Source organism: Juglans regia, chromosome 7 (genome assembly GCF_001411555.2).
Source record: "Juglans regia cultivar Chandler chromosome 7, Walnut 2.0, whole genome shotgun sequence".
In the NCBI taxonomy this organism is placed as follows: Eukaryota; Viridiplantae; Streptophyta; class Magnoliopsida; order Fagales; family Juglandaceae; genus Juglans; species Juglans regia.
In genome coordinates, this window is record NC_049907.1 from 26,610,127 (window position 1) to 26,675,128 (window position 65,002).

The following is a 65,002-nucleotide window of genomic DNA, read 5'->3' on the forward strand; positions in this document are numbered from 1 at the left end:
GCGTCTCAAATCGGGTGTACCTAAAGGAGCAGTTTCATACACTGCATATGAGTGAAGGTACGACTATTTCAGATCATTTAAGTGTTCTCAATGGTATTGTCTCTGAGCTAGAATCTATTGGAGTTAAAATTGATGATGAGGATCAAGCCTTGAGACTCATCTGGTCTCTTCCATCTTCCTATGAACATATGAAGCCTATTTTGATACATGGGAAGGAGAAAATAATTTTTTCAGAGGTTACCAGTAAACTCTTTTCTGAAGAGAGAAGACTAGGTGGTGGAAGAAATGGTCCACCTGTGAACTTAGCAGTGGTAGTAGCTGGTAATGGGAAGAAGAAGAACTCCATGAAGATGAAAGTAGTCTGCTGGGGGTGTGGACAATCTGGGCACGTCAAGAAAAATTGTCCAAGAGGTGGAGCAGGTTCGGCAAGTGGCTCCAAGTCAGTAAATGGAGATACTGATAATGAAACTAACGTTGTGTCCCTCTCCATGGAAGACGATGTCTGTTAAAGGGACATGTACATCCTCATGGCATGCCATTAATTCCCAAAGTTGTCATGATAGAGGATGTGTTAATGTTAGCGGGTCCACAAATTTGCACACAAGCATTGGTTTGGCATTAATGTAGGGTGTGTGGTGGATATTTATGTCGATGGCTGATGAACTTCCAGGAAAGCCAAACGTGGAAGTTGCACCATAATTTTTCAGCAAGGTTATTTTTCGACATGAGCCGAAATTGAAATGCTTGGAATTGGTTTATTCTGAGTGGGTATGCTTTTATGGTGGAGCATGATAGCAGAAGCTATGAAGATCTTCATTGCGATGGAGCGTGGCTGTGGGATCAGCCAAAGTCGCAAGGTGGAGATTGTTGGGTTTGTGCTCCTTTGGAATCCCACACCGATGGGATTTGTAAAGGGAGCCAAGGCCCATGCCTATAAATAAGAGGGCCTAGCCTCTTAGTTAAACACACCAAGTCATAAGCTTATTTAGCAACTTGTGACTCTAGTAAAAATCCTCTATTAGCCTTTTCTTGTAAAAGGGAAAGAGGTGAGAGTTAAAGTTTTGCTAGTGGGGAAGCTTTGTGGGTGTCATTTGGGGTGAGGAGAAAAATTGTGTGATTGTAATAATTTTTCACATAGTGTATTTTCTTCTCTGGGTCTGGTGGTTTTTTCTCCTATTTTGGGAGTTTCCACGTAAATTCTTGTGTTGTTATTATTTCTCTGTTTTACTTCATATTTCACCAAAGGGTGGATCCTAGGGGGGTGAATTTAGGAGGTCTAAATTCCCAACAAAGTGCTCTCTATGTCCGTAATACACTCCAAATAACCTTCAAGACATCAACTTACTACTAATCAATCAACTCCATTCACCAAATCAGCAGCGCAATCAAAGTTCAAACCCCACAAAGTTGTTAGAATTGTCTAGTTACCCAGCAACACAGGTTAACCAATATGGTTTGAACATGTGTAGTGGTAGTGAAAGAGCACCTTACCAAACTCAGAGTGGTAACCGGCTGTGTTGGGTGGCTAAGACTTGGTGCGGCGACGATGCCAATGGCTGGGTCACGGTGCTGACACTGCTAGACGAAGAACGGGGCAAAGAAAAAATGAAGAGGGAGAAAGAGAGTCAAGTGAGAGCAGTAGGGTACAGAGAGGCGGAATCAAAGAGAAATAAAACTGAATGAGAGAAAGATAAAACAAAGGGAGAAGCATGAGAGAGACAGAGAGGGTAAATGGAGTGAGAGTGATGGGAACCAAGGTGGGCCTAGTCTTAAAGATATGTTGCAAGTTCCAGTTGAGTCAAATACAAGTTCAAGGGCTTAAACGATGAAGATTATGCTTTGATTAATTTCATAAGCTATGGAAAGGGCAACAACATGACTTATAGGCTTTGGGCACTTGAAGGCTTTCAACTTATTTAATTAATTTCAAGGACCTATTTTATTTGCTTAGAATAATTGGGTTTATGCCTATGTAAGGGCATGTTGGGAAAATTATTATTTTATTGAACAAGGATTAGGGTTACTGTAGCCGAGTTACTATAGCATCGTACTGTAGCCGCGGCACTGGTCACTCAGGGGTATTTTTGGAAGATGGGGTTTTATTTTATCTAGGGTTTTATTTAGGTTTTGCTTTAAATACCTCATGTAGCCTCATTCTAATCAGATTATGAAGTTTAAGAAATTTGATGAATTTATTCATTGTGAGTTGAGTTTTACTCCTCTTGTTCTTAATTGAACTTTTGAACTTATCAAAGGTAAATCACAACCTTTGTGGCGTTCTTCCTTTGTAATCTGGGTTCTTGAGACGGGTTCTTCAACGGGTCTAGATTTTAATATAATCTAGGTTCTTGAAACGAGTTCTCATCGGGTCTAGGTTCTCCATCCATTGACTTGATTTTGGCTTTCTTGGGGAGTTTTCAAATTGACTGTGGGTTCAAGGGATTTCATTCCCGCGGGTTCATATCATTTGGTATTCAGAGCAAGGTTTCCAATCAGGTCTGATTCTATCTTTTAATTTTAGTATCCTTAAATTTAATTCTAGGGCTTCATTGTTCTAGGGTTGCCAAAAAAAAAAAAAAATTGAAATAAAAAGTAGGCTGCCGAAATTCTTAAGGTTTTGGGTTTGGCTGAAATTTGCATCACCTAGGGTTTCAAAATTCTAGGGTTTCCTGCATCTCTAAGTTTGTCAATTGCTTGGAGTGTCGTTCCATTGATTCTCTTCTACTTCATTGTCCATGCTTGTGTGTTTTGAATTCAATTGGTTGGTTTTCACAATTGAATATTGCTGTTTGTGGATGAATTAGAGAGAAGAAAAGAAAGGAAAAGAAAAGAAAAGAAAAGAAAAGAAAGGAAAGGATGAGTGAAAAGAAAAGAAAGAAAGGAAAAGAATATAACTCATCCATTGTGTTGCAAGCCATGCAACAACAGTTTGAGCAGTTGAACTTGGTGTTGGGTGAAGTGAGGGATAGTATGGATAATCAAGAAGCAGTTATTAGAAATTTGCAAGGTGAGAGAGATAGGAGGCGACGTGAGCCTAGAATTGAGAATGGGTATAAGAATGGAGAGTTTGGTGAGGATGAGGAAGGCTTAACATCTGAAGTTGGATGGGGTAGATATAGAGGAGTTAGGCATGGAAGAGGCCTTAGGGCAAACTCTGGGGGTCGAGATGGAGTAGATAAGAACCTTGGGAGCATCAATATGAAAATACCATCATTCCAAGGTAGAACTGACCCTGAAATTTATTTAGAGTGGGAGAAAAGAATAGAGTTGGTGTTTGATTGTCATAATTACTCTGAGGAGAAGAAGGTGAAGTTGGTTGTAATTGAGTTCACCGATTATGCGATTGTTTGGTGGGATCAATTAGTGACCAATAGGAGGAGGAATCTTAAGAGGCCTATAGAAACATGGAGAGAGTTGAAAGCTATCATGAGGTGGAGATTTGTACCTAGCCACTACTATAGAGACCTCTACCAAAAATTATAAAATCTTATACAGGGGTCTAGGAGTGTAGAGGACTACCATAAGGAGATGGAGGTGGCTACGATTCGGGCTAATGTAGTGGAGGATCGGGAGGCCACGATGACAAGATTTTTGAGGGGGTTGAATAGGGAGATAGCCAATGTAGTTGAGTTGCAACATTATGAGGAGATAGAGGACATGGTGCACATGGCTATGAAGGTGGAGAGACGGCTAAAAGGAAAGGATACATCAAGGTATACTTCGGTTTCTAGTACTCCTTGGAAATCAAAGTGGGACAAAAATGATCAAGTTGTAGTAAAGGGGAAGACCGAACCACCAAAGGGAAAAGATTTGGGTGAGACTGAAACCTCAAGAAAAAGAGAGAATGAATTGAAAAACAATTGTGAGGCCGAGAGTTCAAAAAAAGAGGAGACTGAAAGAAAAACAAAGAGTGAAAAGAATAAAGAGAGTGAGAGGAAAAAAGAGAATGAGGCCGAAACATCAAAAGAAAGAGAGAGAGAAAAAGAAAATAGAGAGGTGGTTGAGAGTCAAGAAAAAAAAGTGTTGAGCCACAAGAGGAAAAAGAAAGAGAGATTGTAGAGAGAAATAAAAAGACAAAAGTGAGTTTTTATGCTAAGGCAAGCTTTTATGCTAACGAATTTAACGACTCTTTGCCTAGTGTTGTTGTTTCTTTCTTGCAGGGATATGAGGTCGTGATTCCTAGCAGTGTGTTTAGTGGATTGTCACCTATTAGGGAGATAGAGCACTACATTGATTTTGTGTCAGGTGCGACAATCCCTACCCGACCTTTCTTTGAAGAACATGAGTCCTTGACACATTTAAAGGGACAAGGTAAGTTGTTGACTAGAATGCGTGCTAAACGAGAGAATTGCATTGAGACTTTTCCTCATGTATTCAAGTACACACAAGGTATGGAAATTTTTGTGGTTGATGCTTTAGCAAGAAGGTATGTCCTTGTCTTCATCTTAGATGCAAAATTGTTAAGACTTGAATATGATAAGGAATTGCATGCTAATGATGATGCATTTGCTAGTGTTTATGAAACATGTGAGAAAGCATCATTTGGTAAGTTTTATAAACTAGATTGGTACTTGTTTACAAAGAATAGATTTTGTGTGCCTACTAGTTTTATGCGTAAGTTGCTTGTGTGTGATGGACATGGTGATTTATTGGGTAACCTTGGTGTAAGGAAGACTTTTGTTGTGTTGCATGAATGTTTGGGGAAATATCATTTGCCATTCAAAGACGTGTTGCATGAACATTTGTGGAAGTATCATTTGTCAATCATTGATGTATTTCATGAACATTTGTGGGAGTATCATTTGCCATACATTGACTTGCTGCATGAACGTTTGCGGGACTATCATTTGCCTTTCATTGAGTTTGCATATAATTGGAGTAGTCATTCTGGTGTCATGAAAACTTTAGACATTTTACATGAACGATTATGTTGGTCAAAGATGAAGAGATATGTCAATCGCATTTGTGGCAGGTGCATTACATGCAGAAATGCCAAATTTAAGCTTTTGCCACTGGGGTTGTATACACTCTTATCTATTCCTAGTGAATCATGTGTAGACATATCTATGGACGTTATTTTGGGGCTGCCTAGGAAAGAAAGTAATAGAGATTCTATTTTTATGGTTGTGGATGGATTTATAGAGTTTGCATATAATAGGACCATGCATACTACCACTTTATATTCTCCTTTTGAAATTGTTTATAGACTTAATCCATTTACTCCTTTAGATTTAATGTCTTTATCTGTTGCCAACAGGAGTAGCTTCAATGGATTTTCTCAAATTCTTGAAAAAATTAATGACAATGCATATGAAATTAATGATAATGTTACTAACATTTTTCCCTTTGATCCAGGTGGAGATTCGAGATCGAATCATTTTGAGGAGAGGGGGAATGATGGGAACCAAGGTGGGCCTAGTCTTAAAGATATGTTGCAAGTTCCAGTTGAGCCAAATACAAGTTCAAGGACTTAAACGATGAAAATTATGCTTTGATTAATTTCATAAGCTATGGAGAGGGCAACAACATGACTTATAGGCTTTGGGCACTTGAAGGCTTTCAACTTATTTAATTAATTTCAAGGACCTATTTTATTTGCTTAGAATAATTGGGTTTATGCCTATGTAAGTGCATGTTAGGAAAGTTATTATTTTATTGAACTAGGATTAAGGTTACTGTAGCCGAGTTACTATAGCACCGTACTGTAGCCGCGGCACTGTTCACTCAGGGGTATTTTTGGAAGATGGGGTTTTATTTTATCTATGGTTTTAATTAGGTTTTGCTTTAAATACTCTATGTAGCTTCATTCTAATCAGATTATGAAGTTTAAGAAATTTGATAAATTTATTCATTGTGAGTTGAGTTTTACTCCTCTTGTTCTTAATTGAACTTTTGAACTTATCAAAGGTAAATCACAACCTTTGTGGCGTTCCTCCTTTGTAATTTGGGTTCTTGAGACGGGTTCTTCAACGGGTCTAGATTTTAATATAATCTAGGTTCTTGAAACGAGTTCTCTTCGGGTCTAGGTTCTCCATCCATTGACTTGATTTTGACTTTCTTGGGGAGTTTTCAAATTGACTGTGGGTTCAAGGGATTTCATTCCCGCGGGTTCATATCAGAGAGAGAGAGAGAAAGGGTAAACGGGTTGAGATAGTGAGAGAATCGATATGGAGGGAAAACCAAGAGACTTACCGACGGCGTGGCTAGGTGGCACAGTTGTCAGCAAAGGCGTTGTGTGCCACTGCAACGTGCTCCAAAGTAAAACTGAAGAGATGTACAGGGAGAGTTGCGGAGGTGAGTTGAGAATAACGAGAAGAGTGAGATGAAAAGGGATAGGAGCATTCATGCAGCGATGTGGGCAGCGTCCCAGTCTACGGCATGTGGCGGGGTGGGAGGAGACAACGGCTTGGGTTGTAGAGAGAAGAGGAGAGATGCAAAACTAGGGTTGTACACCAATGGGTTTGGCGTCGGTTTCTGCGCAAAACCGATACACCACCGATGTCTGCTATGGGTCTATGGAACCGGCTGAAACCATGGGTTTAGGGAGAGAAAACCGATCATATTGCTCTCGACGTGCGTCGGTGCGGTCTTCGGTCCACCGTTGGCATCTTTTGTGAAGGAGGAGTAACTGAGGTTACGAGGAAAAAGCCTCACGCCATCGCTACTATGGAAGAAGAAGAGAGTTGCAGAGAGGAAGAAGACGATGCGGGAAAAAAAAAAGAAGAAGGGTGGGGGTTATTAAGTCATTTTGAAACGGCGTCGTTTGGCTTAAGTACATATATTCTTCTTGACTGCCGATCGGTTCTTTGCCGGTTATATTTTTTTTTACTTTCAGCCTCTAATACATATATTCAAAAAAATATATAAATAGACCGGATCAGCCGAATCAACGGTTTCCCAGGGGTTCAAACCGGCGCCGAATCGCCGATATCAGTTTTTCCTCAATTCCTCTCAACCGCCGACCGGTTCTTTTCCAGTTCCGTGCTCAGGCGGTCAATCTGATCGGTTCACGGCTGGTTTCGGCGGTTCCTGTACACCCCTATGCAAAACAGAGGAAGGAGTACAGGCTGAAAAAACTGACTAGTTGGTTCGGTTCCAACCAAAAACTAAAACCGAACAAACTAGTCATTTGTGAAGACGAACTGACCAAAGGGACAGAGGAGAACCAACCAGTCTGGTGTAGGTGAGTATGGTCATAGTTTGAGCCTTAAAGAGTCTAATTTTCCATTTTTAATAGATAAGTGCTACAACCACAAATAGTGTAACACCTCGTACCCAAAGGGTTAGGGAGTTAGTTCCTGTCACCCTAAAATCGCATTCCAACAATATAGATACAACTCCAAATAACACAAGAAGCAGCTCTAAAACGTATAAAACTCAACATCTAAGAATTTCTCCAAAATAGATAACAAATTTTCCAAAATATTCTCAAAATCTCAGTAAGAGTCATCAATGTTCCAAAATACTACTCAAAGAGTAATAACAAATTTTTTGAATAAGTCTTTCTACTAATCACTTGTACCCTTTGGCACTTATTCCTCTACACTCAACTAATCTCGCTCATGTTTTCTATTCCTAGTCCTTTGCTAAAATCTCAAAATTAGCTGAAAAATAATGAAGATAATTGAGCGAGTTATGAACAACTCAGTAAGCAGCAAACATATACTAGTGTGTAAAAATGATCTAGTTACAGAATGTAGAAATAGATAATTCACAAAATAGCAATGATAATTTCATAAACATTCATTTATCCATAATAAAATTTTTACAAAAAGACCTTAGGGTCAAGCATAACTGAACAACATCAAAAACAAATTCAGAGGCCATGTTTACTCTCGTAGTAAGGTTGTGCTTGTCTACAGATAACCAAGCTGAACGTAAATCACTATTTTGTCACCAAAGTAATGCACTCAAAACAGAAGTCATGTTTACTCCTATGGTAGGGTTGTGCAATATGCGGATAGCCAAGCAGAACATATATCACTCTATCACTCCAAAATTGTTTGCACTCAAACAAATGTCACTACTATAATCTGTAGTAGGGCGGAGGCCACTACTATCACTCGTGGTTGGGCTGGAGGCCACTACTCTAACACATGGCTGGGTCGTAATCAAAGCATAACATAATCTTATACCTTACAACAGAGTTATGAGCAGAAACAAATATCATATAATCAGATCAAATATTTCAGACTCATATTCACATATTATGCAGTAGAGAAACAGAGTACAAAGATTTTTTATGTCTACACTAATCATGATAAAATATCTGATTTCAAAATTCAAAACAGAGACTAATGCAGAAAAGTAGCCGAGGTCATTTATATAACAAAATATGCAGATTGTGCACCCAACTCTATATAAAAATAGATATAAGAAAAAAATCAAATATTAGTGAAATTTGAGGTTAAAAAATATTAACAAAAATTGTAAAAGCAAATGAAGATCAAAATATCAATAGGTGTCAACAGATGTTTTAATCATTTTTTACTCAAGGTGAAAAAATTTGAAAAACCGATTGAACCGACCGAACAAGTGGGTTTGATCTGGTTTGATCTCGGTTTTCATGTTTTGAAAACCGATTTGGACTAAATCGAACCAAAAAATATATATATATATATATTAGTTTTTATATAATATATAAAATATTTTTATAGTATATTATATATATATATGATATGCTATGCAATATAACATGAAATTTTAACCTTATTATTCATGCATATTAGTCTTATAACTTAACATTAATAAAACATTTGATATAACATAAAACTAATCTTATAATTTTTAATATAACATTTGGGATAACATAAAACCAATTTTGTAAATTTTAATATAACATTTGATATAACATAAAATTAAGCTTATAATTTTTAATATAACATATAAATTTTAAGCTTATAGCATAAAATTAATATAACATGAAATTTTAATCTTAAACATGAATATTAATATTAAGTTATTAATACAAACTTACTTTTGATATATATATATATATATATCAAGGATAAATACATTTTTAGTATAATAAATTATAACGTATATATATTCTTTTTGATAAATACATTTTTATACATTTGATTCTTATATACTCATATAAAACATCTAGAACTTAAATAAACTATAGTTAAATTCAATACTATAATAGTATTTGTTAATTAATATAAAATAATGTACTTATACTTTAATATAAATAGATTAATAGTTTAGTATATGTAAACATCATAGTATTACTACCATACATAACCAAGTCTAGAAATAAATTAGATACTAATATAATAATATATAATTAGACACTATAGTATAAGTCTAGTATATAAATAAATTAGACACTAGTAAGGTGTGAAAAAAACCAAAAAATTGGTTAAACCAAACCAAACCGAACCAAAACCGGAAAAATTGAAAGTTCTGGCGGTAATGAATTGGTTCATATCGATTCTTCAATTTTCAAAATCGGTTTATATTGGTTCAGTTCTAAAATATGTTCATAGTCAAACCGAATCGAGCCAGTTACACCCTTAATTTTGACAACAAATAAATATCTTAACAGTTCTCAAAGCCAATGAACTCTAAAAATAATCAAAGACACAACCTATTGTATGAAATGCTAACTCAGATGCAACAGCGAAAACAGGCATTGCCAACAAGCCTTCTCTCCATCAACAAAGTATGTTGAGTTCCATCGAGTTGGTACATCAAGAGACAACATTTTCTTACAATCAATTTTCTCTTTTGTGCAAATATCTTAAACTTATTTATTCTTGTAGGGGGGAGCACACATATCTAACCGCATTACGAACCTTTGTGATGACATTATTACTCTCCCTCAAACCCTCATTCATAGTATGGTTCAAAATAAAAACACAACATCTTGTATGCATATATTTTCCCCAACACATTTCCCATAAAAAATTGTTTTAAATATTCAATTGCAAGATCATTTGAGATTACATTATCAATTGAATATTCTCTCAATACACTAATCAAGGAAGCACGATTCCACGTACCTCCCAATAGTCTGCCTTCGATGATTAGGAATTAAACAAAAATTAAGGATTTGTTTGTTCAATTTCCAATCCTTACCAATAAATGTGCAGTTAGATACGTATAACTAAGATTTTATACCAATGTTCATGTATCGATAGTCAATAAAATCCCCATGCTACCATCTTTAAACAAATTTTTAAATTTTCCCTTTTCTACTCAAATAACTTCATACAATTTCTTACAACCGTGAAGAGATATAACACTTTAAACCTAGGTTTTAGAGATCAACACATCGTTCTAGACCCTTGCCCTTCCTCTAAATGGCAACCCATTTATAATTATCATTTCTGCAATCGCTAACCTCACAGCCTCTTCAATATACTTGTGGGTTACAAGGGTTCTCTTCATAGTCTCAATACTATCTTCAACCCCCTCCTCAAGCGATGCCTCACTCACCAATGTTTTTTTTTTTCTACCAATCTAATGGCCCACGTTTATGAGGATTTTTGGGACTTCAAAGTAAATAGTTTTGCATGGTTGAAGTCCCGTGCCTTAGGCTCATCCATGGGACAACATTTACCATCTTAAAATGATCCCAAACAAACGATGGGTCATTTAGGAAGTGGGCAAGTACTATGTGTAATGCCCCGGCCCCGAAGGTCCGGAGAGTTAACTCATATCACCTAAAAAAAATCATCTCCAAATAAAACTTTTTAAAATAAACCAGAATCTCCATAACATATTAACCTATTTGTTCAATACAAATATCCATGTTCCTACATAAGGGCACATCAGTGGTGTCTCATTGATATAGATAAACTTTTCCACAAGGACAAAAAAATATCCAATCCTCAACATACCAAAGCCACATAAATATCAACGCTATCAAAAGACTCTCCAAAAGTCATGGTACCCTAGGGCACATAGTCTTCTATGATCCACAAAATTTGCAAGTATTTCCTATCCCTGATTTCCAGCTGTTGCATCAAAATTATCTAAAACATATTATGGAGATAGGGGTGAGTTATCAACAACTCAGTAAGCAGAGAACATATACTAGTATGCAAACATGAGCATTTACAGATTTCATGATGCAGAACAAAACACTTTATTTTCAGAATACAAAGTCAGAACATATTGTAAAAATATCAGAGCGAAAGTTCAAAATATTCTTATTCAAATTCTTTTGGCATAGCATAACTGACCACCATCGTACCAGCGCATCATATCGCATCAGAGGCCATGTTTAACCCCCGTGGTAGGGTTGTGCAAACCCCGGTAGCTAACCGAGCAGAAACAGAATGTGAATCTTCCCCTTATTTATTCTCGGAGCCCCGAGTGTGCACACAGGAAAGACCACCAGAAAACCACTTTGTTTCCAAAGTGGGTGCACCAGAAACAGAACAGTTGGTACCAACCCAAACAGAAACCACTATTAGCACCCGTGGTAGGTCAAATAGGTCACCATCCACAAACCACATCCCAATTCAGAATGTCATGCCAAAAGTTTTCAGAAATCACATCATATCAGAATACGGAACACCTTCAGAACAGAACAGAGTTTTCAGAAAGCATATCATATCAGAGTACAGACCATCTTCAGAACAGAACAGAGTTTTCAGAAATCACAAAACATTATTTTATGCACAAACTTTCATATTCGCTCTCTTTTTCAGAGTTTAGAAGCAAAATGCAAAATAGCTCATGTCTACACCAGTCATGCCAGAAAATACTTTATTCTTAAACAGAATCTCATGAGTAATGCAGAAACAAATAACTGAGGTAGTTCAAATATATTTTCATAACAAAACATGTTCATTTTCAAAAATCAACCTCAGTCCATTTTATTTTTATGCAAATCTAGCATAGGAACCCCGCTTACCTGGAACTCTTTAGTCTTTCAAAAATTCCTTAACAAAGCCGAACAAATATTAATCTTCACCTATAACATAATCACGTAATTTTCATAAATATCCAATCGAAAGCGTATCTCAATATTTAAGCCTAAGATGCTAAAATAACTTATTTTAATTTCTCGAAAATCTAAATTCACGAATTTCTAAAGATGTTAACACTTCTCAGATTCTAACTAAAATCTCTGACTGAGGTATTAACTCTAACTTATTTACTAATGAAGAATCAAACTATCGGATTTAATACTACATAACATAATTATGCCAAAAATTTCTTTTTAAGTTATACATAAAATTTATTTAACAAGCTATATCATAATAAAATTATAACATTATCAATTGCTTTGGAAAGAGGCTTTACTCAAAATAAATTAAACTTACTAAGATCATTTTGGTACCTATGGAAAATTTAGACTTTACAAAATACATATCAAAGTTTTAAAACACAATAATGTAACTTGAAATTCAAAGGTAACACGAAATTTTCTATTTATTAGACCGACTATGCAATAGTTTTTGTAGTACTTTGTTTGAAACATGATCAAAGGGGTATAACGGTAATAAAATCTTGCCTATTAGAATATAGACTTCCTCACACACCTATGTATTTATATATATTACTCTCTTTTAAGTCAGCAACACGAAAAGAAAATAGACAAGAGGAAGTGGGGGTGCAGACTTACGATTAAACCGAGCTGGACGTGGAGGGGCAAGGCACGACGGCTGGGCTGCAGGAACTATGGTGGTGCTGCTGGGTGCCGAGGAGAGCATGCAGTGGCGAGGCCACCTACGCTGGGCGGCGAAAACGTACGAGAGAGGTAGAGAGAGCTCGGAGAGTGCGAGATGAGAGGGAGATAGCAACCGAGAGGGAACGAAAATGGCGGAGGTTCTGGGTTCACCGATCTGCGCAGGGTGACGGGGATGTCACGACCGGCGGTTTCCGTTGATTTTATGGTGTTTTTCGGTGCAAACAGGTGCTGGTTATGCAGTGGCTTACGGTGGAGTTCAGTAAATGCTCTGTTTTTGGTGCAGGAAGCAGAGGCTTCTCAGTGAGGTGGGGTGGTTCTCGGTTTCGTGCGGCGGAGAAGCAGCTAAGCAGAGGTGTTACGGCGCAACGCTGGGCGTGGGTGAGTCGTGGCAGGTGGCACCGAGGAGTTGGGGTGGCTGTAGGCGTGGCTCTGTTTCGGTTGTCTAAAACAGAGGATTTTTTTTTTGTGGCTTGCAACAGATGCTATGCAGGCGTTGGGTGGCGGCTTCGTGCGGCTGAGGTTCCGCGTGGACTGGGTTCGGGGGAGTAATGACTCGTTGGCTTGGCTGAGGGAGTGGCGGAGCTGCTGAACGCCACCAAGGCTTGTAGTTTTATGGCCAGCGACGACGGGAAAAGGAAGAGCTGGAGCTTCCGTGTGTGGAGTTGCAGTGGCTGGATGTGGCTACTTGAAGGTGGTGAGGCGACTTATTGTTGTAGTCCGAGGCTTCGGTTTGGTGTTTTTGCAGAGAAGCAATGGTCTTCCGTGAAGAGGGAACCGAGCGGCACTAGTCTAGGGTTGAGAAAACTTAAACTTATATATAATCTATAAGTAGAAATTAGAACAAACCTAATTAAAAAGGGAGGGATGAACATGCATGAAATAACAGTGGCTTGACACCGTGCGATGAAAATCTGGACCCGATCTCACGGCTGGGCTCTTAACGAGATTATTGCATTTTTTTTTTTTTTTTTTTGATGAACATCCACTTGATCTATTAAAGACTTTGAAACCTAATTATCAAACTCATAGAAAAATTATACACCGCCAAAAAATATCTTAAGCTCAAACTCTCTTCTAAAAATTTTACTCGTAATCCCAAATGATTTTAACTAAAACTCAAAATTTTTTTGTAAAGTCGCTTGGTTGGCCCGGGTGTTACACTATGGGTATAGTCACTCGAGATCCTTATGTTTGGGTGTCTCTCAAATTGTCTTCGAAGTTTGTGGTCGGTTTATTTGAGTCAACATCAATTGTAGTTGACAAGGATTCCATCTAACATGTGAAAGAAAAAACAATTGCAAATTGTAAAAACAAAACAAAACACACGTCCTAAATACAATTCTTTCATGCATCAAATTACACCAAACCGAACATGTAGATCACTTATAGTGGAAAATAGGCTCTCGGAACTGTTCACCCCTAATCCAAATGATTCAAAGTTTTGCTCCAAAAATTCAAAATTCCTATACACAGATAGATAAGAAAGTTAGATATCAAATAATCGAGAAATTACAGATTAAATGGAAATCAAAATTTCGAAGTTATTGCTTATGAGGATATATGACAATAGCTAATGGGGACAACAGGACTTGTGAGGAGCAAATGCAGATTGTGTGACCGCCAACCTGCAACTTTTGGACTGTCGGATCAAGTGGAGAGAGAGAGAGAGAGAGAGAGAGAGGATAGGTCAAATAGGTAAGATGAAAGGGGGTAGGGTTTATTAAACCAAACAACGTCATTTCAGTTAAAAAAAATTTTTTTACAAATAAATGAAACGACACTATTTAAGTTAAACCGCATCATTTTTATATTAAGTATAAAATATAAAAATATATAATCCGTCGGTTCGTCGATTTACAGAGGGATCAAACTGGGAATTGAACTAACCAATGTCGATTTCTATCTCATTGGACTGCTGACCAACCAGTTCTCCACCAGTTTTGACCAATTTTGGCATCCAACAATCGGTTCTGATCAGTTTCAGCCGATTTTATTGGTTTTTGTCCACCCTTAGGGAGGAGAGTTTGAGAAGGGCATGCGAGGTCGGGAAAAGAAAATAGGGGTATTAGGGCATATGTTCACAACCACGCCATTTTGATATCTTTTTTCTTGTAATATGCAAGCTCATGGGTTTGGGCTTGATGGGCCGGGTATGACATGCCCCCTGAAGGGGCACATGTGCCTAACGGACCACTAACATCAAAGGAATTGAAGACGTGCTGCTGCATACTTTGAGGATTTACGCCTGCAATGGGGAGGAAATTTCTAGAGTGGTACCCAAGAGTTACAGTAATCCCAGAGAAGCCAAATATGGCTGATTTTGTATTCTATAGCATTCTAAAGTAGTAATTCTAAATAAGTGTTTAATTCAACACCAGTCTTAAATCACTTGGAAGTTCTGAGATACGTGGCACAAAAGGCTTCCTTCTTGTTCTTAAAACAATTTTATTCCATTACTTCGTGTTCAGCATGCTCTGATACCCGTAACCATTCAGACAGCATTGATCCAAACAATTCATTGATCATATACAAAATAAAATTGAACTTCTTCCTGAGCATATCATCAGTAATCAACGTGAACGAAGGAAGAAACAGTTCAGAATATTACAAAGAGATGGGGAAGAACTATCGTTGGGATAATAAATACAAAGAAGCAGATATACATGCCATCTAATGTTTTAGATGAATTGTTGTTACAATGTACAGCCCTACACTGTTCTTACTGTCTTCTTCACATCATAAGGAGCCATTGTACTTATTGAATGAAATAACATGGAATTCCACCTCTTTACACTGTATGCTTAGAAAGATCCGTGCAATTTCAGCTCATTTCCTTGAGGAAGATAGAGGTCTATCTAATGTTTCAAGCTTCTCCAGAAAGACCCCTAGGAGATGATGGTGGCTCCTCTGTGGCATAATTCCAAAGTTGCTTCAGCTCACCTCTCACAAGACCCAGTATGCCAATAAGACCTGACAACATAGATGGAGATGAAGGATGGACAAGGTTGAGCATATAAATTGGTAGTGACCAAAAAAAAAAACTGATACTGTAGAAGAATTTCTTTCTATAGCAAACAGAAAGATAACTCTTCCTAAGGCTAAATAAAGAAATTTATTACCTAGAGTACATGGAACAAGATAGAGAAGTGCAGGCTGACCATGCCCGTCCATTAGACATAAGCCCAGATATGTAAGGAAAAGGCCTGAAGCAGGAAAATCATTCTGTCAGTACTACTAAAAGAAAACAGAGAAACGTAGAAGTGTATGCATGGACCGTATCGCAGCTGCTCAGAGGACCGAATCAAGATTTCATAATGGTATACAATAACTTTTGAAGTCAGAAATCATATATATATTTGTTGAACAATGAACTTCAGCTATCAACTTAGAAGAGAGTTAACCATACAAAAAAATAATTTCATCAGTTCTCAGAAAAGATGCACCACCACCAACCAAATGAAGGTCAACACTAGACAAATTACCAGCACCAGCTGTGCATGAAGGAAAGAGCATAAAGAATGACATGGGTCAATTTCACTAGCCAATTACAACTGCAGAAGTTGTTGGACCCAATCCAAAAGGTCTTCATTAGCAAGGAAAGTTAACAGGATGTCACCCATTTATTGATTTCATGATCCCTTGCACTACTGCAGTCCCTCTGAGGGACATAGAAAGTTCTAGCCCAAGATCCCTAGGCCTGTTAGATATTTGCTGCCATTTAGCACTAACAAAACACCTACTTTTTTAAATAAATGAAAGCCGAAATCCATTTGTTTTCAAAGCATATACACGATCTAGCATATACAGGCATTTGTTTTCAAAACATGTGCACAATCAAGCATATACAGGGTCTCTCTTCCCCCCACTACTCAACTCCGAAGACCAGATCAGTGGAACCCAGCCCAGCAGAAGCTCAAGCACCCACAAAACCCACCACCAGGTCATCCCCATCATATCAGATGCCACCTTGAGCCACCCAGCCCTTCTCCGTCACACTTGGATGGCACTTTTGCAGCTAAAACTGCATGTCTTCCTTCCACTGCACAAGCTGATGCTGCCCAGAAAATAATTTCGATCCAGAGGTGTTTCGTGGCATTGTCTTCAGCTTTGATCTTCCTCTCTCTCACTGAAGTTAATTTGGTGTCAAGTTTTTTTTTTTTTTTATAAGTAATTTGATGTCAAGTTTTTAGAAGTTTGTTTTGATAAGCTTGGTTATAATAGTAAATCACGGGGAAAAAACCATGGGATGATAATTTGTGGTGTATGTGACAAATTCAATTTTTAATATTTGGAAAGGAAGTTGGTTAAGTTACCGTACTCGACTTTAGTGTCAAATGCCATGAGAAATCTGCGTTAATTATAGTTAGCCTGTTAAGTGAAATTGAGTTTTTAGTTGATAGTATGGGATCGATAAGAAATTGATGTGTTAATACGTGTGCATTGAAATAGGTTATTATTGATGTGTTAATAACTTCATTGTTGTTTGGAGCTAAGAGGAAAGTAACGTGATCACACCCTTACATGTGTTAGTTTATTATTATACTACACATGGCCATTCATTGAAAGCCCCTTTTTATGTACCTCTGCTACTATGAAAGTAATTTATGGATGTCTTGACATAATGAGTTGTAAATGCTATGATGTTATGTCTACTATGCAGCAATGCCACTTACGTATGCCAGCCGAGCATAAGATACTTATTATGACATGCCATGTTTTTATATGCTTCACATGCACCATGTTAAGATAAGATAAAGATAACTCATGAGAATCAAGAATGAAGCTTTAATGAATGGCCAAAAAAGAAGGCATGCTACAAATGCAAAGTTATGGGTTGATGTGTATGCCACAAATAATCATGAGTAAGGTGCGGTCTAACAGAGATATGTTATGAGATGTTATGTGATCACCCTTGTGATTATAGGCAGTGGGATTGAAGATGAAAGTTATGAACAAGTTAAGAGGTTTCCCTTTATAATCACAGGCAGTGGGACTGGAGGTGAACAAGTTAAGCAGTTCTCCTTGTAGTCATATGCAGTGTGAATGGTGCAAAAAGAAAAGTATGATTGGCATTAAGCAAGTGAAAGATAACTCTACTAAATCATGCATAGAACATGTTGATTCATCTATGAACATGATGCTTGTTTAGTTAATGTTAGAATTTCTATGCTTATGCAATTTTTCCAAGAAAAACCTATGTTTATTATATGATGCGTTATTTACCAAGTGACTCGCTTTTGTATGATTTTATGTTCTTTATATGTTCAAGTGAAGAGGCTGACGTTAATGAGCAGGCCGGCAAGACAAAGACCATGTGTTAAGGGATTTCCAACTAGTTAATAAGTGTTTTAACAGTTATGATTGGTTTTAAATTTCCATGCTATGAGACCATTTTTATTTCATTTTCAAGACATTTCATGATATGTTTTAAATTTTTATGATTCAATCAAATGAGGTAAAGTTTTTCTTGTTATGTGGATCTCTTAGCCTAGCATAAGTTTAACGTTTTGGTAGCATTCCAATACCCACGGAAAGGGAGTGTTAAATGTCAGCATCCAAAGTTTGGCAAGGGGGTGGAAGACTAGGAACTATATCCATGTGACTTTTTATAGTTAGGTTAGGATAAATTTTTAACAGTAATCTCAAGATGTGTTAGAAAACACATAGCGGGCAAGTGTTATTTTTGCGAAATTAGTGGTGAAAGAACAGATTATCTTTTTCTTTATTGCATGCCTGACAAAGTTCCTTTACTCAACTTATTTTTGTTTGGGATAGCAAGCAAAGTTATGGAGATTTGGGCCTGTTGAAGAAGGTTCATTTCGGAGGCAGTGGAGTAAAATGATTTGCAATGCCCAACCATCATGCCATATGCAGGTCATTCGGGCAATGCTGAGGTGTTGATGGTACACTTTCCCAGTCACTGTCAAAACATTTGCTTTTGAGGCAATTTTAGGAGTGGAATGTGGATGGTGCAAGATTGCAGTATCCAAAAGTTGTGTTCTCTAGTCTTGAGGGAGTTCTCGACTGTCCTGTACTTTAGGAATAAGATCAGCTGATCATCTTACATTCATTTATTAGATCTACTAATCATCATTTATATATGTGTATATATATATATATATATATATATATCGATGGCAGATTAGTTCCATAGTTAACAGACGGATTTTTGTTATCCAAGTTAATGTATATTAGATTTTTTTTACTTAACTGCCATTTATTTGGCCTAGTATTGCTTTGAATTTCCCTAGAAGTACAAAAGGATCTTAGGTCTCATGACTCATGACTCAGCCATTCACAATTCACTTAACTGTGTCAACTCCACCTCTAACAAACTCCACTCCTCCTGCCACTCATTAGCAAATGTAACATACAGGTCCTAAATTAGGGCTTAGAATTATTATTTTTAGTATTTCTATTATTTTCAAGATCTGTTTTGAGATACTGATTTTATTTGATTAGGTTTCTTCCACTCTCTACACCCCGTATATCCCTCTGTTTAATTTGCCAAGTTTGAATAGTTTCCTAATTGGAAACCAATTCACATGTCAAAAAGCCTCCCATAAATCCCCTCTTTTTCCTCACAATATTCCCTTCAGCAAACCCAAAGTACCCTTGCAGCCAGAACCGTCCTGCAGTAAAATCAAACCTTCTCTTCCACACAGCAAACCACCATAGCCTTCCCTCCAACAAACCAAGCACCCACTCGCTGGAAACAGCCACAGAAACCGCCGACCAAGCCACCTAAGGCAGACACACAACCTTTCCTCTCTCGCCCACCGTCGACCACAGAGGACATCGGAGCACCACCCAGGCTACCCAAAACTCGCCTACCAGGCACACCCCGCCACCTCGCGCCATTCCGCTTGTGCTGCCAATCACCTTCTGCCACCAAATCCACCGTAGCGCGATCAATCTCCTCTCTCGGTCACGAGCTACGACGTGAGATTGTGGGAGCAGTGCTAAGAGGTAGGTAGGATTATCATACCTTTATGTGTGCTGTAAATATTCAGTTTTTGCATGAAAAATGTGATGTTTACCTACACTACGCTATGAGCCAATTCAAGGTTAGCCCCTTTTCATGAACCTCTATGAATTATGATGATATGCTTATGAATGAGACTGTATGCTATGCTGATATGGATTGTTGTTAGAATGGATGATATGTTATGAAAATCACACGTACGCCATGTTTAATGTTTGTCATGCACAAGAGTATGCCATGCACAAGAATATGTCATGCCATGTAAATTCATGAAGTCAAGCATGTTCTCATGCATTATGAAAGTTAGTAAGAAAACTATGAATGACAAGCAAACTTTAAGATTGGCCTTATGTTATGGGTGGATGTGCAAGCCACGAACTTAAGCGTGGTCCACCACATAAAGATATGATGTTTTGTGATAACATGGACCCAAGCATGTTTCACTACATGTTATGATACATTAGATGATGCCACGAACTCAAGCGTGGTTTACCATATGCTATGTGATAACACGGACCCAAGCGTGTTTTACAACATGTTATAATACATTAAACGGTGCCACGGACCCAAGCGTGGTTTACCCTATGTTATAATATGTTATATACAGTCAACGACAATTGGACCAATGCACACATGTTATGATGGCCACTAAGTAAGTGAAAGACAAGATGAATAAGTTATGTATGAATGATAGGAAATGCATGGAGTCAGTCATTCATGCATCCACGTTACATGTAGGGGTGGCAATATATGACACGACCCGTTAACCCAATACGAACACGACACAAAAAAAGTGGGTTAGGGTTTAACCTTAACGTGTTCGGGTCAAAGCAGGTTGACCCGTTAAGACACGATTGCTTAACGGGTCACTAACGGGTACGGGTCACTAACGGGTCAACCCGTTATAACCCGTTATGACCCGTTAAGAAAATTGAATTTACCTTTATATCCTTAGACCAAACAAATTAAAAAAATCCTAAACTACCTAATCCACTTCCTTCTTCAAGTTCTAAATTTGTTTAGATTTGTGTTTTTAATTTTTTATTATATTTGTGACTGTAACATTAATATATTTACAATGTATGTTTTGTTTATTATATTTGGGATGTAATTTTAATAATGAATATTATAACAAATTGTGTGGATTATATTTGTTTGGATTGTAATTTTAGACTTGTAGTTAGTTTTTTTTATTTTTTATAGATATTATTTATATTTATATAAAATCAATTAGGTCAAACGGGTCGTGTCGTGTCATATCGTGTTTGTTTAACCCATTAACGTAAACGGGTTGAAACGGAACGGATCGTGTCGTGTCATGTAAATTTATTTCTTATTCATTAACGGGTTATAACGGGTCGTGTCGTGTCAACCCGTTATCTTACCGTGTCGTGTTCGGGTTTGAAATTTTGACACGAAATCCTTAACGGGTCGTGTTCGTGTTGACCCATTAAGTGTAATGTACATACCTTAATACGACACGAACACGACCCGTTAACACGATTTGACACCCCTAGTTACATGTATTGCCATGATTATGTTTGATTTCTCTTGCGTTACCAATGAATGATTTATATGTTATGTGTATGTGTGATGACGTATGTAAGTTTTCAAAATTAAGCCTAATGTTAAACTAAGTTACATTTACAATATGATGTGCTCTTACTGAGTCTTCAACTCATTTGGTTGTTTCTCTATTTTTATGTTTTAATGTCCCAGATGATGATTTTGTGAATACAGAGCATAAGTGCTAGGAGTAGAATAGATTTCCAGAGGCTTAGTGCATGATTTAGACATTTAATTAGTGTTGGTATCACATAGAACTAGTTTATGTCATTTCTTTTATTTTTCAGCTTTTATGTTATGAAAGACTGTCATACTAGATAAGTTTTATGATCCAATAGATGATGTATTTTATGAGATTGAATCTCTTTGCCGAGCGTTATGTTACAAATGTACGTAATATTCCTAACCTATGAGAAGGGTTGTTACAAATTGGTATCAAAGCCAGGTCAAGAGATTCTGTAGACTTTTAGAGGAAAGAATTCTAGGATAGGAAATACCTAGGATGACTCATAGCCAGCTCGAAGTTCAAGAGGTTATTTACTGTTATATTTGATGCTTATTACCATCTTCTTGATTGATTGTAAGATTGATGAAGTATTTGTATTATATTATTTTCTTATCTGCACGAACTATTTTGTGTAGGGGTGTAAATTTTAACCAGAAAACCGAAAAACCAAACCGGACCGGCCCGAACCGATGGAACCAGTCTGGTTTTGGACCGGTCCAGAACTGGTTTCTAAAATGCAAAAACCGGCCGGAACCGGTCCAGTTCCAGTTCTATGATTTTTAAGACCAGACCGGTTCACTATAATATATATTTAAATTAATTTTTTTAATATTATATATAATATTTTTTATATTATACAATATATATACTAATATAAATTATAATTATATATATTATAATTATATATATGATATTATATAATTATCACTATGACCATATATTATTATCTAGTATTAATATCACTATTAGTATAGTATATAGTATTAGTAATAATTTAGTATCAATGTATTATTATATAATATATAATATATATTCCATAATGTATAATATATAGTATTAGTACATTGACATACTCTAAGTTAGTAACAAATTAGTAATTAACATCATAAATAATTTTCTTTTTATTGCAGATTTTTTGCATAGCATTTTGTTTTGTAGCAGATTTTTTTTACATAGCATTTTTTTTTTATAAAGCAGATATTTATAGCAGAATCTTTTTTACATAGCAGATTTTTTTTATAAAGCAAATTTTTGTATATAGTAACAGATTTTTAATAAAACAGATTTTTTTAAAGCAATTTTTTTTCTTTATAAACATTTTTTATGACAAATTTGTAAATTATTTAAACCAAAAAACCGGATCAAACCAGACCAAAAACCGGTAAACCGGAGATACCGATTTAGGAGGGTAACCGGTGTGTAATCAGTTTTGAAAAATGCAAAACCGGTGCATACCGGTTTGATCCTAAATTTTGTCCAAAACCAGACTGGACCAGACCGGCTACACCTCTAATTTTGTGTGAGGTTAGTTTAGAATGGCACCAACAACAAGAAGAAACATGCACCCTGAAGAGTCTGTAGAATCACAACCGAGTGAGCCTGAGATTTTGGCAGCTGCCGCTACAAGATTTTTCCAGCATTTCATCAACAGTCAAGGCTTGGGAGCCAGGATTCCTAGAGTCGGTTGCACTTTAAATCAGTTTACTCAGTAGTATCCGCCAACCTTTGATGGCAAGTCGGAAGTACTCGATGCTGAAAGTTGGATTAAAAGGATGAAGAAGATCTTCAGGGCTTTTTTCTGTACCGACGAGCAAAAGGTTGAGTATGCCACCTATGTACTGGTGGATAAAGCAGATGAGTAGTGGTCTACTGCACGGGAATTGATACAGCTCAAACTCGGCGAAGGAGTACCCGTCACTTGGGATCGCTTCAAGCTAGCATTCTTAGACTGTTTCTTCTCCTTGGCACTCCAGGAAGCAAGAGCCGGATGATTTGCAGAGCTAGTTCAAGGAACTATGACTGTAGAGCGCTATGCTACAACATTTGTGGCACTGTCACGTTTCACAAGTAACCTAATTCTGGATGAAGAGAGGAAAGTAGAGAAGTTCGCGTGGGGACTACATCTGAGGATTCGAAGTCGACTTATATCACTCAAGATCCGTAATTTCACCAACTTGGTTACTCGAGCCACTCTAGTGGAAGAAAACATGAGGGTGAACACAGAGCTATTCAATCAAAATAAACACCACCAGACACTGCAAGAGCCTTACCTCAACAAAAAGCCTACTCCGAACGATCGTCAAAGGCCATCTCACAGTAGTCAGTCGTACCCAGTTTGCAAGACATGTGGAAGGATGCAACCGGGAAACTATTTGCAAGGCCAAAATTCATGCTTCAAATGTGGAGAGCCCAACCATATGGCTCAAGATTGCCCGAAAAAGAACGCATTAGTTTCAGCAAAAGGAAGTGGGCAGAGGGCTACAACACCAGCTAGAGTGTTTGCCCTTATTACTGGTGATGTGGTAGCAGGTGATCATCTTTGTGAGGATGGAGCTGCAGGGCAAGATTTGAACCAGGGAGACGAGGCAAAGGCCTAGGCAGTTTATGACATGCTCGTTTTATGAGTTATTTTATTTTTATAAGCTATTTGTTAAGCACGTGAGACTCGGTTGAATTTAATAAGTGCTTTCGCAAGCTCTCGTTTGAATTTTTAAGTATTTTAATAAAGATTGGTTTTATTTATGGAATCTTTCATATCTAGCATTTTCCTTGAGAATAAATTTTGTCAAGGTTAGTAGCACATCAGGTTCCCTAGAATTGCTAAAGTATTCCTAAAGGTGGCATCAGTGAAGAGAATTAGGAGGTTGGAAAGAAGGGTGAGTAGAGTCCGAGATATTTAGAACATTTTGACGTGTTGGTAGGGATTTGAGTACATTAAATCTCGAGGACGAGATTTCTTCTAGGGGGGCAACATTACCATTATTATTATTATCTGTTTTGAGATAGTGATTTTATTTGATTAGGTTTCTTCCACTCTCTACACCCCATATATCCCTCTGTTTGATTTCCCAAGTTTGAATAGTTTCCTAATTGGAAACCAATTCACAAGTCAAAAACCCTCCCATAAATCCTCTCTTTTTCCTCACAATATTCCCTTCAAAAAACCCACAGTACCCTTGTGGCCAGAACCTTCCCACAGTAAAATCAAACCTTCTCTTCCACACAGCAAACCACCATAGCCTTCCTTCAAACAGACCAAGCACCCACTCGCTGGAAACAGCCACAGAAACTGCCGACCCAGCCATCTAAGGCAAACGCACAACCTTTCCTCTCTCGCCCACCGTTGACCACAAAGGATGTCAGAGCACCACCCAAGCTACCCAGAACCCGCCGACCAGGCACACACCGCCACCTTGCGCCATTCCGCTTGTGCTTCCAATCACCTACCACCAAATCCACCGTCACGCGATCAATCTTCTCTCTCGGCCACAAGCTACGACGTGAGATTGAGGAAGCAGCGCTAAGAGGTAAGTAGTATGATCATACCTTTATGTGTGTTGTAAATATTCAGTTTTTGAATGAAAAATGTGATGTTTACCTACACTACGCTACGAGCCAATTCAAGGTTAGCCCCTTTTCATGAACCTCTATGAATTATGATGATACGCTTGCGAATGAAACTATGTTGCTATGCTGATATGGATTGTTGTTAGAATGGATGATATGTTATGAAAATCACACATATGCCATATTTAATGTTATTCCATGCACAAGAGTATGCCATGACATGTAAATTCATGAAGTCAAACATGTTCTCATGCATTATGAAAGTTAGTAAGAAAACATATGAATGACAAGCACACTTTAAGATTGGCCTTATGTTATGGATGAATGTGCAAGTCACAGACTCAAGTGTGGTCCACCATATGAATGATATGATGTTTTGTGATAATATGAACCCAAGCGTGTTTCATTACATGTTATGATACATTAGACGACGCCACGGACTCAAGCGTGGTTTACCATATGTTATGTGATAACATGGACCCAAACGTGTTTCACTACATGTTATGATACGTAAGATGGTGTCATGGACCCAAGCATGGTTTACCCTATGTTAAGATATGTTATATACGGTCAACGACAATTGGGCCAATGCACACATGTTAGGATAGCCACTAAGTAAAAGACAAGATGAATAAGTTATGTACGAATGATAGGAAATGCATGGAGTCAGTCATTCATGCATCCACGTTACATGTATTGCCATGATTATGTTTGATTTCGCTTGCGTTACCAATGAATGATTTATATGTTATGTGTATGTGTGATGACGTAAGTTTTCAAAATTAAGCCTAATGTTAAACTAAGTTACATTTACAATATGATGTGCTCTTACTGAGTCTTCGACTCATTTGGTTGTTTCTCTATTTTTATGTTTTAATGTCCCAGATGATGATTTCGTGAATACAGAGCATAAGTGCTAGGAGTAGAATAGATTTCTAGAGGCTTAGTGCATGATTTAGACATTTAAGCAGTGTTGATATCACATAGAACTAGCTTATGTCATTTATTTTATTTTTCAGGTTTTATGTTATGAAAGACTGTCATGCTAGATAAGTTTTATGATCCAATAGATGAGGTATTTTATGAGACTGAATCTCTTTACGGGGCATTATGTTACAAATGTACATAATATTCTTAACCTACAGTAAGGGGTGTTACAGCAAACCTGTGGATGACTCTTTACTAGAGGTTTTTACATCTTAAGCCAAAGAGACAACTTGGTGATATGTCCAATGATTATGGGTAATAGAATATTTTCTACACTAGAGCACGGGAGAATGGCATAATTGCAGTACGTATGGAGTTCATGAGTTATACCCCAAACTTTGTAAAGAGTTTATTTTGCTATTTAAGGTTATTATTTTATGTGGAGTTTTAAGGTAAAAATTGAGATGAAGTTATTATGAGGCTTTTAATATGGACCCATTGTTGAGGTTTACATTTTTTGAGTCTAGAATTGAGCCCCGGGCCCACGAATTAAGCCCAATTGAGGTTATTGGACAATATTGGATAAGCCACAGGCCCAGAAAATTATTTCAGGATGACTGGATTTTATTGGGCCCAATAAGTTGATTGAAATGCATTTAAATTATTGGGCAAGCAGATCCATTTTATCAGGTAATGGGCTTGAGAAATTATTTATAAACTCAAATGTTTATTTGAGAAGTTGGGCTTATTTTGGACTCAAGACCTGGCTCATTGGAATTCATTAAATACTTGGCCCATAAAAATATAGGCAAAGCCCAAGAAATTGGTTAGGTCTATTTAATGCCCAACCTACTTTTTAAGCCCAAGGGAATTACTAGAAGCCCACAAAGGACCCAAGAAAAAGTCTAGGACCCATTGGGAAATAGAGGATGATTTAAGTGTTTTGGGTTTTTAACTAGGCAGCGCGTAGGTTGTGTGCCTATTTTTCTAGGTAATCAATTACGCGCCAGAAATATTGGATTAACGCAACGAGGTAAGTAACATGATCATACCTCTACGCAATTTGTACAGTAAATGAATATTGTTCTCTAAAAGTATTATGTATGTAAGACCCTTTGATGGATGCCCCTTTTTACATACCCAAGTCATGAAGGAAGTGATTTTTACTGCCATGATAAATCATAAATGCCATGATTTTATGTACATGTTTCATGTCATTCTGCGTTACACATGCACTACGATAATTTATGATTTTATGTGATTCCCATGCATTACAATATTTTATGACAAGTCATATTTTATATAGTTCCCAAGTATCACAATATTATATGAACAGCTATGATTTTTTGTGAATTCCATGCACTATGACAAGATATGATAAGACAAAATACGACAAGAAAGCATGCGAGTCTGATCATGAATGAGGTATGATTCATGAATGTTATGATATGTACTATGGTACCATGAGGTAAGGGCATATTGCATTGCCAGGATAGACACGCTGGTAGTGTGCCCAGTGTTGTCATCCACGTGTGGATTCCTAGCCTGTGGCCATAAACGGAATTAGAATCTTCACTAACCCTAACTCATGGGAGTCAATAGTAGGTACCGGGCAATAAAGAAAGTGGAAGGCAAGTTAAGGCATTTTTGCACAGATCGTGTTCACGTTTATTTATGTATTTATAAGTATGCACTTTTTTCAAGAAAACCCTATGTTTATATTATATTTACTATATGATGTATTGCTTATTGAGTATTTGACTCATTTTTTGTGCTTTTATGTTTTAACCACCCCAGGTGAGGATTATTACGATGATAGAGCTCCAAGATTTGACTTGACCCAGGGAGACAAGGCATAGGGAGAGGAGGCAAAGGCCTAGACAGTTCATGATATGTTTAGTTTCATGTTTTCAGTTTAATAAACAAATTTTGTTAAGCACATAAAACTTGAATGATTTTAATAAGTGCTTCCACAAACTCTTTTTTATGTTTTCAATATTTTAATAAAGAAGGATTTTTGTTTATTTTATGAAATCTTTTATACCGAGCTTCTATGTAAGTGTTCAAAGGTTAGTAGCACTCTAGGTCCCCTAGATTTCCAAAAATGGCTTTGTTCATAACCCTAGGGGGAAGGGGTGTTACAAATATTGGGGTGAATACAAATGGTCATATAAACAGTAAGATCATGCTCAAATTTTATTGAGTTTATCATGTGATTATAGATCTGATTCAAGTTCTACTTTGTTAGATGGATGCCACAGTACTCTGTTTAGATGTGGAAGATAAATCACTAGGATGCAAATGCAAACAAATTAAAATGCAGATGTATGTTGCAAGAGCACTCACCAAATCCATACCCAATCATCAGCCAAAGAAAATATCCATTTGACATTCCCTTCTTATTTGCTTTGTCATATCTAAGACAAAAAAAAAAAAAGCCAGAAAAAAAGGATTAAAATGAAAATTATCCATGAAAACAATTTTCAGAGTAAAGCGTAAAAAAGCTAACAAGAATTCTTTAACAACATAAATGCATTATCCCTGTATCTAACAAAAGCTCACAAAGCATAAAAAACCTAATTAAGTTTCAGACGCTCAATCCTAAAAGCACAAGTATCCGTCAGTGCAGCCTTAGTGGTCAATGTGTGGGTTTGGAATGAGCTGTAAACTCAAACATCCTGAATTCAATTCTGTACTAGGAGTTCTTCTGATTAGATACATGGTCCCGGCAGATAGGGTTATGTATTCTGGATTTACTTTCCAAGCCCTAAAGGGTCTTGCCTTGGTGAGGTTCCAAATCATTAAAAGAAATTTAAAAGTATTGGCCATTCAGCAATGCATTCAGAATGAGCTTTCGATTGAAACTGACCACCCTAGAGTCAAGTAAGCTCTAGTGAAAAGGAATCCCTGAAGTTTATAACATTCTTCAACGCAGTAGTTTCACATCACAGTCAAAAGTACACCAAACTATTACCTGAAAGCAAAAGATATAAGCAATCCAGGAAATATAATGTCCCCAAAGCCAATCATATCATAACCACCCCAGGGGTCAAAAATACGAGGGACTCTCAAAAGCATGGGAATGGATTCTCCGCCACTGTTGTCACCTCGAGCAACCTACAGACAACAATGAAAACTCATTCAAACAACACATATATAAAGAAGTCATGCATTCATAATACAACCATCTAATATATTATGTAATCACCAAAAGTTTTGAATATCACAGAGATATGGCAATGCGGAAAGATTCATCATACAAAAATTTATAGCAAAGTGAGAAGAGTGAAAAACATGCACGCATACAAAGGTATGTGCGTGTATGAATATACACACATGCTTGCTCAAAATGCCACCATTCATCACATGGTTACAATGAAGTTTAATAACAAAGTCCATTGCCTAGTCTAAACATTCTTATCTAAGTTTCTTGTAAGTATAAAATCAAATGCAAAGAGTTGCACCTGCTGAGAAACATTCTTATCTAAGTTTCGTTCAGAAAAAGAAGAAAACGCCAACATTCAACCCATTGTTACAAAAAAATTGCCACATGATGATGGGAGGTGTGGAGTCAGAATTTGAATGGAAATTAAGGTACTGGTGATGGTGCTCATGAAGTAGGAAAGGAGAGAAGTGGAGGACTGTAGATGAGAGGGTCAAGTAGTAGCATATCTCCACGGTCCTACCCATGTAAAAGGCCTAGAATTATATATGTTGCAAGACCCACCTTGGTCAGTTCCCAGTCTGGATTGCCAAAAACAGTAATAAACTATTGTAGAGAATATCCATACGTGATCAATATAGAGCAGTATCTAGACTAAAACTTGCAATTTCTGACAGAACAAAGAAAAAAAATAAAGTTCCAGGCATTAGTAATTTTTAAATATTGATTTTGCCTCTCCCTATTGAAAAAAAAAAGCATTTAGCCATGGTATTTTATTTCCAACTGCTAGTTATCTACAAATGTAATCCCTGTACTTTACAGTATATCATGTTAATGTACACATTTAAAATAAATTTCTTATTGTACATACTTAAAGTGACCCAAATGAATGTTTCATAAGTAACCAAACAAGTGATTAAACTAAACGTACCCCATACCATGTACATAAAGTATCAGACCTAGTTCCCACTAGAAAATAAAATTTGATATGTTACAATTAACAATGATATAACCGTTTCCCCTCCCATTAACAATTAGAATAAATGAACATAAGATTTTTATTTCAATTCATAAATATACATACATGCTTATAGTAGATAGGAATTTTATAATATTCATAAACACAACTAATTTGATAGACCTTTGTCAGAAAAATCAGCAGTAAGTACTACAAGAAAAGAATTAGGAGGCTATGCACAGCTAGTCCATGGTATAATATAGGTATGCCCATTTTTCCCAGCTTGTCTAAATTTGCACATATATTTATATATATGTAGTCCGGTTTAATCACAATCAAATTACTCAACAGTACAAGAGTATCATGTTATGTTCATTAGCAATTTTATATCCAGACAATTCAAAGAGTTCCAGTACTTCTTTCTAAATATTGTAAAATTATTCTCATTAATACCAACTGACATGAAAAGCCAGTACATAAAAATAAATATACAGATTGAATCCGGATCTCACCCCCTTCATCCTTTGTGGTAAGTTCATCCCAATCATCCTGGAGAAACAAAGGAATGCATACCTCTAAAAGAACTTCAAAAACAAAACTTCAAATTTATCCACAAATATGCCAAAAAACACGAGCTGCAACTAAAACCCATCCAAACAACTAAATCCCAAATAGACTTGCTGCAATCTTTCTCTCTCTCACTCTCCCCTTGAGAGCAAGAGCTGCTTAGAGGGAAACTAGCAAGCAGTTCCTTCCTCGGTCTGCCTGTATATCATAATGACCAAGGGACACGTCGGCCACATCTACAGTATACTCTAAAAGGACAGATTAATGTTACAAACGGAACTCATTGTATTAGCTTATGAGGCCAAGTTTGCCTTGTAAAGATTCCATTGAAGACTAGGCAACATGCTCCGTAACAACTCACCAATCCAACATGGACTTAGTAATTAGGTATGTCACATGATTTACAAAAAAATCCACATATCCTTCTAGATATTTTAGGACTTATAAAAAAAATCAAACTCAAAAGTATATTATGGTATAACACATAACTAAATGTAATATCAAGTATTTTTAGGTCCAATTACAGAAAACAAGCATGGGAAACTTGAGCCACAATCACCAACATAATAAAAAAACTTAAGGCGCCACAAGACATCCAGTCATCACAAGCCGCTCTAAAAAATTTTCTTCCTTCCATTGTTCCCGTAAATCAATAAGGAATATAATAGAATGAGTTGCATAGCTTGAAATAAGAGAAACGAACTTGCAATTTAACAATAAAAGAAAAAGCAAACTTATCAAAAAAAAAAAAAGAAAAAAGAAAAAGCAATTACAAAGAGATTAAAACTTACCACAATCATAACACTCTCGTTGAAGATTGCTTCAGATATGAACACCCAAAAGATGTCATAGATAAACGCACAACAAAGAAGTACAGTAGCAACCTGCAGTATCAAAATGCTATCATGATATCATAATGAATTCGGGATGGAAAACACGAACACAAACTACTTACATACCTTGACATTGGGTAATCGGGCAATCTGTAAGACTGTTATAATCAAGCAGATACCCTGAGAAGAATGAATCAGTGTCATAGTGGAAAGAGAGAAGCAAGAAGGATTTGAACAACTTTGTGTCTCAATTCAGATTGCTTCATGTGCAGCCAGTATACAACATATTTCAGCAAAAACCAATAGATTTAGAAAAGTACAAAACATTATTGTTTGTAAAACGTGACCAACATAGGAGGCAGACCCGTTTTCCTACAAAGGTGCATACTACATGTTGTATAATATTGACAAAGCTCAGTGACACAGGACTTTGAATGCTCGAGGTTTCTGTGCTACATACAACAGCTAATACATGACCAAACTAGTTCGGATTACGAAGATGAGTAAGATCTATTCCATCCTACAAGGCTATGATCATTCTAGGTTAGAATTTAAAACAGGTTTAGATTTTTTTTTTTTTTTTAAAAAAGAATGAGAAATATAAAATTCCAACTGTGTAAATTTAGGCATGCTTACATTTAGAACCAACTGATATATCTACATTCCTCTCTGACTCATCTACAGCTAAAAATAATGAAGAGCTTTAGAACCAGAAAAAAAATCCATGACGACCTTGTGAGAAAGGAGAACGAACCAAGATTTCTAATTAAATATTACATGGGTTCTAAATCCCAGCAGAAATTCGTACACCAAATACATTAGCCTGATCCATTGCACACCTGTCTTATGTAAGATAACCAAATAAAAAAACTACTACTTCATCTTGCTTGCCAATTCCAACATGTAAGACTAATACAAAAGGAAGAAAAGCAGAGCAAATTCCATATCCAATTCAGAACTCAACATAAACATGTATCCAGTAGTTTGAAATTCCGGATTTTAGTAAATCAACGCATTTATTTCAAACAAGATAGAAGAAAATAGCCTAGCACACAGGTACTGAATCAAACTTACAAGAACATCTTGACCGAACCATGAATACGATGACTTTCGAGTAGCAGCCCAGAAAATTGCAAATGCCATACAGAACAATAGGACCACAAGTGACACAATTGAAACCTCCCCAACAAGAGGCAAATTCACTATCGTTTGCCCATAGTTTCTGCATTTTCTGCTTAACAAACAGTAAAATAATAATGAATGATAGTGTAGATGTAATTCCCAGTTAGTTTGATAGGTTTAGCAGAAAGAAAAATTAGTAATCTGTGTACCTTAACATCAGGCTAACTATACAAGCATGCATTCCCTGAAAAAAAAATTTATCAATGCAGCAACATTGATGTGATTGCAAAAGCAATATAAACAAATAGAAACCCAAAAAGAGAGAATGATCTATACCTGCCCTGAAACAACTTAACTCAACTAAGCTTTAATTCCAAATATATTGGCCAGCTCTATATCCTCCTTGACTGATCTAAGAGGTACCTCTTCTCATATATGTTTACAATAAGCATTTCCAAGCATGAAAGGCGGCATTTACAATAAGCTTTCATTCCAACTAAGCTTCATCTAACTTCTATTCTCATATATGTTAACAATAAGCATTTCCAAGTATGAATTTATTGTCAATAAAAAATGAAAGTTATATAATTATGGATCCATTTTTTCAACATAAAATATTTATATTTATTTTACATGGTTTAATCAAGATATTTGCATACCTGATATTGGAAAAATTATCAATCTTTTGCTGTTTGATTGAAGCCCTAAGAATAATCCTTTCCAATGTTTGGCTCATAGGGGAAATCATTAACCAACATGATCACCAACCAAGAAATGATTATAGTTAAGTTTGTTACAGTTGCAACGTAATGAGAGAAAGAACTACTCCTAAAGCTTCTAATGGTCTTCAAATTTTCCCTTTCATGGTTTATATTTAAGAAATATAAAAGTTAACGAAATTCCACAATGGAGGAGTATGTGCTTGGTCATTGAGTTATGTGCTTGGGTAAATCCACCTACAAGATTAAGCTTTCAGGTTTAATGCCTTAACAGTATGTTGTTCTTGGACTCCACATGCTTGGCTTATTTGGTTTTGGTGGTTGGGCTAAATTGAGCCATTCCGATCTGTTAGACTTGTTATGTTTTTGTCGTGGTGAAACGAAGCTCCAAATTCACTAGAAGTTGATACTTCACTCCATTTTTTTTATAACTAATCTTAAATCTTAAAATAAGAAGAACCCAAAAACCATTAAAGTGAATATAATGTTTAGACAAAAACGGATATTTCGGTCATGCAAGAATTGTCTCAATTCAGCCTGAGAAACAAGATAAACAAATAAATACCTAAGTAAACAGACACTGAAAAGAGCTACCTTACCTCAACACCACCAATGCAGAAAAGTACGATCAGCACCCACACAAACCAGGAAGACATAAAAAAATATAAAAGCAGCAGAAATGCTGATGCCATGATGACAAAAACTATAGCACCCTTGGCACTAATATCGAGGACTTCCTTCTCAAGATCGTCAAACATTGTCTCAGCTTTGGAAGATTCCTACTCAATGAAAGAAAATACAATTCAGTTCCAAGAAGTCTTCCCCGTAACCACAAAACAATATTCGATAGTTGTAGAATTAAAGAATGGGAAAAAGAGAAGAGAAAGCATTTTGATGGAAAACCAAAATCTCAAAAATATAGAATAAATGCGAATATGGGATTTTTTTTTTCTTCAAATTTGTACGTTCATTCATGTCTCACACTCAATTCACTAATGACATAATTATTCTTTCTGAAGCATGCACTCATAGTGTAGATGTTTCCAATTCTAAAGTGTAGGAGATGGAAGGATTATGTTCTAGTTCTAGCAAGGTATCTAAAATTCCGCTCTATAATTTCAACAATTATTCAAAGGCATTTTTAGTGAAAACTTGAGATTTTAGCAGACTATCAATGAAAAGATAATATATAACTATGATGTATGAAGGAAATTGAAGGACAATGAAGAAACAAAGTTAGGAACAAGTAGCCAATATGATATAAATAGAGGGAAGTGTGGCAATTCGAGTAAAGAAGAAAATAAGCTGGCACCGAATGGATCAATCACATTCAAAGAACAATGATGCAATGAGGTAAGAGATTGACTTAAATCAAGTTGATGGAGCAAAAGTGTTAAGGGACCGGAAAGCACTCGGGAGGCATAAAACATAAAAAGGTAGATGTTGCAACAAAGGGCATGATCACAAGAGTAACATTGAAAATGGCCTTAGATAGGGCCAAACAGCTGGACCATTAGCTGGGCCTACAACTTAGATAATATACAAATAGAGTAGAAACATCATTTGCAGGTGCAAATATATAGTAACAATCTTATTTCAACAAGGTGTAAACATGATCCCAATGCTGACCCATAATTACATCTTCGACCCAAAAATTCAGATATATGGTAAAAATCCACCTACCTGTATGATGTAGAACCCCCAACGATTTATGGAAACAAAAAGAAAATAGAATATAAATAGCCTGGCAGGTAGGGTTGGAGTTTCCATCAAGGGCCACAAATCAATATGAAAAAATACGACTTCAAAACTGAGCTTCCTAGAATATCCATTTGCAATAGAATACTTCAAAAGAACATTGCGTTTTGCAAGAGTATAGAGATCAAGGGCAGTAAAAATTCTAGATTTTTTTCTCTAAGTCATCTGATGGAAATTTCAGACTCTCAACAGGCAAAGGCATCCATTAGCACTAAACTTTATATCAAGTACCAAACAGTCATTTTGCATAACCAAGCTCCCTATGATGACATAAATCAAGACAAATCTGTGAGAATAATCGAACTTTAAGTTCAAAAGTTTTGGACAATGAGTAGAGGGTTGAACAAGAAACCTTCGGAGATAGTTCATTGTAACGCTCATCACTCTGCTGAGAACCAGTGAACTCTGACCAACATGAAGCACATAAAATTGTTCCAACAGCCATCATCCATAAGAACACCACTGACAAGTCTACAACTGGACGCTTGGGAGCATATAATAAAAGCTCCACTGCAAGAGATGATCTCCAATTAACCACATGTACACCATGAAAAAAAAACAAACTTTGTGATTGAAAAATAGGGCCCATCAGATCTATAGAAAAATAGGTCCAAATGTAGAAGAACCCAGATTGAGTATAGACATGGGGTAAATGAGATCCCACATTGAGGGGGAGAAGTTCTTGACCTCAATGATTCTAAGGGACTCCATTAGTTGCATTGACTATTCCTTTTGAAGAATAGCTCCAAATGTAGCTTGGTTCTTGGTTACAGTTGGTGTGGTTATTGGTGGTGGGGGCGCAGATTCAATGATTTTGATGTTGCTATTATAAAAAAAGGTGAGACGAATTTGATGTTTTCCACTTCTGAGATAACAAACATAGAGAGTAGTAAATTTACATGGAAGGATGCAGCAGTTGTATTGTACATTGGCAGGGGAAGATGGTTAATTTTGATGGCCATAATCCAGAAAAAAATGAAGATTAAGACTTTCCTGTATTCCAACCCAACCCACTTAGTCAAGCATGCCTTACACCATGTAAACCAGAAACAGAGGCCAATTATTTCAATAAAGTGCCTTTAAGCAAGACCATTCCAATAATGACAACAGAAAAACTCGTTCCATGTGATGTCAGATATCAATTCTAGAAGAAAGTTCACATCATAAAGATCATTGCTGCTTTACTAAATATACTTTCATGACACTCTTTTGTAATGATGCACATCCTTCCCCATTGTATAGAACAATCAAGAATATGTCATTTCCAAAAGATGAAAACAGAAATAGCACTTCTCCAACATCTTCATCCCGGAGATAATCCCAGACCAGCCAAATTACCCACCACTTCCCTAATTAACTCATGTTCCTGTGAGTCAAGATGTCTTTGCTTCTTTTAAAGGTATTAGCAGTCCATGTAAATAATTGATGCACATGCATAAATAAGTATAGCAAAGTCTGAAAAAATGAAAACTTTAGAGACTCACCTTTCTGTCCGTTTGCCAAAGATTTGTTAAGGGCTTCTCCTCCTGACTTTGGGATCATCACAACAGGAATAGATATATTTAAAGTAGTGTCATTATCAGCACAGACCATCTTGTAAAGATCTGAAATGATCATAACACAGCAAAAAAAAAATTATTATAGAAGAAAACAATAAAAACCGATAAATTCATTGACCAAAAGTCCAATTCTCTGCTTCAACATATTATGATATACAGGAACATCTTTTGCATTGCAACAATGAGAAAAAAAATGAGAGAGAGAGAGAGAGAGGAAAGTGAAGAAAAAGTCTGTAAGTTGTTTGAAACATGTCATCAAATGGCATTTAAAGTCAAATTCAAAGCAACTAAAACCCAGCCCAGCTAATTTTCTTATTTGGCCAACATGAAAGCCATTTTACACATAAAATCGCTCTTAATAATGTTAAGCAACATGATAGCATTAGAACAAGGAAAATGGTAGCACAGTTTGGCTGATTTCACTTTTGAACCAAAGTTGAAGCTTGTTATAGAAAAGGTTAACTTCCCAAGTGTCCCTAATGCTTCAAGCTAAAAAACACGGTTTACATTAAATTTATAACTAACAGTTCATTTGTTCAGAGGATTTAATTAACACAAACTTCAACTGAGAATGACCTAAGGACTTAGTAAACATACTCTTTTTTTTTAAGTAAGAAGAATCTATTAATCCACATAATTAGGCATAGCCCCAAGTACACATGAATTATACAAGAGAAAAACCTAATTACAAGCAAGTGCTGTGAAAAACAGCATAAAAGTCATTAAAGCTAGTCCCATTCAATACAATAGCCGAAGCCCCAATTAACAACGTATGGAACAAAAAATCTCTAAACCCTCCCATCAAGAGTTCCCTATTACCAAAACAGTGACCATTCCTCCCATTCCAAGTACACCACATTAGGCATAATGGCACCATCTTCCAAACAGCCGCGATTTGACGGTTGCCCCAAATTCCTCTCCAACAAGACAATAGACTTACCACCCTCCGAGGCATTACCCATGCAATACCAAGCCTAGCAAAAATTTCATCCCATAAAGCCTTAACCACATCACAACGAAGAAGAAGGTGGTCCACCGATTGTCCATTTCTTTTACACATAAAACACCAATCCATTATAAAAATGCCATGCTTTCTCAGCTTATCGATAGTCAGAATTTTCCCATGGGAAGCCAGCCAGCCAAAGAAAGCAACCTTGAGAGGCACTTTACTTCTCCAAATGCACTTCCAAGGGAAATAAATAGAAGAATGGAATGGGTTGACATAACCTTATAAAAGGATCTGACCGAAAAATTTTTATTCCCCCAATGAATCCAAAGCAACCAATCCTCCCCTCCAGCCTTTAAATTCAGAGCATATAACACACTGTAAAATTCAGTAATATCCCCCACCTCCCAATGCTGAACAGTTCTAATAAACCTCACAGATCACTGAAGAAAACCATTTGAAATGTCCATGTAGTCAGCCACAGAAGCACCCTTATCCAATGCAATCATATAAAGAGAAGGGAAAGCATTCTTCAAAGTAACATCACAACACCATAGATCATGCCAAAATCTAATCCGCATTCCCCTTCCCACCTCATATCAGAAATTTATGCAGAAATCTCCCCATCCATTGCGGATAAATTTCCCAACTCCCATACTATACGCCCCTCTTACTTCATTTAAGCACCAACCTTCCCAAATACTCCCATATTTAACATCAATAACATTCCTCCAAAGAGCATCCCCTTCCCGATGATACAGCCACAACCGTTTCCCTAGAAGTGTCTTATTGAGAATTCTCAGCTTTCTAACCCCCAGCCCTCCACCAGATAAAGGGGTACAGATCTTATCCCACTTAATCAAATGGAATTTTTCTCATCCTCTAAACCTCCCCCACAAAAAAGCACGAAAAGTATTTTCCATTCAATTAGCCACCCCTGCAAACAAAAGAAATAAAGATAGAAAGTTTGTTGGAAGGTTAGATAAGGTGCTCTTGATTAAGGTGATTCTACCACCTTTGGACAAATAAATCATTTTCCAACCAGCCAATCTACATTCAATCTTTTCGATAATCCCATCCCACATTGCCTCGGATTTATGAGGAGCCCCTAAGGGAAGACCAACATACTTCATGGGCAAAGATGACACCTTGCAGCCCAAAATATCAGCCAATTCCCCTAAATTATTAACCAAGCCGTTAGGGACCATTTCAGATTTTAATAAATTCACCTTAAGGTCGGAGACAGCTTCAAAACAAAGAAAAATAGCCCTCAATGAACGAACCTGATCGGGATCCAGCTCACAAAAAAATCAACGTATCATTGGCAAAGAGGAGATGTGAGACATTTATGCTATCATTGGATGAACCTCCCACCGAAAAACCCAAAATAAAGCCCCTACCCGCCGCCTCCTACAACATTCTACTCAACACATCCATTACTAAAATGAACAAGGAGACAAAGGGACCTCTTGTCTCAAACCCCGAGAACTATTAAAAAATCTCGCGCGGGTACCATTAACCAAAACTGAGAATCTAACAATTGTGATGCAATGTTTCATCCACTTACACCATCTCTCCTCAAAACCAAATCTACTAAGAATATACACCAAAAACTCCCAATTTACACGACCAAAGGCCTTCCCCATATCCAGTTTACATAGAATACCTAGAGCGCCACCTCTAAGGGCAGGTTTGGAGAGTGAGATGAGAATTTTGTGTTTTGTTTTAGTGTTTAAAATATTATGTTTTAGTATTATTATTGTATTGGGATTTGAAAAAGTTGAATTGGGATTTGAAAAAGTTGAATTGTTTATTATATTTTATATGGGGATTTGAAAAAGATGTAATGATGAGATGAGATGAGAATTTTGTGTCTCATCCCACCCCCCAAACCTGCCCTAAATCTACTTTCCAAGCATTCATTAGCGATGAGGAGCAAATCAAGAATTTGTCTTCCCTTTACAAAAGCATTTTGTGACTTCGAGATGATCTTACCCATAACTTCACTAAAACGATTAGCTAGAACCTTTGAAATGATCTTGTACGCTCACCAGACTTGTAGGACGTAAATCTTTCACCTCCACTAACCCTGCCCTTTTTGGAATAAGGGCAATGAATGTAATGTTAAGACTTTTCTCAAATTTCATTAACGAGTGAAATCCAAGAAAAACCTGCATGACATCCTTCCTAACAATGTCCCAACAAGCCTAAAAGAAAGCCATTGTGAAGCCTGGGCCCGGTGCGTTGTCTTTGTTCATCCTTCTTAACACGATAAGCACCACATCCTCTTCAAACGTTCTTTGTAACCAAGTCGCACTTGACTGATCAATCGAATCAAAAACCAGCTCATCAACCTAAGGTCTCCAAAGGTATTGCTTAGTGAGAAGCTTACATAAAAGTGAACAATGTGATCCTTAATTTCAGCGCTGTCCAAAACTACCCTACCTTCCAAATGAAGGACCTCAATGGCGTTATTTCTTCAATGGGAATTAGCTACTCTATAGAAAAACTTTGTACACTTGTCCCCTTCCTTCAATCAAAGGGCTCGTGATTTTTGTGTCCATGAAATCTCCTCCATAAGAGAGATTTTTTCCAGGTCAGACTCAACAACAATTTTCCTTGTCTTGTCTTCAACTGAGAGGACCCCATCAACCTCTTTTTCACCAAAAAAATGTAGCTCCTCAAAGAAAGTATTCCTTTTATCAATAATGTTCCCAAAGACTTCCATATTCCATTTTTTCAAATCATTTTTCAGGGCTTTAAGTTACCCAACTAAAACGAAACTAGGAGTACTCAAAAACTAATATATGAGGACCATCATGATCTAACATTATCCGTAAATTCATCTACTTTCAGCCACATGCTCTCAAATTAAGTATCTCCACCCATCATGGAGACCCCCACAATCCAATAAAATGGGAAAATGATCAGAGCATGGCCTAGGAATGCGTTTTTGGCATAGGTCAGGAAAGTGAACCTCCCAAGAAGGAGAGAGACAATAAATCTATCTAGCCTAGACCAAGCCCTCCCATTTGACCAAGTGAAATCTCCTCCTGCCAAAGGTAAATAAACCAAATCCAACTCAAAGATTACTGTTGAGAAGTCAGCCATGGCCGAACCAATATGAGATTCCCCCGACCTTCCACAAGGAAACTGAATGATGTTGAAATATCCACTAATACACCGGGCCATCCCACCAACTGCACAAACCAGCAATCTCAAATCTTCTATCACTATTAACATTAGGCCCATATACACCTGTCAAACCCCACCCAAAACCATCATCCACATTCATGAAAGAACAAGCCACCAAGTGTTCTCCAACATATTCCTCCACCAAATTAACTATTTTCTTATCCCACATCATTAAAATACCTCCTGAGGCTCCATGGATGCAAGAGAAGCCCATCTCATGTAAGAGCAGCCCCACAAACTTCTTATAATAATTCTGTCAATAAACTTCAGCTTGGTCTCCTGCAAACAAATTATGTCAACATTCCATTTCCGAATCAAATTTTTCACCCGTAGGCGCTTGCTCAGGTCATTCAGCCCCCGAACATTCCATGAAAGGATCTTAGGCTTCATAAAACACCAAAATTCGCCCTATCTATGTGCCTTCCCCTCTTGGCACTTCCTTCCCTTGAGTCGTAATTGATAGAACATGAAAGTCTCTTAAGCTCCCTTTCTTTTTTAGAAGCTGATCTAGCCAAAAGGGGTTGTCCCGCCTCAATAGCAATGAGAAGAGCTTTAAATTGATCTTCAAAACCTTCACAAAAAATCCCTACACTGGAGGCAAAGAGATGGTTTAAGTGGATGATGGTTTTGGGTGGGGTTTCATCTACCTTCTGTAGAACCCAATCCGAATGTAAACCAGCCCATATAGGCGCTAGAGGCAAAGAACATATAGGGCTAGGCCCATCCCCAGGATCCTCCAATCCATTTATAGAAGCAACTACCCCAAACTCCTTGCACACCAACAGCAGATAGACCCCTCCATAGACCCATAGACCCATAATTCGAAAGCATCTCATCATCCAAGAACACCTCATCATTTCCTCCAAAGTACACAAAACCCTAAAGGAATCCACAACTGTGTCGACATCTGAAGATATCCCCATAATTGTGTCGACGTCTGAAGGTATCCCCATAATTGTGTTGACATCTGAAGGTATCCCCATAACTATGTAGACATCTAAAGGTATCCCCATAATTGTGTCAACACCATAAGAAGATGACTGAGGGCAAACAGAAGGCTGTGAGGGTCCATGGTAAACATAATCTATAAGTTGCTCTTCTGACTCACAACTGGTGTAGAAATATCTCCATTTAATATCTTGTCCTTATGAAATGACAACTAGTCTCAATATGCTTAGTCCTTTCGTGAAACCAATTATTCGAGACGATATGTAGCTAAATGTGATAATGACAAAATAACTAGAAATGTGTCAGAGTAGAAAAGCAAGTTTCCTAAAGAAAGTGTTGCAACCACGTTATCTTGCTATTAGTGCAAGTTGTTACCTTGTACTTAGTTCCTACACTAGATCAAGCTCCTATTATTTATTTTTTACTTTTCCATGTGACAAATTACCTCCTAAAATGGTACAATATCTAATTGCAAAAATTATCTAAGAGAGCCTTCCCAATCAATATTTGAAAAAGCTTCCATTTTAAGGTACCCATTTGGCCAATACAACAATCCTAGTCTAATAGCTCTTTTAATATAGTTAAGAGATGAGTTATGGCATCCCAATACAAGACCCTTGGAGCTCCCAAGAGTTGACTCACACTCGTTGCATCAAAGATTTATGTTCTAATGATAGTGACATAATTCTGTTCTCCAAGAAGTGTAATAATACCTACCTATATCAGCAAATATCAGATTCATCCTTCAAGAGTTCACAATTCGGGTCCCATAAATAATTACTGATTACAAATAATTAGGACTGGTAGGTTTAAAGCTTAACAAATATAAATATCTTTTGGACTTCCATGGTAAAGCTTCAGTCACTACATGAAAATTGCTGAAAACTACTTACATCTAGTGCTAAAAGTTTTAACAATCACCAGAAGTGGGAAAATTTTGTTAAAATATAAGATCGGGTGTATTGAAAATTTCAACCTTCTTCATCATTTATCACCACCAAGGCCGCAGCACCTCCTGACTCTGCAATTTCTGCCTTTTTCGTGAAGTCGCAATCACCACGTACAGACAAGACAATAAATCCAGAAAACTGAAAAGGCAGAAAAAGACCACCCTTAGCCTGATGCTTCAAAAATTAACTATGTCATCAATTTTGACATTAATATTTGGGAAACGATAATGCTTTACCAACCATTCACTCTAATATCAACTCGAGGACTAAAATTTCTTCTAAGTTTTTTAGAACTTTCAAGGTTTTCCCACGATTGTAAAAATTTTCATACATGTATAAATTTTCATTCTACATTACAGTTACTGGTAACGATAGTTCCAACTCACATTTTAGAAGAATAGTAAGATACCTAAGGAAAAGGTTAAAGTAGTCAGTTAAGAGTTTGGTTTTTTATTAACAGCTAAAAAGTTTATCCAAGTTAACAATGTAACACTGATGCAAGACCTTTGAAGATGAATTGGAACAGCAGTTTGCAGGATTTGCAAAAACAGCAGGCAATCTGAGAGCTTTTTCGGCATTAGAAGGCAACACGGCCCCAAATTTTGCATTCAACCCATCTAAACTTTCACCTTCAGCACCCGAGACCCAGTTTTTGACCTTCACCTGCAAGATTTAATTGCAGTAAAGAGACCAAATCAGTTTATCTGCCATGTATATTCAGGCTGAAAAGAAAATGTGTGTACCAATCAAAAATAAGAAAGAAAAGAAAAAGTGTCAACATGAGTTGGAAGAACCAAACTTCAAATGGAAAAAATCTAATAATATTTGTTGACTTTCAAAACAAATGACTTAAAATTTTCTGAGGTGAGAACTACAAGATGATTCGCCTTGTTTCTTTTGCAGGGCAACTGGAGAGAGGAATGCTCAGACTTTTGATTGTAAGGAAGTACCGACTTTCAAGTTCAGGCTTCCACTTTTCAGATCACGTTATGCTTGATTGCACTTGGCTCAACAAATTGCTTCTCATTTTCAATGTTCTCGACATCTTTCTTTTTTTTTTTTTTTTTTTTTTTGTAAGTAATGTTCTTGACATCTTAAAACCATTGTGAGAATTAAGCTTTACCAAAAAAGCATGATTAGAGACATATAATTGGCTATGGTTGCATCTCTATCCACTGCAATGCAAAAATTCAGGGAATAGAATTTTACCAACAACTTCCTATACCATAGACCAAGCCAAAAACAAAAGCGGTGATCATCCTGATATTTGACCCAGCATGTTTACAGAATACATCCCAGCTTATCCTAATATGCCTACATAACCGAGCTCAATGAGCACACTTAAGTGCAATAGCATACTTTTTACCCAACTCTAATACATATTTGGCGTCACAACTCTTCCAAAGCTTATCCAGCTTCATTGATAAACCACTGTGCTAAACTAATGGAGAGTAAAATTGTAATCATTTATAAACTAATACTCCCCGCAGATATAGGCCCAAACACCCTTTTATGGGTGGGAGAAAACACGTTCTTTCCCTTTTTGGTAAATAGATATAAATGGATCAAAAAGATATTATAAGCACTAATTTGCCGTCCTGATTTCCCAACAGTATGGCATAACCCAGATAAATAAAAGTGGGCTCTAAGAAAAAACTCAGCGGACAACCACAAACGAGGTAATTCCTAAAACCCTAGCAACTCAGAAGATATCTCCAGAAAAGTATGAGTTCTTAATAACCTACAGCCACGCCAGAGTTGGTTGCCAAGTAGAACACAGCAATTACTTCTCTCCACTAACAACGGACATACCGAAAACCAACATGCTTTGGCAAACCAAAATAAGATTCAGAAAGAAACAAAGCTTCAGAATCCCAAGACATAGACTATTCATGATGCCATAAATATGATGAGGTGGAAAAACCATTCTTATATAAAAGGTTAGTATATACACATTTAGCCCCTCCATGCCTACTATAGACAATGAAAACCAAGTTCAAACTCAGAACTACCTACTTTATAAGTTAAGCTCTATTGATAATCAAAGGGTGCTACTCTAGTACACAGGAAGTATAAAAGATACACACCAAAGCAGAGAAGGCGGGGGTAACATGAAAATCTTGAAAACTAGAAAAATAGAAATACGATGTTGCGCAACCATCCAATGGTATAGGGTTCTAAAGAAAAAATATTTTATTTTTGCAATCGTATAGGGTTCTATAGATGTAAGATTTACAGATCCTTGGGTATTGCTTTTAGGCGCACATCCAAACTCCAAAAGCATTATACAAGCAATTGGCACAGGGAAATTTACCCACAACATTGAAAACAGAATGTCATTCTCCTTCCTCTCTGTCTGTCTTACGTAAATATCAGCAAAGAGATTGTTTCCAATATTTCTAGTTCTATATTCAGTTTCGCATGAAGACATGCTCTTTTATGTTTTCCATCTTTCATCCATCGTATCTATACCTTTTTTTCAGAAGTAAAGAAATTTCTATACCCTTTTTTCATCATATCTATACCTTATCCGCCCCAAGTTAACTAATGGCCAGTGAGGCATGTTATGACATGAAAAGTAGTTGAGGAAAACAGACTACATTCATGCATGAATACGTCTATAGTTTTCCAGAAATTTAGCAAAAATTTACTTCTTCACAAACAGCGATGAGTTTCATTCTGGCGGCCGTACTACCCAAACGGGATATTTAACACGTTAGCTACAGCACTGCACCAAATCTTATTTTGTTCAGTATTCCAATAAATACTGCAAGAGTAGATCGCACAACCTACTTATGATGCCACCCACGACTATATTACAATTGTCATCGTGAAAATCCCAAGATGAAACAGACGTCATATTATATATGTCGCATTCAATCTATCTGACCATATAGAAAATTGGAGAAACAGGAAATTAATCTAAATCAAAATATTGTAATGAGAACAATCAACTGTGTTCCCAGGAAAGGAGTGAGTGAGGGGAGGGAGAACAACAATAATACCAATTGGAAGGGATTGTTGCATGACGGAGACTGAGGGGCGTCGTCGTCGTCGTCGTGATTGACATCGTCAGCGCCCACAAACGAGAAACCGATGAGAAAGAAAAAAATCAGGGCCGCAAAAACGCGGGGATAGGGGCAAGAAGAAGACGACGCCATGGCCGCCGAAAAGGAGGGAGCTTCTATAGGGAATCAGGAGGGAGAGGGAGAGAAGAAAGGGGGAAGGAAATCGGCGTTCTGTTGGATCTTACAATTACTTCCAACGAGTGAATCAGGGAAAACAGATGGATGCCACTCAGCCTCTCTCACTGCAAGTCGTGACTCGCAAGAAAGTTACCGGTTACACCGGTACGCAGTCAGAGAGGATGACGTCGTCGACTCCTGAGTTACCCCCGAGTTCAACTACTTTCAAGTCTGCACCAATCACCTCTTGACGCATCTGTTACCAACTCTATACCGGATAACGAAAAATTGTACTCCAAGTAGGTGAGAAGAACATAGAGTCCACATTATTCATACAACAGTATTTAATTTATAAAATAATTTAATTTTAAATTTCTCTTTTAAATTATACTTAATTAATGTTACACACTTCTCTTATATCTTATTTTTATCTCTTGTTTTTAAAAAGATTAAGAAAACATAAATGAGAAGTGCTAGAGAGCATCCACTGTAGTGATGCACACAATGCACACACTACGTGGATGCCTCTCATCCACTTGTTTTTTTTTTTTTCTTTCTTCAAACGCAGCGGCTTCTCTCTCTCATCTCTCTCTCACCAGCGTCTCTCTCCCGTCTCTCTCTCATCATCTCCGCTCTCTCTCATCTCGATCTCTCTCTCTCATCTCTCTCTCTCATTTCCGCTCTCTCTCATCTCTGCTCTCGCTCTCTCTCTCTCGTCTCGCTCTCTTTGCTCTCGCTCTCTCTCTCTCATCTCTTCTCTCTCTCTCTCTCATCATCTTTACTCTCTCTCTCTAATTTTAAATTTAACAAACGTGTGGTGTAGATTTTGACATATAATGTGTGCAAAAATGACTGTTATGAATAGTGGCTTCTACCAATAATATTTCATTTATTATTTGTGTGCTTTTCATGCCAAATTGCAAACAGTAGAATTTAGGGTTCGTTTGTTTGCCCCTTAAGTTTACCCACTTGATATGTCCCTAGTGTAAATTGTACTTTTTTTTCTTTACTTTTTTCTTTTAAAAATCTTTAAGCATTTAAAAAAAATTAATACACTAATAGTCACTTTCTTAACTATTAAGTAAAAAAATTTTAAAATAAAATAAAATACATGAGTAGTCAAATTGAGAGGGCAAACTTAGGCGGCATGGTATCATTTTCCTTCTAAATATTCTCATGTATTTTTCAAATATTCTCATATATCTTAAACACAAAAAAATTTTCAATTTAAAATTATCAACTTTTGCATATAATCATTTCTTAATCATTACATATTTCTCAAACTTTCAAATAAAACATAAAAAATAATACTGTTTTTTCAAATTTTAAAACAAAAGTTATATTATTAAAAATTATATTCAAATAATTTTCTAACTTTATAATATTTTTATTCAACTTTTTCTCTCATATTTTTTAAAACTCAATAAAATATCTTAATTCAAGCCATTTCACAACTATTCACAGATATGTTAGATAGTCTAAGTATCCAAACGGCCCCGTTAATAAAAAATGTGATACTCTTGTTCTATTACATATTATTATGTTATTGAATTTATATATACAAATATTAATTTCTAATGACATAATATCTTATTGAAAGATAAGACATAAATATCCTAAGTTCATATTCTAAAATTACATAATAATCATTTACAATTGGAAGGTTAACGTTAAAAAAATTTCATGATTAAGTAGTAAATCGGTCAAGTAATTCTATAAGCTTATATTAAGCTTAAAATTGTAATGTTTTTGTAACACACCTAACAAATTAAAGTAGTTAAACACTTATATGCTCTTGAGAGAAAAATAGAGAAGTTTTTTTAACATTCCAGAATACCACTACATGACACTATCTCCTGTACATATATTGTTAGGCATTATAATAGGAGAGAATATATTTTACCTCCCTAAGTGTATCGCTCAAATGTACGGCTTGATAATTAGGCCTGCAAACGATCTGGTCCTGTCCGGTCTGGAGATGGATCGAATATTTTCGGTCCATCATTTTTCCGAACCAGACCAGACCAAACACTCAAAGGGACCAGACCGGACCGATAGCCGGTCGGTCCGCCCTATTTTTTTTTTATTTTTTTATTTTTTTTAAATAATTAATAAAAAAAATTATTTAAAATACTAAATTAAATTAAGTGACTTATTAATGTGGATTATGTAACAAACTCAATAAAAAAATATTTTATATGGTCAATGATAATAAATTAGATGAAAATTATATTATTAATTTATATAATTACTATATAATTAACTAATTGATATTATATATTTATTAATTCATAGAATATTAACAAATGTTAATAGCATATTTAAAATTTTATATTGTTAATACTGATAGGTTAGATGAAAATATATATAAAATATTGTTAATTTGTAGAATATTAACAAGTATTAATAATATATTTAAAAATTTATATTGTTAATTGTACAATTATTATATATAAAATATATATATTTTTTTATTTTCATTCGGTCCGATCCGGTCCGAAAAAACCCTGGACCGTGGACCGGACCGGACCAGTCTAAGTCTCAGTCTGGTTCGGTTCGGACCAAAACGGTTGGTCCGTTCAGTCCGACCAGACCGTTTATCACCCCTATTGATAATTATTTATTTATTTAATAATTAAGAAAATAATTTTAAATGTATTGATATATTTTTTTATTTTTAAAAAATATTTAAATATATTTAAAAATGTGAATAAAAAAATGAAGGAAAAAAAAAGTTCTGAGTGAGCACCGCTCTTATAACGGAAGCTAACAAAACGCCATAAGGCCATGCTCAACAAACAAAAGCCACTTCTAAAATACCAACTAAACAAGCAGACCAAATAACACTAACGGCCCAAAAAACAAACTCTCGGCCCATCTACGAACACATACTAAAACACTAAAAGTAACATGAGTAAACTGGGCTTGGCCCATCACGGAAGTAATTCTCCAGTTGGCATAGGTCAGACCCAAGTTAACTGGTCTTTTTATGTTGTTGTCTCCTTCAAAGAACCTTCTCCTCGAGAAGATGCAACTCTATGACCAAAGTTCTTGTCTTTTCTGACAGTATTTCTTTGAAAGAGGCACCTGGTAGAGCCAAGGAGACAAGAGTAGCGAATGAACTTCATACTGATGTGGTTGAGGATTTGGAGATGAACTGGGCACCTGGTATGCAATCTATGATTCCAAATCCGTAGCACAGGTGTCACCCAGAAGCTCAGTGATTAGCTAGTCTGACCATTTACTAAATTCCTCATATGCTAGGCCATTCTCAATAGTGGTACTTATAGGAAAATCAAGAAAACTCAGAAGTGAATCAGTATGCCAGAAATCAGTGTTTTCCTTGGCGTAATGACTTGTTGTAGATCGAAGAGATACTGAATGAGAATTATGTGTTAATGACAAAGATGCTCCATTAGTTGATGACTGAGATATGAAATGAGAGTTTCTTGAATGCTTTTTACGGGTTGAAAGAGATGAGTAATGAAGATCTGATGAAAGTATATCGAGGATGAGGAAAGCATGTGACCAACTACTCCACTAGTATTACAGGGTAAATGACGTGCATGGGTGAGAGGCCTTGTCACAAGTTCTCTTTCAATGGAAACCTGTTGAGACTTAAAGGAGCCAAATGCATATTCTGGTGCAACAGTCAACGAGACTATTTTACCCCTCTTCACTGTCATCACAGCTCTATTGAGCCCCTCAATCACTTATCATCCTCGGTCTTGAATTCAAACAACTCTTCTCCATCATCATGAAGAACCTCGTTAAAATCAAAACCAAAGCGGTGAAATACATTTGCCTTTCTTCTATCAAAGGGCCAATGAGCTGTTATTATAAAGATCGCGAGGGAAAAAATAGACACTATAAGAAAATTCCAGAAATTTTGTCCGGTTTCAAAATTTATCCCATACAACAAAAAAACAACCCTACTAACGTTGTACGGAGCTTTACTTGAAACTTGGGCATCACATCCTTGTTTAACTACGTCCCAATCATTCTCATAACGATTCATTGTGACATACATGTGACCACCATTAGATGGAATCTGTGCATCGACACTACATATAACAACCATCCTTGTTTGCCTACGTCCCAATCATTCTCATAACAATTCATTCTGACGTACAGTGACCACCATTAGATGTAATCTGTGCATCGACACTACATATAACAACTGAGCATCCAATTGCATTTGCAGAATTGAGGTTGCAACACCCACCTTCCCCAGGGTTAGGGATGTCACGTGCTTACGTGAATATAGCCATGCAAAATATCTCATTTTTAAATAAAACAACTAAATAATAAATAAATAAAGCCTGGAACTAAATCCAACTGCTCCATCTAATCCTTGTCCGCCTGCTCATACTAATCGTCCTCATCTGGGTGGTTAAAAATATGAAATAAAACTAAAATGGATCGAAGACTCAATAAAAAATCCATCACAACATAAATATAATAAACGTAAAGTTTTCGTAAAGTTTTTCATGCTAAGAGTTTAAAATATGACTGATTGTACTAATACTTATGTTATGTATAGCTGATTTATCTGAATTAACTAATTGATCTGATTTATCCAACTAACCAACACACTTAACCCTATATGCGAGGTTGTGCACCAGCCCCACGTCTAGCGACTGTAAGGGGAGCCGCTGAGTAGTATTCTAGCATATTATGGTGGACCACACTTGAGTTTGTGGCTTGCTCATCCATCCTAAAACTGCATTGGTACCATGCATTTGAATGACCATTTGATTTTACCGATATGATTTTATCTTGCACTTGAACTTAAGATAGCTTACATATCTTATGCGAAGTGAGATGCACAACATACATACTACATAATTATAATTTCTAAATTTGAATATGATGCAAAATGATATTATCGTGTGCTATACCGGATGACATATTTGTATATATCATGACATGTGTGGTACATGAACACTGTCTTTCAAGAATTGGCTTTGATAATAATTTATCTAAACTGACATGTGACGATCCTAATTTGTGATCAAATTACTTACCTCGTTGTGCTGCTTTTTGAATCTCATTTCGTAGTTCATCACATATACGAAATATTAAACGTCACTATATCTGTATAGGAAAACGTGTCATAATATCTTACTTAATTAAATTCACACGGTAGAAAATAATCAAATAAATATTCTATTTAACATGAAAATCAATGAATGCTGATATTTTAAATACTAATAACATATTATAATTTAGTAGAATATTTAGGCTATATTCAATTCTAATAAAATATAAAATATTAAGTTATATAGTAAAATTAATAACTACTAATACCATTATATAAATAATAATATCATATATAGTCTTTCAAATATAATACAATAAGGAACATATTTTTATTTAAATCTATAAAATAACGGTAAAAATATTTAGTTCATAAAATAGGCTTAATTATACTTAATATTAAAATTCTTATAAACTATTATTATATTCTAATAATAATTTAATACTTAATATTATATTTTAACTCCCTTAAATATTTTCTGTAAGAATAATATTTTTGAGTAAAATATTCAATTAAGATCAAGCCGTAAAACAGAATTCTAATTTAAAACAAAACAACCCATCTTAAAATACAATAAAATCAAGCCCATGTAAAACAATATTTACAATGATTTTCTAAAAAATTATATAACCAGGCCCAACACGATTTCAATTTAAAAACTAATCACATCATAACATATTTTAATAGCCTTATGAAATATATGAAACCCAGCTTATTAAAAAAATTTAATTTAAGTCTAAATTAATATTCTTCCACTGTAAAATTAACTCAAAACATAAGTCCAATAAAATTAAGCCCAGCCCAACAATAAAAACACGCCCAACATAAGAGCAATTCACTTCCTGTCATGATTTAGTAACGTAATTATATTTAAAATAATTTCTCCAAGATTCTTCTCGGAAGAGCTACATGGCTTAAAGGATTAAATGGCATTTGCATAAATAACTCTAAAGCTGTAGAGCCAAAGGCTAAATACCACCACTCTGCCCATGAACATAACGAAATGTTCACTTAAAGGGACCGTGCAATAACTCACCAAGAGAGAGGTAGAGAGCAGCAGAACGGTGGCTGGGCAGGGGTCGACAGTGGCAGAAGCTTCCGTGCATGGTGATGGGGCCCTAGAGAAAGATGGTTCTGGTGCCGTTAGAGGGAGAGAGGAACAAAGAAGACAAAGTGGAGGGAGATCGGGAGTGGGCTTACCAGAGCGGTGTGAGGCTGACGGAGAGTGCTCCGATGACAATTTTTGTGGTTGCCTGGGTGGTTTCCGGTGAGATGAGGATGGATCAGTGGCGGAACCAGAAATTTGTTGTAGGGGGCCGAGTAAAGCTAAAACTATAATAAATATTTTTTATTATATTTTTGAGTCAATAATTTATAAGATTAAAATAATTTTGTAGAAGGGGTCAAGATAGTTTTTTAGAGAGGGAACCAATACAATATGAGATAATATAATCCTATTAAATCATAAAAAAACTAATACATATTTTTTTTCAGACTTTGGGGGGGCCATGGCCCCCCTGCCCCTACATAGGTCCGCTGTTGGGGTGGATGCCTCGGGTTCATGCCAGAGGCTCGCTTTCGGTGTTCGATGGCTCATGGTGGCTGTTTCCCATGGTTGCGACGCTAATCTGAGGCTGAGGGGCTGAGGGAGGTGTCATCACGTGGTTGCTGCGTGGAGGAGACGGGTGGTGCAGTACTAGGCTATTTGTAGCTACTTCGGCAAGGAGGAGGGACGTATGGCGGTCCTCTATTCTGATGGAGCAAAACAGGGGATCTTATGGCTACAACTTGGTGGTGGATCCAACACATAGGCCATGGGGCTATTCCCCTAACTCTTACTGAAAAAATCTGCTAGTTGAGGAAGACCTCTTAAGGATACGAGACATAGGGTAAAAGAGATCCAAAAAATGATATTTCATGTATAATCCTACTTAATCTCGAATGTTATCAATTTTGGTACGTAGACCAAATGATATAATGCAAGCAAAAGTTCCTAGATTCATGGAGATATAGAACAACATATAAGTTATCATGCTTGCATATCCACCATTTGAGTCTCCAACAATTATTTCAATAATTACATATCTGATTTGACCTATGGACGAATATGCAAGCTTATGTTTCATGTTTGTTTGAGTAATAGTAATGAGATTCCCAAATATCATGCTAAGAATAGCTAGGATTTTTAGAAGAATATGTCATTTATTTGATGAGAAATAAAAAGAAATATTGAAAATTCGAGTGGCTAAAGCTGTTTCGAAGTAACAGAAAGAAAAGCAACGACTGAAGTGGGAGAGTCAGAGTCAAAAAGAGGATTCCTCACTTTTTTCTCTCATTCAAAGCTGTGCATGAGACTTTCATCTCTCACTTTGGTGTATGACTGGTTGTTGGCCGTGAGGAGCATCATGACGTGGATAGAGGTGTGCGGCTGGGCTTAGGGTATGGGTTCTTGGTGGCAGCGTGGATGCTTGGTTAACGTGATGGTGGTTGTTGTTGGCGTGAGAAACATGCGATGGTTCTCGAACATATGGGGTGAGGAAGAAATTGTGAAGAAGGCAGCAATAGACGTGCATGAATTTATATTTTACTGAGATATATATATATACATATATATACACGTATACATGTGTATATATATGCTACTTCTAGAAAGGAAAACCCTAGTGCATGTGCATGGGGATGAGGCTACTGCACTGCAACATTACTCACAATTGATAGAAGCGGTTATTATGCATGAGTTGTATTCCAACGTGTGTGTATGTAGCTGGAACCGTGGAAAAACCCTAGTAAAAGAGGAGTGAGAAGTCCACTTGCATGCAGTCTAGATGTTGAGCATATGTACTTTGGCCTTGGATCCTAAGGTTTTCTCTTGGGTCCTTGTTTTGGATTCTAAAAAAGTAACACTTAATAACCCTAATACAGGCAAAGTCTTAAATTTTAAAACGAATCCATTCTCACCAAATAAGTATTTTTGAGCTTATAAAATAATTTTTGGCATAATACGAATTTTAAATGGGCCCAATTGGTCCAAAAATTTTAAATGGACTTTAACCTAATTATCAAGCCCCAATAAAATTCTATAACCCACCAAATAAAATTTTGGGTCGTGCCCTATTTCAAATTGTCCAATAAATTACAATTGGGCTTTTCAATATAGCCCAACAACATAATTTAGGCCCAATAAATTATTCCTTAGAATATTGGGTTGAGTCGTTACAGAGGCGGATGGTGTGATTGTCATTCCTCTCCTCGAGATTAAAGACCTTTTTAATGTTAACAGCTCGCTCCTCCATGGTGGCAGGAACAACTACATTAATAAGGTTACAAAGAAAAGCTTCATCCCTTGCCGATCAAATAAAGCATTTTTAGATGGATTTATGGGAAGATACTTCTTAAAAGAAGATACTTCTTAAAAAAAATCATCCACCAGGTAGTTGTTAATGTGGGTGACATGAGAAGCTTTCTCCAATACATTAAATGAGTGGTGGATAGTCATGGTTGCCTTAAGAAATGAAGAGAAATTCTTTTAACCAGTTAAGTATTCGTGCCTCAGATGCCAAGCTACCTCTTCTACAACACGTTCATGAACCTTACAAATTTGTGTGGCGTCGAGGCTTTTGTTCTTAGGAGTTGCATTAATATCCCATAAGCATATTTAAGCCTCATCAAGGCCAGTTTTCATCTTCTTGTTTACCAACTCACTTGGTCAAGACCTAACAATGCCTTCCACAACCAAACACCCAAAGACTCTCCCACACCCAGACACCAAAACCAAACAACCCTTAATTGATATTTCCACGAACAGCTGAGGTGCGATTCCTGCCCCCTTCCTTACAATCAGAGCCACAACCCTTTCTCGTAGAGGATTTAAACAACCAATAACCCCAAAAAGATTGAGTAGCCATACACAAAGATACGCATCAGTATATTGATGAATGAAATAATGAAATAAGGGGGCACTGTAAAAAATGAAATAACCTTGGCATACAAATGATATCCAAATCTGCAATTCGATTGAACAAAGATGGTTGAACATCATCGAGAATCGCTAGTCCTCCTAGATTCAGAAGTAGCACCCTAATCTTCTCTTCCATGGCATGCGAATTAGATTCTATCTAAGCTCCACAACATGTGCTCCACAAGGACTTCTTAAACGCCATCTCAAACTACATGTCATCCCACTTGATTGGAAAATTCTGCACCTCATCCTTGACCGGAAAGAAGAAGATCTCTGCGGGAACGGCTCGATAGAAGGTGGGTCTGGGATTGAAGTGGCTGTAGAGAGAACCCATCATCATCATCATCTTCTTTCACTTATTTTTAAGCCTCATCTGTACTCAAATGCTCAAAAATTCTGGGCACCTCTCTACTGTATGCAGATCTCCATCTTCATGTAGTGCTACCCAATCACCTTCTAGACTATAATATGCCAGGACAAGATCAGCAACAAGGGGTAATTTTAAGCGACTAAGGATCTTTGTCGTTAACACCAATATGCAAAGCATCAATTTTCTATTTTCATCAACCACATTGGTGACAAGATGATAAACCATTTCCCTTGCTTGAGTTTTTGCAATAGTGTGCTCGATAACGACACCACCAAGGTCAAAATCCCATCTAGCTCTCAGAAAATCAAGGATGCCCTAATCCTTGTTGGTGTCGAGAATAGTTCGAAACCTAGGGTCTCTCCATTTTCTGGCCATGGCATGAGTTTTGCTAAGTACAACCATCGAAGGGGAAGATTGATCTGAATGTTGAAAAAATGAGACGAGATTTTTGTTCAATTGGGCTTGCCCTTTCTCTTCGACCTTCGCTGCATCTTTATCTTCCTATATTGCATGTTCCTTCTGTATTTCACAAATATGATCCTCCAACTAGTCTGCAAATTTGTAAATTGTTTACATGTTGTCAGAATACTTTGTGCATCTCATTATGCCTTTCCCGAAAATCATTCACTGGAGAACTTGGTAGCCTTCTGATTTTGTTCCACCAGCTCCTTGATTTTGAGTAATGTCCATAAATTTTGATAATGGAAATCGGTGTCTCTCTAATACTACTTTGTAACACACTTCACAAATTAAAGTAGTGAAATACTTATTTGCTCTCTTTTAAGGGAGTTCCTCCAATAAAATTAGAGAAAAAATAAGGGAACATGAGAAAAAAAAAATAGAGAAGTTTCTTTAACATTCCAGAATATCACTACATGACACTGCCTCCAATACATATATAGTTAGGCATGATAACGAAAGCTAGCAAAAATGCCATAAGGCCATGGGCCAACAAACAAAAAGCCTATTTTGAAATACCCACTAAACAAGCAGACCAAATAACACTAATGGCCCAAGGAACATACTCCTAGTCCATCTACGAACACAGACTAAAACACTAAAAGACTACATAACATGAGCCCATCAACTTGGCCCATCATAGAAGTAATTCTCCAGTTGGCGTAGGTCAGACCTAAGTTAACTGGGTTTGTTACAGTTTTGTTGTTTGAGATTTATAATTTTATTAAAGAAATCTCACTTTGCAACAGAGCTTTGGTTAGTTTTTTTAACTGTAGACGGATAGGATCTATCTGATGAAGTGCAAAATCACAAGATTGCAAAGCGATAGCATTGAAAACCCAATGAGTATTTTGGAAAAAATAAATAAAAACTCAAATCATAGGACATTAGACTTATCGGTTGATTTTAGCCATTTCCCAATTTAAAGCTAACATTGGTTGAATGTTGATTTCAATGACTAACCGATCAAGGGAGTCAAACAATTAAAACACATTCCTTTTGGCCCTGTTTGGATTGCGAGATGCTCTCATCTCAACATCTAAATACCATAAATATAAACACTTTTCAATTTTAAATTTTTAACATTTTCATTTAATCATTACCTAATCGTTATAACTTTCTCAAACTTTCAAACAAAATACAAAAAATAATTCAAAGTTTTCAAATCCCAAAATAAAAATAATATTCTAACAATATTTTAACTTATAATATTTATATTCAACTTTTTTATCTCCTTTCTCAAAACCCTATAAAACATCTTAACTCAGACAATTTCACTACTATTCACAGATCATCACATTTCATATAATCTGATTATCCAAACGAAGCCTTAATGATATGAACTGATCTCATCTATTGAAACAAATGGACTACGGAGTTCGAAGAAGGCAAGGAGTGTTGGTAGGGGTGATGACATACAATAATTATCGAGGGTTTTTGTTTACATCCCCTTTATTTTTCTCTGTTTTTTTTTAAATGTTTGGTTCCAATATACCTTTACCTACGAGTTTGTTACAGGACAGAGGAGTGATGCGATTTTAGATCTTATTTCGAGGGTGAGGACCTCCAGAAAGAAAGAGGGAAGAGAGATAGAGATAAATTGGTTTGTTGTATATTATGCATAAGGGAATAATTCACACTATATGCTTTGATTGTAACAAACTCTATGAAGCAAAGACAAGGTTATTGTGCTAGGTACCAAATAAAAATGACAGATACCCTCTAAAGGGCCTACACAACAATATGGATTGAATTTGAACCTAGGCCTAAGCCCTTACATACACAACCAAATGATCTGACTCGTTATTTCTAATAGGCTAAAATAGAAAAGGGCCCAATAGGTCATAAGCCCACAACCACTTAACCTAAACATATCCTCCCGAGACCACTTCAATTCTTCCTTCTTCAACCTTAAGTCTTTTCCCCTCAAGCGGCACCCTAGTAACCATCATTGATAGTGGCTTAGAGTGTAATAGTGCCCCTCTCTTAAAACACCTTGCCCAAAAGGTGTGGGAAGGCATTTTTCAATTTATAGTAGTTCCCCCAAGTCGCATCTTCCTTCCCTTGACCTTGCCATTGCACCAATAACTCTGTCTCTGGCCTATTATTTAAGGGTCACATCTTTTAGTTCAATACTTCCTCGGGTCCGACTTTGGGATCCCTTAGGGGTTTACCAGAGGCAATGCTGTCGTTGCAGTTACCCTTTCTCCTAACTGACGCTTGAGTTGGGAAATATGGAACATGGGATGAATCTGTGAGGTTGGTGGCAGATGTAGTCTGTAAGCTACCTCCCCTACACGTTGCTCCACCAAAAATGGTCCGTAGAACCCTGGGGCTAACTTGATCCCATTGAAGATTAACCGAGGTCTATTGGTAAGGCTGAAGCTTGAGGTAGAACCAATCTCCAACCTTAAATTCCCATTCTTTCCTATTTAAATTTTCATATCTTATCATCATTTCCTGTGCTTTGTTAAGATTGTGACGATGGAGTTGGGCAATGTAGTCCCTAGATCTTAGTTCTGTTTCCACTTCCTCTGCCCTTGTAGTCTCCAGTATGTTGGATATGAGTTTAGATGGGGGTTACCCACACAAACCCTTGAAAGGAGTGAGCTTTATTGCTGAGTGTTGAGTGGTATTGTACCACCACTCCTCTAAAAGCACCAATTTCACCCAATCCTTGGACCTATCCCCCATAAAACACCATAGATAAGTCTCCAGGAATTTGCTCACCCCTCAGATTGCCTGTTAGTCTATTAGTGGTATTCAATACTGACTTCCAGTTGTACCCCTTAGGTGTTGAATAGTTATCTCCAGAAAATACTGGTAAACGTACTGTCCCTTTTCGAGACAATGGATTGTGGCAATCCATGCAACTTAGATACATGTTTAAAAAACAACTGAGCTACTGACTTAGCAGTGTAGGGGTGCCCCAAAGCTATAAAATGGATGTACTTAGTTAAACAATCCACTACCACCCATAGGGTACTAAACCCATTAGAGCTGGGCCACCCCTTTATGAAGTCCATGGTAATATGGGTCGATGGCTGAGAGGGAATTGGCAGGGGTTGCAACAACCCACTAGGAAAAAAGAGGTCTGATTTTTGCTACTGACATAGCTCGCAATTCCTTATGAAAGCCCTTACTTCAGATTTCATTCCTAGCTAGTAGAATTCATTTTGGGCTCTTTGAATAGTTTTATTACCCCTGAATATCCCACCACTTACTCCTATGTAGAAATTGTAGTAATTTGGCCTTGAAATCAGGATTCTTGGCAATGTAGATTCTTCCCTTGTAAAACAGTACCCATCCCTCACAAAATACTGAGATGACATTTGTCCTTTTAGGGCAGGTTTGGTAACAAAAACAAAACACAAAATTCTCATATCATCTCATTTCATCATTACACATTTTTCAAATCTCCATACAAAATATAATAAACAATTCAACTTTTTCAAATCTCAATACACCTTTTTCAAATCCCAAAACAATAATAATATTAAAACATAATATTTTAAACTTCAAAACAAAACACAAAATTCTCATCTCACCTCCCAAACCTGCACTGGCATTTATCAATAAGGTTTGTAGGCCAAGATCCCTTTCATACCCTTGTTTGATTTAATTGGTTGCCAAACTCATCTCAACTCATTATTACAAATTTTTCAAATCCCAATACAAAATATAATAAATAATTCAAATTTTTCAAATCTCAAAATAATAATAATATTAAAAAATAATATTTTAACAATATTTTATCATCTTAACTCAACTCAACTCAACTCACTTCAACATCCAAACACACACTTACTCTAACCACTCTAAGGAAGGGACTCATATTAGTGCTAAGGAAATCTCATTTTCTTCCATTTTCCTGGACAAAGCGTCTATCACCTTGTTTTCTGGACCATTTTTATATTCCACTAAAAAATCATAATCAAGTAGCTTGCTCAGTCACTTCTATTGCATGGGTGTCCTAATCGTCTAATCTAGGAGGTAATTTAGGTTGTGGTGTTCAGTTTTAACCACAAAGGATATTCCCAGTAAATAGAGTCTCCATTTCTAAACAACCGTAATTAGAACATACAGCTTCTTCTCATAGGTAGATAATAAAAGGATTTTGACTTTAAGTGCCTAATTGAAAAAGGATACGAGTGTGCCCTGTTGCATCAAAACTACGCTAACCCCCTTCCTAGAGGCATCACATTTTACCACAAAGGGTTTAAAAAAACCTGGAAGGGTCAACACTAGGGGTTGTGTCATTGTTTTTTTTAATTCTATAAATGCCAAATCCACAACCTCATTAAACTGAAAATTATTCTTCCTCAATAAATAATGTAGTGAGAGCAGCAGCTATAACCCCATAGTTCTTGATAAACCTCCTATAATAACCCGTAAGCCCCAAAAAACCCCTTAAGGTCTTTAGGGTCTTTGGCTTAGGCCAATCCACCATTGCCCTCAGCTTATCAGGGTCTACTCTAACCCCCTAGTCAGAGATGATGTGACCTAAATACCCCACTTCTCGGTAGCCAAATTTACACTCTGACCCATTTGTAAATAGCTAGTGTCTCCTCAGCATGTCTTAAGTCAGCCTAATGTGTTCTAAATGCTCTTCCTTATCCTTGCTATAGACTAGGATGTCGTTAGAAAAATACCAACACAAACTTCTTCAAAAAAGTCCTAAAAACCTCGTTCATCAGACTTTGGAATGTGGATGGGGCATTTGGGCATGACCAATAATTCATAGTGACCCTCATGAGTGCGAAAGACCATTTTGTGCACATCCTCTGACTTCACCATGATTTGGTGATAACCATATCTAAGATCTAGCTTGGATAATAGTTTAGACCCACTTAGCTCATCTAGCAGGTCCTCCACTACAAGTATAGGAAATTTATCTTTGATTGTGACTTTGTTTAAAGCCTTGTAGTCTACACACATTCTCCAAGTCCCATTTGTTTTCCTAACCACTAAAACTGGGGAGGAATATGAATTTTGACTAGGCTGTATTATCCCAGAGCCCAGCAGTTGCTTAACAATTTTTTCTATCTCATATTTCTAAAAAAGTGGGTACCTGTAGGGTCTCACAGATACTGGCTTAGCCCCTGATAGTAAAATAATGGAGTGGTCTTGGGCTCTCACAAAGGTAGTCCCTTGTGTTCCTGGAACACATCAAAATACTGGTTTAATACTGCCTTTATATGGGTCATGCATACATCTGCTCACATGTAATCTTTCCTTCATTTATCATTTGTAAAATCACACATTTCCTTTCTAACTTTTTTTTTTTTTTTTTTTTGCAGGAGCTCTCTTCCCATAGTTGTGTAGATACCAATCCCTACAGTGTAAAGGGTTGCCCTTAAATTGAAAAATCCATGGAAAGGTTATTAAAGTTCCATGCCACAGTGCCTAAAGATTGTAGCCACTGCACTCTCAAAACCATATCACATCCCACCAATTCCAACACAAACAAGTCTACATTGAAGTAAGTTCCCTGTATCCAGACCTTGATTCCATTTGGAATCATAGTAGTAGCATAATCCCCTCTCCCCTATTTCTTTCATTTGGTTAGGGTTTTTATTTACTGGTACTATGGCTTTGCGCATACTCTACCTTGGCTAGTGGTGAAACCCTTTGCTACTTCTCAAGTCTGAGTAACCCAATGGCTGGGTTTTTAGTCCCTTTTTACTGATTTTACATTCTCTTCCTATAACTTGGATAAACTGAATGTTGTTAATAGATCTGGGGGTTGAACATTCATACCTGTAGTCTAGTTTCATCCTTCAGACCACTGAAAAAAAAAGCTCAACTTATAAGGGTTGGACAGCCTACATAGTCTGATAAAGATGGCCTCAAACTCCACCTTATACTCCTCCACTGACTTTGTTTGTCTTAGTCTAGTTAGGGCTTTCATGGGGTCGTGGCTCAAATCTAATTAGAAAATCTTTTACAAAAGTATCACAATCAGTATTGACTCATGTTTTTTCCAGATCCTAAAACCAAACCATGGCCCTCCCTTCTATGTGAAAGGAAGCCAGTCTTAATTTGTGTTGTGGTGCATCATGTTATAGAATAGAAAGAATTGGCTAGCTTAATAAAGCCAACCTAAGGAGTCTTTCTCTTGGAAAGAAGGAAATCAATCCTTATTGACCTGGGAATTAATTCTCCATTGATTTCATCGTAGCCTTTTGCTCTACGATTTATCTCTGAGGAAGATTCTTTTCGGTGACGGCTTGAATTCCTCTTTTGTAATTCTAATGTTAGTGCTACTAGCTGCTAGATCACATCATCAGACTGTCTTTTTAAGGCTAAAACCTCTGTCTCCAATGTTTTTAGTCGAGATTCAGTGGATTTCTTCAGTCCACTCAGCCCCTCCTGCAACTGATTCATACAAGTCTCCTCAGCCATGGTGGTGGTGGATAGTTGCCGAGGATGACCAACTCTGATGCCAATCTGTTACACGACGGTGGAGTGATGGAATTTCATATCTCACTTCGGGGGTGAGGACCTCCAAAAAGAAAGAGAGGAGATAAATAGAGAGAAATTGGTTTGTTGTATATTCTACATAAGGGAATAATTCTCAATACACTGTGAGCTATATGCCTTGATTGTAACAAACTCTAATTCTATGAAGCAAAGACAAGGTTACCATGCTAGCTACCAAATAAAAACGACATACACCCTTTGAAGGGCCTATATTACAATATGGACAGAATTTAAACATGGGCCTAAGCCCTTACATACACAACCAAATGAACTGACTCTTTATTTCTAATAGACTCAAATAGAAAAGGGCCCAACAGGTGGAAGCCCATAAGCACACGACCACTTAGGCTTCGTTTGGTTACACAAAACATCTCATCTCATCTCATTTAATCTAATCATTAAAACTTTTCCAAACTCCTACATAAAATACAATAAATAATTCAACTTTTTCAAATTCTAAAACAAAAATTATATTAAAAAATTATATTCTAACAATATTTTATTCTAACTTTCATATCATCTAATCTCATCTATGTAACTAAATGAGGTCTTAAACTAAATATATCCTCTCGAAACCACTTCATTTCTTCATTCTTCAACCCTAAGTCTTTTCCCCTCAGGCGGTGCCTTGGTAACCTCCATTGATGGTGGCTTAGAGTGTAACATAGCTCTCTTCACTCTTCAAGATCAATGTACTCTCTTTTGCTAATGTTTGAATTTTCTTCATCAATCTTTATATGAGAATACAAAAGATATAGAATTAAAGATCTTCAGCTATCATTCGAACACAATTAGACTCACTACGCACATTCCTATTACGAGATTCTTCCTAATAGGCATTTCAAAACAATCCAATCAGTGGCCTGTACTACAACTTATAAGACAAGACCATTTAATTGGTCCATTTTTTAATTCATTGTAACTTTAATTTCCCATGTTGTATTTTTTGCTTGGAAAATGTTATCTTTATTCACAAAAAAAACTTACAAACTTATCATGTGTTTCTGAATCAAGCTGCTTGAAGCCTCAACTCTTAAACCCTAGCCCCAACCCAGCCTTGACCCCTAAAACCCTAGTGCCATTTACGTCCAATATGCACGATAATCAACGTCAATTGGTCATCCATATAAAATATGGCAGTATGTGACATCGAAAACATGACCTTTCTAGATTTTCTCGATAGTTCTACAACTTTGGTGATGGGTTAATTTTAAGCTTCAGAGATCTAAAATTTGGGGTTTCAAGCTCTCCACCTAAAAACTTACATCCCGATAGTAATATCTTCATTTTTCTCGTAGTGTATACATTTATTTAGATTACTCTGTTAATCCATATTCTAGACTCACCCTATCACATGAAATCTATTTTTTTTTTTTTAAAGAGAAGGTAGTCACATGTCCAAAAGTGACCCCTGCCCAAGTTTATTAATAAGCCCTCACTTTTGGCAGAGGAAAACCGTGGTTACAGTCTCAGTACTTGATCTTTACAAAAAACTATTGAACTAAAAACTCAAGTACTCAAAACAATACAAAAGACACAAAACACATATGCATGGTGTGCATCCGTTGGATATTAATATAGAAAGAGGATCCCGTTTATGGAAATCTGTAGCTAAAGAATTGAAATTTGTACTCTTGCATTCTAAGTGGAGAATTTGTGAGGGGAATATGTATTTTTGCCATGAGAAGCCTCGGGCATACCACGCCTCTCACTATCATTCCGCAAAATATTGAAGTCCCCCAAAATCACATGAGGCATCTGTACAGTATTTACATTAAGCAAATCCTCCCATAAAACCCCGTCTATCTAGATACTGACACTTTGCATATACAGCTCATATCAAAATGTTTGAATTAATCATCAGAGCTAAATACTGATCCGAGCCTCCCACAACATCCACTTGTATCCCAGCAACCCAGAAGCACCAAAGCTTCCCAGCCTTATCCGCCTTAGAGATGCACGCACTAAAAGAAAAATCACACCAGTAACTCAGTTGACTGTCATCCCGAAAAGGTTCTGCCAGAAATAAAACACAAGGCTGATGTACATGAACTAGCTTCCGTAATCTCTTCTTCGACGTTCCAATTCCTCTTAAATTCCAAAACATAACTTTCTTCATCATTGAATTTGTTTAGAGGGCCTGCTTGGAACCCGTGTTGAGCTTCGTAACCTTCGTGTAAAATTTACTTTCTTTTTTGATAACTCAGAATTAGAATTTCCGTCCTTCTCCTTCGCTGGATGCGCCACCTCTATCTCATCCTCAGATTTTGATTCCATACCAAGATGATCTTGGTCAAAAACCACCAGTTGCAAGTCCTCCGAACTAGAAGCCCATGTACCTCCTATTTGCTCCTTAAAGTTAACGTCCAGACCCTCCATATCAGACCCCACCACAGGTTGCAGAACCTAGTCATTACCCATAACCAAAACCAAGTCTTTTTCCGCTCCACTTGATTCTGCCAACATTGTCACATCTATCCCAGATTCTAAAGCCCCAACTGCTTCCCGATCACTCTCAGTTTCTCCCTTATCAATCTCAGCATCTAAAGACACCACCCCTTCATTACTTCCATCCTTTAACTCATTTTCCTCTACATTATGAATTACCAAAACAGACGATGTCTCGATAGCCTTACCTGATGAATCTTTTGCCGTATTAACCGCATCCTCCTTCTCCTTAGGAACCCAAACTCGGTTAGATTTAATATTCCTCAAGTTCTTGTAGTATTTCCCTTCCTTGAACTTAGTCTTACATGTTTTCAGATTATGTCCTTGCACTTTACAGGAAGAACAAAAGGCTGGCAGAGTTTCATATTCAACTTCTTGGAATATACTTGCAGGCTGTCTTGGCGTTCCAATCCAAAAGGAAGATATTGGCTCTTGATCAATATTCATAAGGACACAAACTCGAGCACCATCAGTTCTTGTTGCACACCTCGTTGCATTATCCCTACGTAAAAATGTACCTATTGGAGCCACTATATTCCTAAGGTATGATTCTTGATAAAGATTCGGTGGAAGGCCAGGTAGCATAAGCCACACTGGCACCTGTGCAGGTTCCTCATCTTCTTGGAGCTCCACTGTCCA

At 36.8% G+C, this 65,002-nt stretch overlaps 1 protein-coding gene across 1 annotated transcript; it reads right to left on the reverse strand.

Moving 5' to 3' along the window:
* Window positions 1-15,167: 15,167 nt before the first annotated feature.
* On the reverse strand, window positions 15,168-45,734 carry LOC108987332 (signal peptide peptidase-like 3). The gene is made up of 14 exons (XM_018960227.2): window positions 45,425-45,734; window positions 42,924-43,082; window positions 42,446-42,557; window positions 36,306-36,425; window positions 35,174-35,331; window positions 33,663-33,842; window positions 32,554-32,588; window positions 32,297-32,453; window positions 31,349-31,402; window positions 31,181-31,273; window positions 28,676-28,818; window positions 28,048-28,118; window positions 15,769-15,852; window positions 15,168-15,619 (listed from the first exon to the last, which is right to left on the reverse strand). Exons 1-14 carry the CDS (start codon window positions 45,578-45,580, stop codon window positions 15,513-15,515), a joined length of 1,629 nt encoding a protein of 542 aa, XP_018815772.2. The 5' UTR covers window positions 45,581-45,734; the 3' UTR covers window positions 15,168-15,512.
* Window positions 45,735-65,002: the final 19,268 nt, after the last annotated feature.

Coding starts and splice junctions, on each gene's coding strand:
- LOC108987332 (XM_018960227.2), bottom strand. CDS start 45,580: ATGGCGTCGTCTTCTTCTTGCCCCTATCCCCGCGTTTTTGCGGCCCTG. Junction 43,083..45,424: donor GCAACAATCCCTTCCAATTG/GTATTATTGTTG, acceptor TAAATCTTGCAG/GTGAAGGTCAAAAACTGGGT. Junction 28,819..31,180: donor ACGAGAGTGTTATGATTGTG/GTAAGTTTTAAT, acceptor TGTTGTCTGTAG/GTTGCTCGAGGTGACAACAG.